General features: G+C 52.0%; 4 protein-coding genes and 2 long non-coding RNA genes across 6 annotated transcripts; 1 reads left to right on the forward strand and 5 right to left on the reverse strand.

The window, feature by feature from the left end:
- Nucleotides 1–4,678: 4,678 nt before the first annotated feature.
- LOC140664978 (uncharacterized) lies at nt 4,679–5,053 on the reverse strand. Its single transcript, XM_072890617.1, has one exon. The coding sequence runs from the start codon at nt 5,051–5,053 to the stop codon at nt 4,679–4,681; it is 375 nt and encodes a 124-aa protein (XP_072746718.1).
- Nucleotides 5,054–6,731: 1,678 nt separating this feature from the next.
- LOC140664979 (uncharacterized) lies at nt 6,732–7,711 on the reverse strand. The gene is made up of 2 exons (XM_072890619.1): nt 7,699–7,711; nt 6,732–7,366 (listed from the first exon to the last, which is right to left on the reverse strand). Exons 1-2 carry the CDS (start codon nt 7,709–7,711, stop codon nt 6,732–6,734), a joined length of 648 nt encoding a protein of 215 aa, XP_072746720.1.
- Nucleotides 7,712–12,663: 4,952 nt separating this feature from the next.
- On the forward strand, nt 12,664–16,418 carry LOC140664980 (uncharacterized). Its single transcript, XM_072890620.1, has 3 exons — nt 12,664–13,674; nt 13,793–15,517; nt 15,978–16,418. The coding sequence occupies exons 1-3, from the start codon at nt 12,664–12,666 to the stop codon at nt 16,416–16,418; spliced, it is 3,177 nt and encodes a 1,058-aa protein (XP_072746721.1).
- A 5,366-nt stretch (nt 16,419–21,784) lies between these two features.
- Nucleotides 21,785–22,225, reverse strand: LOC140664981 (uncharacterized). The gene has a single exon (XM_072890621.1). It carries the CDS (start codon nt 22,223–22,225, stop codon nt 21,785–21,787), a length of 441 nt encoding a protein of 146 aa, XP_072746722.1.
- An 8,118-nt stretch (nt 22,226–30,343) lies between these two features.
- LOC140665467 (uncharacterized) lies at nt 30,344–30,966 on the reverse strand. The gene is made up of 4 exons (XR_012046615.1): nt 30,825–30,966; nt 30,665–30,734; nt 30,539–30,587; nt 30,344–30,480 (listed from the first exon to the last, which is right to left on the reverse strand). It is a non-coding gene; the product is annotated as an uncharacterized lncRNA (long non-coding RNA).
- A 141-nt stretch (nt 30,967–31,107) lies between these two features.
- LOC140665406 (uncharacterized) lies at nt 31,108–31,812 on the reverse strand. The gene is made up of 4 exons (XR_012046602.1): nt 31,659–31,812; nt 31,482–31,569; nt 31,293–31,409; nt 31,108–31,218 (listed from the first exon to the last, which is right to left on the reverse strand). It is a non-coding gene; the product is annotated as an uncharacterized lncRNA (long non-coding RNA).
- Nucleotides 31,813–70,611: the final 38,799 nt, after the last annotated feature.

Raw genomic sequence — 70,611 nt, forward strand, 5'->3', positions numbered from 1 at the left:
GCACTCTTTGTTCTGTGCAGGAGTTGGCCTTGTGGCCCTCTTTGCCTCAGCGGAAGCACATGTTGGCGCAGGATCGGTCGCTGCCGCATTGCTGCTGCACATGCCCCTCCTCCATGCACTTAAAGCATCGGAGGGGGAGCCGCGGCAACAGCTCGATGAGTAATTTGTACCACAATATCGATACCTTACCCATCTGTGCCAATTTGTTTGCCGCGTCTATTGGACACTGCACCAACACAGTATTGAGGCCGGTGCGGGGGGCCTTAACAAACGCTTCCACCCTGACATCTGAAAACCCGCATTTACCCTCCCCGGAGATTGCGGCAACAATCTCCGCCCGGGTAAGGGAGTCCTCCAGCCCCCGAATGCGGAGGTCGGCCATTTTCTGGAAGCACGTGACTCGCACCCCTTCGTTGTCCCCGGTCACCTCTCTCACACGTTCGGCGAGTTGTCCCGCCTTGCGTGTCTTGTCCTCACCGGAAATCTCAAGGATTAAGGCTCCGGTGAGGCCTTTCCTTATCTTGAGGCTTTCTTCTTTGATTCCCAGTTGGTCAAGTTTAACCTCCTTTCTGATGGCGGCCATGTTCTCGCCATATTTCTTTTCTGGGCAAGTTATCATGACCGCCGAGGTTTTGGGAACCTTCCTTTTACCGGGTTTCTCTCCCCCCTTTACCTGCCCCCGCCTCTGCTTACCCTGTTCACTGGGCGGTGACCGGGCCACAGCAACGGGTACGGTTTTGGAGGGGAGGGGAGTCTGTCCTACCTTCCTCTTTCCCTTACGTCCGACCACCACGCTCCACGAAGTTTCAGTGGTCGGAGAGGAGCCATATGTCCCGGGGTCTGTCGACTTCTTGTCGAAGGGCCCCGGGCCTAATGGTCCTCCGTCAGAGGGTGGAGCCTTAGAGGGTTCCGCATCTTGGCGAGATTTCCTTCCAGGTTTCTTAGCGGCTGCGGGTGTCGGCAGAGGAGGAAGGGGAGAGATCTTGGTGTTACGAACCTGGCTTTCTCCCTTCTTTCTTTTCTTGGACGCTTTTTCCTTCTCTTGACTGCTTTTGGCTGAAACAGTATCCTGCTTCTTGGGCTGAGTTAGCGAGGGGATCTCAGCCTCGGCCTTCTTCCCCATTGGCGGCTGGGTGTGTGCGTTCAGGGAAGCAGATTGAACCGCCTCCCCCTGCCCGTTCGTTGCTTCGAAGAATCGCAGCATTCTTTCCCTCAAGTCAACACCGATTTGTAGGTGTTGATTGAGGGCTTCGTAAAGTATTGCAAACTCGCCCTGGACTGGAGAGCGAGTGATTGGAGGAAGGGGTCGAAAGAATCCACTCAAAAGGGGCCCCTGTGCCTCCGTTACGCTCGCGGCCTGCGGTTCTACCTCCATGCAGGGGTCACCAGCCAGGCCCGGGGACACGCATGCCGGAGATAGTCCGCCCCTTCTCAAGGCGGTCTTTTTTGGGGAGAAATTTTGGGGCGTCCTCAGCCTGAGAGAATGCCACTCCCCGCTGTCGGAATATGAATCCCGGTCAGATTCAATGCGGTTCCGTCTTTTCCGTTTCCTGCCCCCCTTCTCCTTTTCACTTTTTGTGATGCTTCCCTCTTCGATCAGGCGAGTACTGAGCTGGTTCGTCAGCACTTTTACCTGATCGGCGAGTTCCGCCATCTGCTTTTTGAGCTCGCTCGTCTCCTTTTCTTTCTCGGCTTTGAGGAGCTCCAATTGGTGCCGAAGTTCCTCCGCTTCAGCGTTGCTCGGAGAGGACTGTGTAGTCCTATCATGAAGGACTGCTGTGGCAGCCATGATGGACGCCACTGCCTTCTTCATCTCCCCTTCTAGTGGGCCCTTTATGTTCCTGGAGACCTGCAGACTCTTAAAAATGGTCACGCAGTTGGCTATCGTGTCGGACACCACAGCTGGTGTCGGAGAGTGGCGGAACATCTCCCTCACCACCCTCTGGTTGTCCTGGCATCTCTCCCAGGCCTGTCCATCGGGCATTGAGGCACTTAGGGCCCAATCTGTGTCCTCTCTCTCTCTGGCCTCTTCCTTTGCTCTGGCCTTTGCCTCCCTTTTTTCTTTGGTCCCTTCACCCGTGGTGATGGGCCTTCCTCTGCCTCTCTTGACGGAGCTGATGTCGGACTGCTCGTCCTCCGAGCCAGCATAGTACGAACCAGCGTGTGATCCTGCTTCGTACTCGTCAGGATCACCCGCCACGCTACTGGCGCGTGATCCTGCTGGGAACGCCGAGTCCTCATCACTAGGAGCGGGAGTTATACCTGTAGCGGTATACTTGCTTCTTTTCCCGCTCACTCGGCAGCTATGGCATACATGCCTTGCGCTATGAGGGCACTTGCTCGTCTTTTTGGCCATTGGAAATTGGAGGTATCTCCTTTCTAACGCCTCCCTCGCTGCCTTACCATCCTGAATAGCCGTGATGGTAGGCTTGCCGCCAGATGTCGATGGCCCTGGGTACGAAGGCATATCTTTCTTCTCAGAGCCCTCGGGTACTTCGGGGATTTTAAAGGTCTCCTCAGTCGCTCCGTCCGCAGACAATTCTGCGGTGGGTTCCGCCTTGGTCTTCTTATTGGATTTGATTTTTTGAGAATTTATTGTTTCGAATAATCCTGCTCCCCGCTGCGGCTCCGTCACCCAGGGTGTACCCTCACCTGCCGCAGAGTGTCCCGAAACATGACCGGCAACACTCCACGACAGGGCCCCAAGTTCCCCTGGGGGGGTGACATACGACACGGGCCGGGGGATATACATCCCCGGCACTGGTCCCCGGTCCCTTACTCACCCATGGAGGTTTTGACGCCTCCATGGGCTTTCGGGGGTTCCCGGCCTCCGACCTCCGGGATACCGCAGCGGGTGGTGCCACCCGGGGGGCCTCATGAACGGTTGGGACTGGGTCGCCGCTCCCCGGCCCAGTCTTACCCGCCATGGCGACCAGCTTGCACGCGCCCTTGACGGAAGTTACCTCCCGCCAAAAGGGCCCCGACGATACACCGCTTCGGAAGGGAAACGGTCGCGATGCACCGTCGGGCTCCATCTCGCCGTCGAACGCTGCCTCGGAATACGTCCGAGCGGGTCCGACGGCCGGGCCGACCCGGCGCCGTCGGGCTATGCCCGTGCGGCTCGCGCCGGCCCTCCTCCGCCTCCCCGACCCCGACCTCGGAAAACGTCCGAACGGCTCGGAAGAGGCCCGGCCCGATGGGTCCGGGAGTTCCGGAGATCCATCGGCCCGTCCGCTCCTCTCGCGGCGCGCACTCAGGGGCAGAACCCACTGAGCCGCCTGCACGCGAGATGGAACCCCACGACTGTGGGACGCCGGCCTATGCCAGCACCCACATCTCCCCGAGGGACGCCGCGCGGCGGGAACACCCACACGCGCGGAAACCCTCATGTGCCAGGAGCACCCAGCGGTGTGTCACGGGCGGGGAGCAGTCCTCCCCCAACGGTGCCGTACCACCGGGCGATTGCATTTAGGGCCGCCTACCCCTACCAGCGATTGGGTCCACGCTTTAGACCACCCCCAAGGGGGTGGGCGCAGTCCCTAAGGGAGTCGCTGGGCTCCCCTTGTACCCTTACTAAGGGTACGGTGCGCTCTTAGTTCCCCTTCCACCCTGGAGGTTCACCCAACTTGGCCGGAGCCGTGTGAGTGTTCCATGGGGTTTCAGGGTTAAGCCTCCTCACCACGACAAGGTGGCGCACGACGAGGAGGGTGGAGGACCTAACCTAACCTAGGTTAGGTTAGGTTAGGTTAGGTTAGGTTAACCTTTTTTTTTTTTTTTTTTCGAGGGGGAAATGCCTTTACGTATCCCCGGCCTGGTATTGGTTGGCCGGGGTATGTGGGACTTGCCGGCGCTAATAGAGTGCGCCGGAATACCCACTAAAACCCTTTCGGGTATCCTTCCCAGACGGTTTATGCATGGAGGAGGGCCTCGCCAACGGCACTATCCCTTCCCCTGCCCGTCTCACAAACACACACTTGAACCTAGGTCCAGCGGGCACCCTTTAAAGGAGTGTCCCTCCCCTAATACGACCCCGGGATACCAGCCGGGGTCTTCTTTTTTTCAGATTGCAGTTGACGGAGGTGGAATATCCGTTTCTTACCCCAACCTCCGTCTCTGCGTCTGTCCCACACAAGAGACGCCTAGGGGGAAAGATGATCGTGTCGCCCCTTTTATCGTCATCTTCGTCCTACTTCGATACCCACCCTACTGCCTGCCTCAACCCGTAGGTCTGTCTGCTCACTTACTAGTGGTTGACTTCCAAGGGTGGGGCTCTGGTGTTGGAGGTTCTCGCCCGAATTTCCAGAAGATGGAGGAGGAGTCTCACATTCCCTTTCCCGGCGTTTCTCTCGTCTTTTTTGCTCTCTTTCTCGCTCCACCTCCTCCTTTGTCCTGAGGACTACTCCACAGAAGGAGGCCACCGCCTTCCATTTATCCTCCCCCCTACCATAGTCTTTACTATGGCTAGATCCTCTTTCACGGCCAAGGACAATTCCGCCCGGCTTTTTACCCACGCAGGACATACCTCCAGGGTGTGCTGCGCCGAGTCCAGGGGGTCGGTGCAGTGGTGACACTTGCCCGTAAGTTCCTTCCCAATACGGCCCAGATATTCACCGAAACAGCCGTGCCCCGTAAACACCTGGGTCATACGGAAGGTCATTCCTCCCTTTCTCTTTTCTATCTAGGCCTCTAAGTGAGGCCCTATGGCCTCAACCACTCTACGCCCCGCAGCTCTGCCAGACGAAGAGAGCAACTGCTGCTTCCACCGTTCCAGCATTTTCTTATGGTGTTGCCGCCCCACCGCACTCCTCGCCCGGCAGACGATGTTCCGCCCCGCCTCCCGGAGCCCTCGCATGCGTCGGTACACATCGGTGTACATTCTCGCGAGAAGCTCCACGGGAGGAATCCCCGCCAAAGAAGTCGCCGCTTCAAACGACACTGTACGGTAGGCACGTACCACCCGTAATGCCATTTTCCTTTGGACCCCGTGTAAAATGCCCAGAGTCCTTTGGTTGTCGCTGATATCCTCGGCCCATACGGGTGCCCCATACAGCATCATAGCGTGGACCATCCATTCATACAGCCTCCTGACTCGACCGTCAGGAGGCTGTATGAACCTCCCAGGTTCGAAAGTAGACGGCCCAGCGCGGCAGCTGCTTTCTCCAGACGGGGGGCTAACTGGGCGAAGTGCGCGGCGAAGCGCCACCCACTGTCCAGGAGTAGCCCCAGATATTTGAGGGTATTTCCCACCTTTACCTCCACCCCCTCCACCATAACCCGAAGGCTCGGCGGCACACCTCTGGCACCTGGCCGGAACATGATTGCCTCAGTCTTCTGGGGCGCCACCATCAGGCCCAACTCCCTGATAGCCCGCGTAATACACGCCGTCGCTACCGTGGCTAGGGCCGAGGCCTCCCTTCCGTTTTCTCCCTCGGCTAACACGATCGTATCGTCCGCGTAGCAGACGACCGTGCAGCCGGGGGGGATGGCCGTCCTTATTACCCCGTCGAAGGCCAGGTTCCACAGGAGTGGTCCGATGACCGACCCCTGCGGAACCCCACACCCCACTCGTCTCGTAACCTCTACCGCATCCCTGTTGGTGTAATGCAGGGAGCGGTCGCTGAGGTACGATTGGATGATTCGGCGGAGGTATCCCGGCATGCCGAAGCAGGCCATGGCTCTTTGGATACACCTCCAGGGCAGGGTGTTAAAGGCGTTCGAGATGTCAAGAGACACGCCGATTGCCACCCTGCCCTCCCGCACCGCGGCCTCCGCAAAGGCGCGCACCCTCAGTACTGCGTCCACGGTTGATCTTCCACCGCGGAAGCCGTACTGCCGGTCATCCAAGTTCGGCCCTATGCTTTCAAAGTGCTTGACGAAACGATTGGCGTCTATCCTTTCCAGGATTTTGCCAGCCTCGTCGAGCAGACATATGGGCCTGAACGACGAGGAGGTCTCCGTGTCTTTGCCTTCCTTGTGCAAGAGGACCAGATTGGCCCTTTTCCACCTCTCAGGGAAGATTCCCAGTCTGAGGCACTCCGAATACAGGTGCGAGAGATGCCCACCTATCACCTCAAAGGCTCCACGTTTTCCTAGGGAGGCCATCGTGTCCGGGGGCCTTGGTGCCGCGGAGTCTTCTCCTGCACCTCTTCATTTAGTCTCCCGAGACCTTCAGCTCCTTCAACCATTCGGGTCCTTCCCCCGTAAGGATGGGGGAGAGGGTATCCTCCTTCTCGCACGGGGGAAAGAGCCCTCCGACCACCCGGTCCAGGGCTTCCGGGTCTCCGTAGCCGGTGGCCCTCTATTGCGGAGCTTCCCGAGAACCATCTGGTAAGGTCGTGCCCAAGGGTTCTCTTCTAACTGCACTAGGAGCTCGTCCTACGCCCTGGCTTTCGCCTTTTTGATCTCTAGGCGTAGGGCGTCCCAGGCCACTCTGTACGCCTGGTAGAGGCCTATCACTACCTCTACCGGCCTATCCCTCTTCTTGGCCCGGGCGTATATCCTCCTTTGGTGGACCGAGGATTGTCGCAATTCCGCGATCTCCCCGTTCCACCAGTACGCCGCTCTACAGCCTTGTCGACCAGCCTTGATCCGGGGCATTGACGCATCACATGCTTCAGACATGACGCCCCGGATCCACTCAACCTCCTGGTCGATGTCTTTACTGGCCTCTTTCGGTTTTCCTTTCCCCAACCATGTGGCTGAGAAAATCGAGGCCATAAAGGCGTCCTCGTTCATTTTCTTTGTGCTCCAGCGCCTAGGAGAGGTCGCGTCTCTCTCAGCTGTCGACGCTGGAGCACCTGCTCAGGTGTGACCACGAGGCCGTAGACTATGTACCTATGGTCCGACAATGTCTCGACCTCAGTGGCCACTCTCCACCCTAGCACCTTGTTGAGGGTCGCTGGGGATGCCCAGGTAAGGTCCACCACCGACTCCCCTCTTTCCCGTATGCAGGTGCTTATTCCTCTTTCATTGAGCAGCCTTAAATCCAGTGTCACGGCCCACTCCTCGACCGCGACACCTCGGCGGTCCGTTCTCGGGGAACCCCACGACATCGATTTTGCGTTAAAGTCCCCCGAGACTACCACCCGTCCCACTCCACTCCCGCTGATAATAGCGGAAAGAGAGTCCAACCTCTCGGCAAATCCTGAGAGGTCCAGGCTAGGCGGCAGGTAGACCCCGACGACCAAAACGGGTCCCCACCTGACCGCCACCCACCCTTTGCTCTTGCCCACCAGTGTGGCGGGAAATGAGGCCGGAGCATCCGCCCTCCATGTAATTGCTACGGAGCCCAAATTGTTCCCCACCCACGAAGGGTGCTCGGGGATCTGGTACGGCTCCGCAGCAATGCCCAAACCACAACTACGCTCTGCCAGAGTGTGCACAAACAAATCTTGCGCTTAACGGGCGTGGTTGAGATTTGCCTGCAGGACCTAAGCCGCCATTTATTTATTATTTAAATTTTGACTCGGGCCTGCCTCCGATTCCTTTAAAGAAGAGGGGCTTTCGGGGCCCCTTTCTCATTTTGTACCCTCTCCTTCAGGGGGGTACTCTAAGGGAAAGAGAATTTTATCCTCATCCTCCCCTTTGTTTCTCTTCTTCGCCTCGGTCTCACCCACCATCCCAGCTACCGCTGCTCCGGCGGTTACCGACGGTACCCCCTCCAGGGTATTCTCCCCTTCTTTGATGTCGGGGACATACCTCGTTTCCTCATTCCCCTCCATTTCCTCCCCCCTCCTTTAGCTGCTTATTGGGGGGTGAGGAGCAAGAATTGTTAAGGTCTTTGGCCTTTTTCTCTAATTCTCTCTCTTTTTTCCTCTTCGGTTGCGACCTAGGGGTTGACGCGCCGTGAGGCGTGGGAGTTCCCACATCCATTGCCCTCTTTGACGCGTCCGGTCTTTCTCCCTTTATAGAGGAGGGTTTTCCGCCAGGGCTCTCCCCTGCGGGCCTGCGTGTTTCCCCACTAGGGGCCCCGGCAGTTCGCCCAGACATGCGGCCTCCCTGCGCTATGGGACAGGCCGCATTCCCTGCCCTATGTCTTGCCGGCTTCCCCCTATCCGCGCATATGGGACATCTGGGCGCCGCCCTACAGTCCGCTCGGTGTCCCTCCTCCCCGCACTGGAAGCAACCGAATCTCCGTTCCACGGCTGCCGTGCATCTAGACTGTACGTGTTCCCTACCCAGGCATTTAAAGCACTGGAGGGGCCTCTCCTCCAGCAATTCAACCCTGGTGTGGGCCCATCTAACCCTGATTCTGCCAGCTTTCGCCACCAAATTGGCAGCAGCTGCAGGGCATTTGGCCCACGCCAACCCCATCTCGTTGGGGGCTCTTCGAATCGCCCCCACCTTGATGTCCCCGTGAGCACATCCACCGACTTCTGCGATTGCGTCCCTTACCTCCGAAGTCTGGACTACGTCGTCCAGGTCTCGGAACAGGAGCTCCGCAGTCTTGGTAGGGAGGGACACTTTAACTCCCTCCACCCCCTCCAACGCCTTCCTAAGTTTGGAGGCAAGAGCCATAGCTTTTTGGCTGGCTCTCTCCCCTCCCACTTCATATATAATCGCCACTGTCAGGGCCCTCCTGTTCCTGATCTCTGTAATATTGGGCTCAGTCAGGTCGATCTGGCCCCTCGCATGGCGGACCATTTCGCTGTACTGCCCATCCGGGCATGTCAGGACAACCGCCGCAGTGCGGGGGACCCTTATCGGCCTGGGGGCACCAGCTCTCTTTTTCCCCCCATCATGGAGTTCAGGTGGCAGTGGTCTCTTCTTCTCCCCCTTCTCCTTTCCCTTCACCTTGCCTGTCGGGGGTGCCAGGAATGCGGTCTCCTTCCTGATCCTCAGTTTCCCTTTCCTTCCCAGTGCCGCCGCATATGTGAGCCGCTCCTTGTCGGCTGCCCGCGACGGTCCTGGGACGGGTCCTCCCCCGCCTTTAAGCATGGCGGCTTTAGTTCCCGCTCCTCTTTCCTTTTGTCCTCTGGAGGAGCCATGATCCTCTCTCACATAGGTCGATCCCGAGGCGAGGTTTTCGGCATACCTCTATCAGGTCTCCCTCTCCGAGATACTTCCGCCCTTTGATGATCTTAAGGGCCTTGGACACGACCTCCCCCACATTCCAGCCCACCTCGGGGTTGGCCTTAATTCTTATCTCCCTCTCCTCCATGAGCGAGAGGGAGATTGGCGGTTTTTTACTTTGGGGTTGCGGTACCTCCAGTTTCCTCGCCGCACCCTTTTTTTTCTCCTCCTTTCTTTTGTCCAGTCTTACCTCCTCTTTTATATTTGAGACCTTCCCCTCTTTGATGATCCCGCGGGGGATGTGTTTGTCCCCATGGATTTGGGAGCCACCGAGTCAGTTTCTGGGGCCTTTTCTCCAGGAGCGGTTCGGTTTCCATCTCCTCGCAGGAGCCTTCTTCCGCATAATTAATTACCCCCATAACCTCTTTGCTCCTTGTACGAGGGGCAGGGGTAGGGGTATTTGAAGCTACCTCCAGGGGAGGTTCTTTCCTCCTGATGGGTGTCCCTTCCTCCACTCTTTCTTAGGAGTACATTCTCCTCTTTAAGCGCGGTCTCTCTCCGCGTTAACTCCTCTATTTGACGCTGAAGAGAACCGCTCGCTCCCTTCAATTCTTCGACGTCCCTTCTCAGTTTGGTATTTTCCTTAATGAGGGCCCCAAACTGAGCCTTGGTCTCTTCCAATTGCCTCCTTACTTCATCGGAGGACATGCTTCCCCTACTGGCTAGGGTAACCGCCCCCGCAGAGGTCACCAGCACGGCTTCCTTAAGAAGCCTGACGAGGTCTCCTTTGAGATTCTTGGAGACCTTCGTCACCTTCTCCACCGCCTGTGTTGCGGTGAGAATCTCTGCGCAGACATCAGCTGCCGGAGAGTTTTTTAATTCCTCCTCAATCTTCTTTTGAGATTTTAGCTTTTTCCAGGCTTTATTCTTCTCCCCTGGCAGAGCAGACCTGTCCCCTGACCACAGGGACACTAGCGGCCGCCCCGACCGAGGCTATCCTTCCTCTTCTTCCCGCGAGACTCGCAGTGCCTCCCGTTACGCCCACCTCCTTATTTATATTTATTTTTGTTGATTCCATTTTTTGATAATTCCCGTTTCCCGCTACGGCTCCGTCACCCAGGGTATACCCTCACCTGTCGCGAAGTGTCCCAAAACGTGACCGGCAACACTCCATGACAGGGCCCCAAGTTCCCCCGGGGGGGTGACATACGACACGGGCCGGGGGATATACATCCCCGGTACTGGTCCCCAGCCCCTTACTCACCCATGGAGGTTTTGACGCCTCCATGGGCTTTCGGGGGTTCCCGGCCTCCGACCTCCGGGATACCGCAGCGGGTGGTGCCACCCGGGGGGCCCCATGGACGGTTGGGACTGGGTCGCCGCTTCCCGGCCCAGTCTTACCCGCCATGGCGGCCAGCTTGCACGCGCCTTTGACGGAAGTTACCTCCCGTCAAAGGGCCCCGACGGTGCATCGCTTCGGAAGGGAAATATCCCCCGACCCGTGTCGTATGTCACCCCCTTAGGGGGAACTTGGGGCCCTGTCGTGGAGTGTTGCCGGTCATGTTTCGGGACACTCTGCGGCAGATGAGAGTACACCCTGGGTGACGGAGCCGCAGCGGGGAGCGGGATTATTCAAAATAATGAATTCTCTAAAAACAAAAACACATAAGAAGACCAAGGCGGAACCTACCACAGAATTGTCTGCGGACGGAGCGACTGGGGAGACCTTTAAGGTCCCCGAAATACCCGAGGCCCCTGCGGGGAAGGATATGCCTTCGTACCCAGGGCCATCGACATCTGGCGGCAAACCCACCATCACGGCCATTCAGGATGGTACGGCAGCGAGAGAGGCGTTGGAAAAGAGATACCTCCAATTTCCAATGGCCAGAAAGACAAGCAAATGTCCCCACGACGCGACGCATATATGTCATAGCTGCCGTGTGGGCAGGAAAAGGAGCAAGTATACCGCTACAGGTATAACTCCCGCTCCTAGTGACGAGGACTTGGAGTTCCCAGCGGGATCACGCGCCAGTAGCGTGGCGGGTGATCCTGACGAATACGAAGCAGGATCACACGCTGGTTCGTATTATGCTGGCTTGGAGGACGAGCAGTCGGACCTCACCCCCGCCAAAAGAGGCAGAGGAAGGCCCATCACCACGGGTGAAGGGACAAGGGAAAAAAGAGAGGCAAGGGCCAGAACGAGGGAAGAGGCCAGAGAGAGAAAGGACACGGATTGGGCCCTGGGTGCCTCAATGCCCGATGGACAGGCCTGGGAGAGATGCCGGGACAACCAGAGGGTAGCGAGGGAGATGTTCCGCCACTCTCCGACACCGGCTGTGGTGTCGGATACCATAGCAAACTGCGTGACCATTTTCAAGAGTCTGCAGGTCTCAAAGAACATTAAGGGCCCACTAGAAAGGGAGATGAAGAAGGCTGTGGCGTCCATCATGGCTGCCGCAGCAGTCCTTTATGATAGGACTACACAGTCCTCTCCGAGCAACGCTGAAGCGGAGGAACTTCGGCACCAATTGGAGCTCCTCAAAGCCGAGAGAGAAAAGGAGACGAGCGAGCTCAAAAAGCAGATGGCGGAACTCGCCGATCAGGTAAAAGTGCTGACGAACCAGCTCAGTACTCGCCTGATCGAAGAGGGAAGCATCACAAAAAGTGAAAAGGAGAAGGGGGGCAGGAACCTGAGAGGACGGAACCGCATTGAATCTGACCGGGATTCAGATTCCGACAGCGGGGAGTGGCATTCTCTCAGGCTGAGGACGCCCCAAAATGTCTCCCCAAAGAAGACCGCCTTGAGGAGGGGCGGACTATCTCCGGCATGCGTGTCCCCGGGCCTGGCTGGTGACCCCTGCATGGAGGTAGAACCGCAGGCCGCGAGCGTAACGGAGGCACAGGGGCCCCTCTTGAGTGGATCCCCTCGACCCCTCCCACCGGTAACTCGCCCTACAGTCCAGGGCGACTTTGCAATCCTGTACGAAGCCCTCAATCAGCACCTACAAATAGGCGTTGACTTGAGGCAGAGGATGCTGCGATTCTTCGAAGCAACGAACGGACAGGGGGAGGCGGTCCAATCTGCTCCCCTAAACGCACATACTCAGCCGCCAATGGGGAAGGAGACCGAGGCTGAGATCCCCTTGCCAACTCAGCCCAAGACGCAGGGAATGGTTCCTAAAAGCAGCCAAAAGGAAAAAGCGGCCAAGAAGGGAAAGAAGAAGGGAGAAAGCCAGGTTTGTGCTCACTCCAAAATCTCTCCCCCCCCTTCTCTGCCGGTACCCGCTGCCGATGAGAGAATACCTGGAAAGAAATCTCGCCAGGATGCGGAACCCTCTGGGGCTCCACCCTCTGGCGGAGGACCATTAGGCCCGGGGCCCTTCGACAAGAAATCGACAGACCCCGGGACATATGACCCCTCTCCGACCACGGAAACTCCGTGGAGCGTGGTGGTCGGACGTAAAGGAAAGAGAAAGGTAAGACAGACACCCCTCTCCTCCAAAACCCGTTGCTGTGGCCCGGTCACCGTTCAGTGAACGGGGTAAGCAGAAGCAGGGGCAGGTAGCGGGGGGAGAGAAACCCGGTAGAAGGAAGGTTTCCAAAACCTCGGCGGTCATGATAACCTGCCCAGAAGGGAAATATGGCGAGAACATGGCCGCCATCAGAAAAGAGGTTAAACTAGACCAACTGGGAATCGAGGAAGGAAGCCCCAAGATAAGAAAAGGTCTTACCGAAGCCTTAATCCTGGAAATTTCTGGCGAGGACAAGGCACGCAAGGCGGGACAACTCGCCGAGCGTGTAAGAGAGGTGACCGGGGACAACGAAGGAGTGCGAGTCACGTGCCCCCAGAAAATGGCCGACCTCCGCATTCGGGGGCTGGAGGATTCCATTACCCGGGCGGAGATTGTTGCCGCAATCTCCGGGGAGGGCAAATGCGGGTTCTCGGACGTCAAGGTGGGAGCGTTCGTGAAGGCCCCCCACACCGGCCTTAACACGGTGTTGGTGCAGTGCCCGATAGACGCGGCCAACAAACTGGCACAGATGGGAAAGGTACCAATATCGTGGTACAAATCACCCATCAAGCTGTTGCCGCGGCTCCCCCTCCGATGCTTTAAGTGCATGGAGGAGGGGCATGTGCAGCAGCAATGCGGCAACGACCGATCCTGCGCCAACCTGTGCTTCCGATGCGGCAAAGAGGGCCATAAGGCCAACTTTTGCACAGAACAAAGAGTGCACTGCGCACTCTGTGCTGACTTCGGGGCACCCGCGGGGCACAGGATGGGGGGCATGAATTGTCACCCCCCGAAAAAATTCAACAGGAAGAAGGCCAAATCGATTCCTCCCTCCAAAAAACCCACCCCGTCGGTAGGAGGGGAGAAGGGGGGAATCGAAAACAAGAGCCCAATTCCGTCCCTGATGGAGGTCGTTGTAGGAGAAATCCCACAAGCGAACCAAACGGCTTCAGCCGAGTCTGCGCCCGCGCCGATGGACACATCGGAGTGTCGCAAGCGGCGCGCGGACTCGATCAGAGAAGGAAACGAGGAGGGTGCGGGGAGCAAAGAGCTCTGCTCCGACTCCCCCAACCCCCAAAGGAAGCCACGCTTAGACCCTAAGCGTGGTAACGTGAAAGGAGACACCCTTACCCCGGGCGAAATTGAGCCCGTGGGTAATGCGCCATCGAACGCGAATGGAGCCCCCCTTCCACGGCCACGTGGTGCGGGGTCTGAGTCGACGGAGGCCCTCTCTACCGACATCAATGAGGGCATGTAAATTCATACAGGCAAACATTAACCACGCTCGGCGGGCGCAGGACTTACTCCTGCAGACTATCGCCGAGCGTGGTATAGGACTGGCGATCGTGTCGGAGCCGTACCGACCCCCATCAAACCATCCTAATTGGAGGGTGGACGGCTCTGGCACGGTCGCGGTCATACGCGGCACGGACAATTACAACCCCCCCTGTTCCTTACTCAAGTCAGGAAGGGGGTACGTGGCGGTAAAATGGGGTTCCATCGCGGTGGTGGCGTGTTACGCACCGCCTAGTTGGGGCCTCTCCCAATTTGAACTGTATCTGGGGGAGCTGGAGCACTGCATACGCAGCATGCTCCCCCAGGAGGTGGTGGTGGCCGGTGACTTCAACGCCAGAGCGCAAGCGTGGGGAGACCGGCTCACCACTCCCAAGGGAGAGGTCCTACTGGATTGGATGGGGGCTTTCGGGCTATGCCTGCTAAACACCGGCAACGAGCCTACGTGCGACCGGCTGCTGCGGGGGGCGTCCATAGTGGATCTCACTATGATAACCACCTCCGCGGCACGCCTAAACTGGTCGTGGGGGGTGGTCAACCAAAAGACTCTATCGGACCACCGATATATCGAGTTCGGTTGTACCACCCTCCAGCCCGAGAGCCTGACCGGCGGTGCGCCACCGCCGCGATGGAATCTGAGAAAGTTAGACCCGGATAGGTTAATGGCGGCCGTCCAGGCCATCCTTTGGCAACACCATCCGCCAGAGGAGGGAGTGGGGAACTTAGTGGAGGATGTCGCGCGCCTGGAAGACTCGATCACACAGGCGTGCGACTTCTCCATGCTCAAAAGCAGGCCCCACTCGCGCCGGGCTGTGTATTGGTGGACGGAGGAGATCGCGTCTCTTCGCAGCTCCTCCGTCGCAGCCAGGAGACTCCTCAAACGCGCCCAGCGCCGTGGCGACAAGGCCTGGAAAGCCGAGGCACTCAGCGACTACCGGTCCGCTCGAGTGGCTCTGAGTGTCGCCATTCGCTCCTCCAGAGTGAAATCGTGGGACGAATTGATCGCGTTTCTGGACGCCGACCGGTGGGGGCGCCCATACAAGATAGTGACGAACAAACTTCGTCATTGGGCGCCCCCCGTGACGGAAACCCTCCCCTCGGGATCCCTGGACCAAATAGTCGGGACTTTGTTCCCGACTAAACCCGACTCTCGAGGTCTCGACTGGCGCAGCGCGAACACCGGCGCTGCCGAGGCCTGGTCCAGGGATCTCGAAATCACCGAGGAGGAGATGAGGGATGCCGTCCGAAAGGTCAAGAACAACAAGGCCCCTGGCCCGGACGGCATCCCAGGGCGTGTTTGGAAGCTCGCCCTGGAGGAGGCAAACCTATCCGGGTGGATTAGAGGCATCTTCAATAGATGCCTTGCGGAGGAGAAATTCCCCCCAATGTGGGAAAGAGCCAAGTTGGTTCTTCTCCACAAGGGCGGTAAGAAGGAGGGTGACCCGTCAACGTACCGGCCGATTTGCCTGCTGGACGAGGTCGGCAAAATATACGAGAGGATTCTCGTTCGCCGACTCGTCCAGCATCTGGCGCGCGATGAGGTCCCTTCCCTTCACGAGGAACAATACGGCTTCCGTGAGGGCAGGTCCACGGTGGACGCCGTACTGCGCGTCAGGGCCCTCACGGAGTCAGCTGTGGAACGCGGGAGGCGTTGGCCGTCGCTTTGGACGTGTCCAACGCCTTTAACCCTCCCGTGGAAGGCAATTGGGGACGCTCTCATCACCCACCGCGTCCCCGAATATTTCGTGAGGGGTATTCGGGCTTAATTCGGTCACCGTAGGCTCGAATACAAGGACCAAGACGGCCAGGGTCACACCCGTCGCGTGTACTGCGGAGTTCCACAGGGCTCGGTGCTGGGCCCGCTGTTGTGGAACCTCGGGTACGACGGGGTCCTCCATACCGCCCTCCCCCTCGACTGTCGGGTCATCGGGTATGCCGACGATACCCTGCTGGTAGCCGAGGGGGACAACTGGGGGGGAAGCCCTAAACAGGGCCAACGAAGGGGTGGCAGGCCTCGTGAGAGCCATAAGCCGGACTGGCCTGAGGGTGGCCCCCAGCAAGACCGAGGCGGTCTACTTCTACGACCGCCGGGCCGCTGGGGAGCCTTCCCCCACCTCCCGACTAGATGTGGACGGCACTGTTGTCCTCGTGGGGTTCCAGATTATATACCTGAGGCTCCACATCGACGGCCGATGGAGCTTCGCGGGTCACTTTGACCGCCTGGTCCCGAGAGCGGAGAACGCGGCGGCAGCGATTAGCCGCTTGCTGCCAAATCTCGGAGGGCCGGACGGTCGGGTGCGCCGCGTCTACGCGCACACCGTCTTTAGCATAATAATGTATGCAGCACCGGTGTGGGCGGGCGAGGCGATGGCCACCAGACGCATACAGGACGCGATGCGTTGCGTCCAGCGTAGATTGGCCATTTGTCTCGTCCGAGGCTACAGGACGGTGTCGCACGCGGCGGCCACCATTCTGGCCGGACTCCCCTCCCTGCATATGGTCGCGGATTCATACAGACGTTTGTATAACCGGAAATCCGCGGCACGCAGGGGAAGAGTCGCCAAGATCCCGGCCAGGATACTGGGCACTTGGAAGCTCTAGGAAAAAAAGTCCCTCGAGCAGCAATGGATCGCGTCGCTGCACGAGCGCCCCCCAACATCCGGGGAGAGGACTATATCGGCCGTCCTGCCCTGTCTGGAGGAGTGGCTGGACAGGGCGTGAGGCAACAGTACGTTTAGGATGACACAGGTGCTCTCCGGACATGGGTGTTTCAGAGAGTACCTGCAACGCATCGGACGGGAGGCAAGCGAGGCCTGCCACCATTGCGGCCATGAGAAGGACACCGCGCAACACACCCTTCAGGCATGCCCAGCCTGGAGGGACGAGCGCGATGTCCTAACCCGGACTATCGGGGACGACTTGGCGCTGCCGAGCGTCGTCGTCAAGATGTTCGGAAGCGAGGACAACTGGAAAGCCGTGGCCGCCTTTTGCGAGGCGGTCATGGCCCAAAAAGAAAGCGCCGAGAGGTAGCGTAGACCGGGACGGGCGAGGGGAAAAGCTCCTGGCAGGAGACCCCAACTTCCCTTACCACCCGGGCCCCTCTTGCGTCCGGTGACGGTCCGGCTGGTGCGACTTATGCCGCACCCGCCGCCGTCATCGTCGCCACCGGCGACGGCGCACCCATCGACACCCATGGGAGCGCCGCCAAGATGTCAGTAAGTGGAAGGAGGGAGCAGACTGGTTTTGTTCGACCTTCTTCCCCTTACTTCCCCTTCTTTTTTGCCCTCCCTATTTAACCCCCCCCAGGTGAGAGGAGTGTCGAGATTCTAAATCTCGACTCTCCCCCTCCACCCCCCATCGGGAGAAAGAGAAGACATGACGGGAGGAGGTAGTGGCCCTAGAGTAAAAGTTCGATTTGGAGAGGAGGGGAGTATAAGATATGTTCCTTTCTTCCCTCCCTCCCAGGAAGAACTCCAGTTAAGGAGTGTGGCGAGGGGAAGCTCCTGAAGTATTGCATCGCTAGTTCAAGGATTGTTTCCACGTGAAACCAACTGCTAAGGTTCTGCTCGCACCCACATTGTAAGGTGAAGAACTACCTTATATCTAGAGGCAGAGTGCCATCGCATGCTGATAGACACCCTGCACCGGGCGCCTCCGTGTTTTGTACAGGGGATAGGCGCACCCCTGTTCGAGCCGTGTGTAGCATCGGGACGGTAATGTCCTTCAACCCACATCGGGCTTCCTAAACCGTGTCCCCGCCTCCGCGTTTTTATACGAGGGGGAAGGCGGACCCTTGTGCGTACCGTGTATAGCATCGGGACTGCGGTCCTTCAACCTACATCGGGCGTCCTGTTAACCGATCCGTCTTTCGAGATTCCTATACAGAGGAAAGAGGACCCCTGTTGCGGTGTTTGGTGACTTTGGGACTCGAATCCAGCCGAAAATTCCTCCATCACCCACCATCAAAACCCGAATCAGGGGTGAGCGGCCCCCTGATGCCTCGCCCTGCTGTCAAGCCAACAGGTCGGGTCCAACCCGAACCCTGCATCGTAGGATGGCGACTACCCTACAACGACCAAAGCGATGCCGGCCAAACCCGCAGTCCCCGAGGAGCCGGCGGATCCCCCGACACCGAGATGGCCCGGAAGCGCGACCGTCCCGGGAGGCTCGTCGGCACCCGTAGATCCGCCTCCCCCCAAAAAGCCGCGCCCCGACCGCTCGCTTCCCGTCTTGTTGGGATTTGCGACGCGTAAGCCTCACTTCAGGATCGGCACCCGGGGAGCCCGATCAGCATCGGTTGCCTCTCCATCCGATCGGCTCTTCTGAAAAGGACTCCTCCGGAAGAGAGGACGCTCTTCAGGCGGGCGCGCTAAGGTCCTCGCGTAGTGCCTTCGTTACTCCTCAACCCCCGCCCAGCCACTCTCCGGTTTAAGGGCTTTCGCCTTCGGCGTACTATGTGGCGTTCACCATCATTTCCGCCGCGACCGTCGCGTCTGTAGCAGGGACCGATTTGTAAACGTCCAACACCCAGGTATGCATGCCGGTGCTATGCATTCTGCCCGAGCCGAAGTCCAAGAGGACATCTGGCTAAAAATGCGCTCTTAGCTATCCCTCCACTCCGGTTTTTCGGGGCTTCAGGACAAAGCCTCCCCACCACGTCAAGGTGGCGCATCATCGGGGAAGATCAGGGAGGAACCTTTTTTTTTTTTTTTTTACGTGAGGAAAATGCATTACGCATCCCCCCCGAATGTGGGTATCCGGGGGGTATGTGGGACTCTCCCTATTTAAGGGCATACCCACTAAAAACCTCACGAGTGGCTTCTTTGGCGATTATAGGGGAGACTCCTGGAACTAGCGATGCAATACTTCAGGAGCCTCCCCTCGCCGCACTCCTTAATTGGAGTTCTTTCTGGGAGGGAGGGGAAAAAAGAATATATCTTATACTCCCCTCCTCTCCAAATCAAACTTTGACGCTGCGACGGGAGGGCCACTACCTCCTCCCGTCGTGTCTTCTCATCCCCCCGATGGTGGGGGGAAGGAGTCGAGACTTTGGGGATCTCGACCCTCATTTCATCTGGGGGTTAAAAAGGAGGGCAAAAAAGGGAGAGGTAAAGAGGGGAAGGGCGAGCAGAACCAGTCTGCTCCCTCCCCCCACTGACTGTCATCTCGGCGGCGCTCCCGTGGGTGTCGGTGGGTGCGCCGTTGCCAATGGCGACGATGACGGCGGCGGGTGCGGCGGAAGTCGCACCAGCCGGACCGTCACCGGACGCAAGAAGGGCCCAGGTGGTGGGGAAGATTGGGATCTCCTGCCAGGAGCCCTTCCCCTCGCCCGTCCCGGTCTACGCTCCCTTTCGGCGCTTTCCTTCTGGGCCATGACCGCCTCGCAAAAGGCGGCCACGGCTCTCCAGTTGTCCTCGCTGCCGAGCATCTTGACGACGACGTTCGGCAGCGCCAAGTCGCCCCCGATAGTCTGGGTTAGGACGTCGCGCTCGTCCCTCCAGGCTGGGCATGCTTGGAGGGTGTGTTGCGCGGTGTCCCTCTCGTGACCGCAGTGGTGGCAGGTCTCGCTTGCCTCCCGTCCGATGCGGTGCAGGTACTTTCCGAAACACCCATGTCCGGAGAGCACCTGCGTCATTCTGAATGTACTGTTGCCCCACGCTCTGTCCAGCCACTCCTCCAGACCGGGCAGGACGGCCGATACAGTCCTCTCCCCGGATGTTGGGGGGCGCTCGTGCAGCGACGCGATCCATCGCTGCTCGAGGGACTTTTTCTCCTGGAGCTTCCAAGTGCATAGTATCCTGGCCGAAATCTTGGCGACTCCTCCCCTGCGTGCCGCGGATTTCCGGTCATACAAACGTCTGTATGAATTTGCGACCATATGCAGAGGGGGGAGTCCGGCCAGGATGGTGGCCGCCGCGTGCGACACCGTCCTGTAGCCTCGGACGAGACGAATGGCCAATCAACGCTGGACGCGACGCATCGCGTCCTGTATGCGTCTGATGGCCATCGCCTCGCCCGCCCACACCGGTGCTGCATACATTAGTATGCTAAGGACGGTGTGCGCGTAGACGCGGCGCACCCGACCGTCCGGCCCTCTGAGATTCGGCAGCAAGCGGCTAATCGCTGCCGCCGCCTTCTGTGCTCTCGGGACCAGGCGGTCAAAGTGACCCGCGAAGCTCCATCGGCTGTCGATGTGGAGCCCCAGGTATTTGATCTGGGACCCCACTGGGACAACAGTACCGTCAACATCTAGTCGGGAGGTGGGGGAAGGCTCCCCAGCGGCCCGGCGGTCGTAGAAGTAGACCGCCTCGGTCTTGCTGGGGGCCACCCTCAGGCCAGTCCGGCTTATGGCCCTCACGAGGCCTGCCACCCCTTTGTTGGCCCTGTTTAGGGCTTCCCCCCAGTTGTCCCCCTCGGCTACCAGCAGGGTATCGTCGGCATATCTGATGACCCGGCAGTCGAGGGGGAGGGCGGTATGAAGGACCCCGTCGTACCCGAGGTTCCACAGCAGCGGGCCCAACACCGAGCCCTGTGGGACCCCGCAGTACACGCGACGGGTGTGACCCTGGCCCTCTTGGTCCCTACGGTGACCGAAGTAGGCTCGAATTCCCTTCACGAGGTAGTTGGGGACGCGGTGGGTGTTAAGCGCGTCCCCGATTGTTTTCCACGGAAGGGTATTGAAGGCGTTGGACACGTCCAAAGCGACGGCCAACGCCACCCTCCCGCGTTCCACAGCTGACTCCGTGAGGGCCTTGACGCGCAGTACGGCGTCCACCGTGGACCTGCCCTCACGGAAACCGTATTGTTCTTCGTGAAGGGAAGGGACCTCATTGCGCGCCAGATGCTGGACCATTCGGCGAACGAGAATCCTTTCGTATATTTTGCCGACCTCGCCCAGCAGGCAAATTGGCCGGTACGATGACGGGTCACCCTCCTTCTTACCGCCCTTGTGGAGAAGAACCAACTTGGCTCTTCCCCACATTGGGGGGAATTTCTCCTCCGCGAGGCATCTATTAAAGATGCCTCGTAGCCACCCGGATAGGTTTGGCTCCTCCAAGGCGAGCTTCCAGACGCGCCCTGGGATGCCGTTTGGGCCAACGGCCTTGTTGTTCTTGACCCCCCGGACGGCATTCCTCAACTCCTCCTCGGTGATTTCGAGATCCCTGGACCAGGCCTCGGCAGCGCCGGTGTTCGCGCTGCCTCAATCGAGACCTCGAGGATTGGGTTTAGTCGGGAACAGAGTCCCGAATATTTGGTCCAGGGATTTCGAGGGGAGGGTTTCCGTCACGGGAGGCGCCCAGTGACGTAGTTTGTTCGTCACTATCTTGTATGGGCGCCCCCACGGGTCGGCGTCAAGAAACGCGATGAGCTCGTCCCACGATCTCGCCCTGGAGGAGCGAATGGCGACACTCAGCGCCACTCGAGCGGACCGGTAGTCGCTGAGTGCCTCGGTTGTCCAGGCCTCGTCGCCACGGCGCTGGGCGCGTTTGAGGAGTCTCCTTGCCGCGACGGAGGAGCGGCGAAGAGACGCGATTTCCTCCGTCCACCAGTACGCAGCCCGGCGCAAGTGGGGCCTGCTTTTGGGCATGGAGAAGTCGCACGCCTGTGTGATCGAGTCTACCAGGCGCGCGACATCCTCCACCAAGCTCCTTCCTCTGGCGGATGGTGTTGCCAAAGGGTGGCCTGGACGGCCGCCGTCAACCTATCCGGGTCTAACTTTTTAAGGTTCCATCGCGGCGATGGCGCACCGCCGGTCGGGCTCCCGGGCTGAAGGGTGGTGCAACCGAACTCTATATATCGGTGGTCCGATAGAGTCTCTTGGTCGACCACCCCCCATAAACAATTTAGGCGTGCCGCGGAGGGGGTTATCATAGTGAGATCCACTATAGACGCCCCCCGCAGTAGCCGGTCGCACGTGGGCTCGTTGCCGGTGTTTAGTAGGCATAGCCCGAGAGCCCCTATCCAGTTCAGTAGGACCTCTCCCTTGGGGGTGGTAAACCGGTCTCCCCAGGCTTGCGCTCTGGCGTTAAAGTCACCGGCCACCACCACCTCCTGGGGAGTATGCTGCGTATGCAGTGCTCCAACTCCCCCAGATACAGCTCAAATTGGGAGAGGCCCCAACTAGGCGGTGCGTAACACGCCACCACCGCGATGGATCCCCATTTCACCGCCACATACCCCCTTCCTGACTTGAGTAAGGAACAGGGGGGGTTGTGGCTGTTCGATCCTCGTATGATTGCGACCGTGCCAGAGCCGTCCACCTTCCAATTAGGATGGTTTGATGGGGATCGGTACGGCTCCCACACGATCGCCAGTCCTATTCCACGCTCGGCGATAGTCTGCAGGAGTAAGTCCTGCGCCCGCCGAGCGTGGTTAATGTTTGCCTGTATGAATTTACAGGCCCTCATTGATGTCGGTAGAGAGGGCCTCCGTCGATTCAGACCCCGCACCACGTGGCTGTGGAAGGGGGGCTCCATCCGCGTTCGATGGCGCATTACCCACGGGCTCAATTTCGCCCGGGGTAAGGGTGTTACCACATGTTACCACACTCCTTTCACGTTACCACGCTTAGGGTCTAAGCGTGGCTTCCTTTGGGGCTTGGGGGAGTCGGAGCAGAGCTCTTTGCCCCCCGCACTCTTCTCGTTTCCTTCCCTTACCGAGTCCGCGCGCCGCTTGCGACACTCTGATGTGTCCATCGGCGCGGGCGCAGACTCGGCTGAAGCCGTTTGGTTCGCTTGTGGGATTTCTCCCACAACGACCTCCATCAGGGACGGAATTGGGCTCTTGTTTTCGATTCCCCCCTTCTCCCCTCCTACCGACGGGGTGGGTTTTTTGGAGGGAGGAATCGATTTGGCCTTCTTCCTGAAGTTGAGTTTTTTCGGGGGGTGACAATTCATGCCCCCCATCCTGTGCCCCGCGGGTGCCCCGAAGTCAACACAGAGTGCGCAGTGCACTTTCTGCTCGGAGCAGGAATTGGCCTCGTGGCCCTCCTTGCCGCAGCGGAAACACATGTTGGCACAGGATCGGTCGCTGCCGCACTGTTGCTGCACATGCCCCTCCTCCATGCACTTAAAGCATCGAAGGAAGAGCCGCGGCAACAGCTCGATGGGTAATTTGTACCACGATATCGGTACCTTTCCCATCTGTGTCAATTTGTTGGCCGCGTCTATTGGACACTGCACCAACACCGTATTGAGGCCGGTGCGGGGGGCCTTCACGAACGCTCCCACTTTGACGTCCGAGAACCCGCACTTACCCTCCCCGGAGATTGCGGCAACAATCTCCGCCCGGGTAATGGAGTCTTCCAGCCCCCGAATGCGGAGGTCGGCCATTTTTTGGGGGCACTTGACTCGCACCCCTTCGTTGTCCCCAGTCACCTCTCTAACACGTTCGGCGAGTTGTCCCGCCTTGCGTGCCTTGTCCTCACCGAAAATCTCAAGGATTAAGGCACCGGTGAGACCTTTCCTTATCTTGAGGCTTCCTTCCTTGATTCCCAATTGGTCTAGTTTTATTTCTTTTCTGATGGCGGCCATGTTCTCGCCATATTTCTCTTCTGGGCAGGTTATCATGACCGCCGAGGTTTTGGGAACCTTCATTTTACCGGATTTCTCTCTCCCCGCTACCTGCCCCCGCTTCTGCTTACCCTGTTCACTGGGCGGTGACTGGGCCGCAGCAACGGGTACAGTTCTGGAGGGGAGGGGAGTCTGTCCTACTTTCTTCTTTCCCTTACGTCCGACCACCACGCTCCACGGAGTTTCCGTGGTCGGAGAGGGGTCATATGTCCCGGGGTCTGTCGATTTCTTGTCGAAGGGCCCCGGGCCTAATGGTCCTCCGCCAGAGGGTGGAGCCCCAGAGGGTTCCGCATCCTGGCGAGATTTCTTTCCAGGTATTCTCTCATCGGCAGCGGGTACCGGCAGAGAAGGGGGGGGAGAGATTTTGGAGTGAGCACAAACCTGGCTTTCTCCCTTCTTCTTTCCCTTCTTGGCCGCTTTTTCCTTTTGGCTGCTTTTAGGAACCATTCCCTGCGTCTTGGGCTGAGTTGGCAAGGGGATCTCAGCCTCGGTCTCCTTCCCCATTGGCGGCTGAGTATGTGCGTTTAGGGGAGCAGATTGGACCGCCTCCCCCTGTCCGTTCGTTGCTTCGAAGAATCGCAGCATCCTCTGCCTCAAGTCAACGCCTATTTGTAGGTGCTGATTGAGGGCTTCGTACAGGATTGCAAAGTCGCCCTGGACTGTAGGGCGAGTTACCGGTGGGAGGGGTCGAGGGGATCCACTCAAGAGGGGCCCCTGTGCCTCCGTTACGCTCGCGGCCTGCGGTTCTACCTCCATGCAGGGGTCACCAGCCAGGCCCGGGGACACGCATGCCGGAGATAGTCCGCCCCTCCTCAAGGCGGTCTTCTTTGGGGAGACATTTTGGGGCGTCCTCAGCCTGAGAGAATGCCACTCCCCGCTGTCGGAATCTGAATCCCGGTCAGATTCAATGCGGTTCCGTCCTCTCAGGTTCCTGCCCCCCTTCTCCTTTTCACTTTTTGTGATGCATCCCTCTTCGATCAGGCGAGTACTGAGCTGGTTCGTCAGCACTTTTACCTGATCGGCGAGTTCCGCCATCTGCTTTTTGAGCTCGCTCGTCTCCTTTTCTTTCTCGGCTTTGAGGAGCTCCAATTGGTGCCGAAGTTCCTCCGCTTCAGCGTTGCTCGGCGAGGACGATACAGTTCTGTCGTGAAGGACTGCTGTGGCAGCCATGATGGACGCCACAGCCTTCTTCATCTCCCCTTCTAGTGGGCCCTTAATGTTCTTTGAGACCTGCAGACTCTTGAAAATGGTCACGCAGTTTGCTATGGTATCCGACACCACAGCCGGTTTCGGAGAGTGGAGGAACATCTCCCTCGCCACCCTCTGGTTGTCCCGGCATCTCTCCCAGGCCTGTCCATCGGGCATTGAGGCACCCAGGGCCCAATCCGTGTCCACTCTCTCTCTGGCCTCTTCCCTCGCTCTGGCCCTTGCCTCCCTTTTCTCCCTTGTCCCTTCACCCGTGGTGATGGGCCTTCCTCTGCCTCTCTTGACGGAGCTGACGTCCGACTGCTCGTCCTCCGAGCCAGCATAGTACGACCCAGCGTGCGATGCTGCTTCGTACTCGTTAGGATCACCCGCCACGCTACTGGCGCGTGATCCCGCTGGGAACGCCAAGTCCTCGTCACTAGGAGCAGGAGTTATACCTGTATCGGTATGTTTCCTCCTTTTCTCGCTCGCTCGGCAGCTGTGGCATATATGCCTCGCGTTGTGAGGGCATTTGCTCGTTTTTTTGGCCATTGGAAATTGGAGGTATCTCCTTTCCAACGCCTCCCTCGCTGCCGTACCATCCTGAATGGCCGTGATGATAGGTTTGCCACCGGATGTCGATGGCCCTGGGTACGAAGGCATAACCTTCCCCTCTGAGCCCTCGGGTATTTCGGGGAATACCCGCTAATAGATATAAAAATAATTATTAATAAAATAGAATAATTTAAATAATAAAAATTAGTAGCAAACGGATATAATAATCATATAGATAATATAGTTACAAATCTCATTAAAGGAGTCAAATAAAATAATCGATAATTAGATTTATAAACATAAAATAATTCTTTATTTAATAATTTAATAGCATCGCTGAAAGGTTGCAAAATACCAACTAACCCGACCTTATTAGGACCTTTACGTATTTGTACATATCCTAAAAATTTCCGCTCTAATAAAGTTAAAAAAGCAATCCCTAACAATAAATTTAATAATAAAATTAATAAATTTATTAAATTTAAAACTAAATAATAATAAATATTTTTAATTATTACTTATATAAATTATTTTTATATATTTATAAATTCTAAATTTATTACACTATTCTGCCAAAGTAATCTACAATTTTTATAAAATTAATATTATTCTTTAATTTAAAAAAAATTTCAAATAAAAAGTCCTTTCGTACAAATTTATTTACACTTTAATTATAGATAAAATCCGATCTGGCTTACGCCGATCTAAACTCAAATCATGTAAAATTTTAATAGTCGAACAGACTAAATAATTAAATTTTTCCATCTAATTTTTATTTTAATTCAACATCGAGGTCTCAATCATTTTTTATAATATGATCTTAAAAAAAATATTACGCTGTTATCCCTAAGGTAATTAATTTTTCAATAATTTTTTTTAAAACTTATTCATATTTTCATAAATATATGATTATCTATTAAATAAAATTAAAAAAGTTTAAAAAATTTTTTAATCCTCCCAACTAAATATAATTTTATACTAAATTTAAAAACTAATGTATTTTAATAAAAATTATATTAAATTCTATAGGGTCTTATCGTCCCATAATATTATTTGAACATTTTTATTCAAAATTTAAATTTTTATTATTTAATTTAAAAAGCTTAAATCTCATCCATTCCTTCATTCCAGCCTCCAATTAAAAGACAAATGATTATGCTACCTTAGCACAGTCAAATTACTGCGGCTATTTAATACACATCATTGAGCAGAACAAATGTTTAATTATTTTCTAAAAACCATGTTTTTATTAAACAGGTGGACTTAATTTTATTTAAATATATTAAATAAATTTATTTTGCCTAATTCTTTAATTAAATATAAATTATTAATTATTATCAAATCTTTAAAAATAAATTTTATAAATACTACTAATTTTATCATTATTAATTTTTAATTTAAATTAATAAAAATATCTTTTTAATTTATTAAATTTATTTTAATTTTAAAATTATAATTAAACTATGCTAAAATAAATAAATTATTAAATTTTTTCAAAAAATTTTAAATTTTAAAACCATTTTTATAAAATTTTTATAAATAATATTAATAAATTTTTTAAATTTTAAAATTAATTTATAGATTATCCCATAAATTTTTAATATAAATCAATATATTTATTGTAAATAAAAACTATTTTAAACTTTAATAAAAATTTACATATTTAAATTTATATCTAAATTAAATTTATATAAAAAAAAAAATTGGATATCAAAAAAATTGATTAAAATATTCTTCTCTAAATAAATATTAAAAATAATTTTTTTATATTAAATTTTATTTATTTATTTAACTCTTTTTCTTTCGAGAAATTTATTTATCAATAATTTTTTTTAATAAACCCTGATACAAAAGGTACATTTAACTAAAATTACTTTTAAAAATTTTTTTATTTTCATTTACATTACATTATCATTAAAATTAAAATAATTATTTTAAAATTTTTTACTAAAACTTTTTTTTTTTAATATAATTTTATTTAATAATTTATAATATTTTTTCTTATATTTATTTATTATTAATAATTTATTTATTAATTATAATAAAATTTTAATAATTTTTAATTAATCTTTTCAATGTAAAAGAAAAATTTTTATTTAAACTAAAATTTTTTTTTATTCTAAATACATTTTCCAATATATTTACTTTGTTACGACTTTTTCCATAAATTTTTATTAATGAAAATGACGGGCAATTTGTACATATTTTAATTAAAATTCAATTTAAATATTTTTTTAACTTTACAATTAAATTCAATATTTATAAAACTTTAAAAATTTATTTCAATTAATTAAATTAAATGTAACTCATTTAAATCTTAACTATTCTACATTTTGATTTGAATTATAATTATAATTAAATTTTTAAATTATTAATCTTTTAATATAATTTTTCAACAACAATATATAAAAATTAAATTAAGTAATTCTATTCGTGGATTATCAAATTAATCAACAAGTTCCTCTAAATCATAAAATACCGCCAAATTTTTTATTTTTAATGATTAACATTTAATATTTAATTATATTTTATTTTCATTTAAATAATAGGGTATCTAATCCTAATTTATTATATAAATTTTTTTAATTTTATTATTAATTTAAAAATAAAATTATTTAACTTTTAATATCTATTCATATTTCACCATAAAAAAATAAATTAGTTAAATATATTTATTTATTTATATATTTTATATTTATATATAATTATTTAAATTTATTTTTATTTAAAGTATAAACCGCAATTGCTGGCACTTTATTTATTAATAATAAATTATAATTTTCTATTATAAATTTTCATTTAATTAATTATTATAAATACTAATTTATATATTATTAAATTATTTAAATTTTATATAATTTTTTAAAATTTTATTTATACTTTAAATTATAAAATAAATTTAAAAAAAAAATTAATTTTTAATTATATTTATTAATTATTAAAAACAAATTATAAAAATAATTTAAATTTAAATTTAATATGAATATAAAATTTAATTTATAATATACATAAAAAAAAAATTAAATAATATTCCCCCCCCCCTTTTTTATATTATTATCATTATTATTAATTATTAATAATTATTTAAATATATTAAAATATTTTATTAATAAATAATTTTTTTTTTCTATATTTTAGGTTTTTAATATTTTAAATTAAAAATAATGATTAATAAGTTTTAATTAATTAATATTAAATAATTAATGTTAATTAAATATTTTAAATATATATAATTAATTATATATTTATAAAAATAATTAAAATATTTTATTAACATTAAATAATAATTATTAAATAATATTAATGTATATATAAATAAAAATTAAAATTTTTAATTTTTTTTACTTTCTATAAAATACTCTCCTTAAATTTATATAAATAAGATTTTTAATTATTATTAATTATTTTATTTATAGATAAGTTTTTTAATTTTAATTTTAATAATATATTTTTTTTTTATAAATACATATAATTAAAATAGTCAATTATTAAATTTAAATAAAATTACTCTCTCCCTCTGAATTTTATTTTAACTAATTATACTTTTTTAATTCTATAATAACTAATTATTTTTAAAAAATCAATTTTTATAATAATTTTATTTATAATATTTTATTATTTAATTTATTAATTAATCTTTATAACTACTTTAATTTTAATAAATTCTTTTATTATTTTTACTAATACAAATTTAATTTAAATTATTTATTTAAATTTACTTATAACCTTTTTTTAAATTAAATTTACTTATCATATTTAATTTTAACTAATGATTAATAGTCAATTTTCAAAAATATTATACTAATTTATATTTATTTAATTAAAGTAAGTAAGCTAATTCTCTAAGCTTTTAGGTTCATACCCTAAATATAGAAATTTTATCTTTCTCTTATTTAATTAATTATTTTTGCTATTTAAATTTTATTAATAACTAAAAATTTATTTAATGATATGCCTGATAAAAGGATTATTTTGATAGAATAAATCATACATAATTTATATATGTTTTCATTTAAATTAATTTTTTTATATTTAATAGATTTAAACTATCTCAAAAAATTTCAAAAATTTTTATGCTTCATAATACATTAAAATATAATATTAATATGCAATATTTATTCAAAGTTTAATACAACTAAAAAATTAATTTTATTTATATGCATCATAATTTATTTATAAAATTTTTTTAATGTCTTTAGTGGAGTGTTCTCTTGGCGATTGACAAAGGACATGACACACTAGAACAGACGAAATACACTTGGATGACATAAAACGGATGACATGAAATATACATTTGGAAACAGTGACACATTTAGGGATTAGAAAGACAGGCAGAGGAACTTGACTTAACTGCTAAGGGGTTGATAGTCCTAACAGTGGATAATGGGAGTGACGATTGGAAAAGACAAGAAACATGTGGAAAGGGAAACCTACTGGAAATGGCGAACAAACAAGTACAACAGTGACAATGCTACATGTTCTTGATTAAATGGATGATTTTTAAAATATTAGAAACATAGGATCAGATAATAACTACATATTAACACATAAAAAAGTGACCTAAATAATTAGACATAAAATAGACGAAATAACCGTACTATTAACACAAAAATTAGTACTAACATCGAACCTCTGTGCAATGGTACATGTACTTTCATTTTTGTTAGTTAAGGTAGAATAAAATAGACGATCTTTTTATATTTTTATTTATAAAATTGAGGTTTCATCTTGGAGCGTCAGTGATGGACAGTGGCAGTAACCTAGAACAAAGTTTATAGGTTATCAAATCTGTCACTTGCTCTTATTAATATAGTATAAACAAATGTAATAACAGACTATACGTACCCTTTTTACGATAATGGCTTCTTTCATGGGCTCCTTGTCGAAGCCGGAGACTATTGCAGGACGGCGTCGTGCGGACTCCAGAAGGTTGTTTATTCGGCGAACAACTGTCGACCGTGATGTCAACATGATCCGTTAATCACTGAAACTTGTTTCGGTGATCGCGCTCGTCTGGTCTCTGCTCTTTCTTTCTAGGAAATATCTGAAGATCTTTCGCTGAAGATGGTTCGCGCGCGAGGACTTCCTGACGATGGCGTGTCTGTACATGGCGGAATTCGACTCTGGTGATATTCGTGGCCTTCTGTCTGCTTCGCGCGTTGGAGTTTCTGAAACAAGGATAAAATAAAAGAACATTAGATGATTATTATGACACAGACGTATTTGCTTGATTAGATAATAAATAGTATATTTATTCACTCCAACGAATAAGCACAGAGAGTTACTTATCTTGTATGAAGATAGAAGCACAGATTTGAAGGAATTCCAGGAGAGATAGTATCCTGTGAAACCTGAAACAAGAAGAATATATCATAAATAATGAATTATTATAGAAATAATATTACTTACCGTAGTATTAGAAACGCTCGATTATGACTCTTTTTGGATAGTTAATTACCTTTAAAGAGAAAGACCATAATTATAGGAAATACTTATTATAATATTAGAATAGAGAATCCTTGTGTACATTCATACTTAGTGTGATCAAGGATCTGGTTTTACGGTGCATCTGGTAATAAAGGCGATAGTGACAGTTGTAGATTACCTGTAAATGCACTGGGTTATCATATATATACATGGTTGTATACATGAATGTTGTTTATACTATACAACAGACGAATACGCATTATATTACCAAAATTATGAATTGTGTACGCCGCATACACTGTTGAGGAACCATTTTCTCCGGTGCGTCTGGCGACCGTGCACATATCAATGACGGCTATGGGGTAACAGGTTATCTGCGAATTATGCACATAGAGGAATAATATATTGAAAAGAACGAAACAATAATAGTGTATAATTACTTAATAATGTTGTACGATTAACAGACGTTTAATTTAGAAGAAATATTGAAAGTATTGAAGCAATCTCCACTGGAACGTGAAGAGCATAATTAGCGGTGTCCGGTATGCGTAGCCGTCTTACTAAGTGATACTGTTGAGTGTTTGGATCCTCCGGTGAGCTTGGCGGTCGCACACATGTTCAGTGACACATGCAGGTTAGATGATCTTGGTCGATGACAGGTGCTGAAACAAAAAAACAATTTGTTCATTAGGAGCATTAGGATTATTGCAATAAATAATAATAGACGAATACTTACCGTAATATCTTTATTAACTATAAATATTGTGGGTGAGTCTGCCAGCGTCGTTGATGAGCCTAGAGCGCTTTCGACACTGCAAAACATCTTGCGACAGAAATAATTCTGATGAGGAACCTGAAACAAGAAGCATTATACTTAATATTAAATAATATTACATATATTATTAAATAACAGACGAATACTTACCGTAACGCTAATCGTTGCAAAGCTAACACCGTCGACGAGTCGATGATGTGTTGTCATCCTCTCCGGTGTAGTGCTGAAGATTAGTAACCTGTAAAAAGATAAAGTTGTTGGTTATCTGTAGTTGCACTGCGTTGACCGCTGTAATAGATTGTAAAATATAATAAAACCGGAACGTACTGTTGTTGATGATACTTTGTATTGTCGATGCGCCTTTCTGGCGCATCTGATGCATGTTCCCGGCGTCACAACAGCAAACGATTGCGAATACTTGTATACCTGAAATAAGAACTAATTAATATCGTGGATAATAATATAGACGTGAATAAGTATTACGCTTTGTATAGATATATTTATCGATACTTCCTTCGGCTTACGATACTTGGCATGACAGGTGCGGTTATGTTTGGCCTGCCTAAATGAACTCGGTGCCTGAAGACAATAGGAGTACAATTACTAAACGATCACGTGTAGTGGATGATAAATCACAAGCGATATCTGCCCTGCGAGGCTGAGATCTTTGTCAGTGGCAGCGCTGTGTATTAAATGAAGTGACGGCACATATCATTAGCAGCGCGATAATTGTCACCGCGCATCGGGGTCGCGCAAGATAATTGGCACTTAGTTGAGCTACGTCAAGCACTGTTGGGGCACGCGGGGAGGCGGGTGACCCCCAGTAGCCACCTTGACGGGCGCGACACGCGGAAATAACACAAACCTTGTTATTAACAAAGGAACAAATTGAGCGACACGCGGGAGCAGCGCGATCGCGATGTTGGCGGCCATTTTGGGTAGTGATACAATCACGACCAGAATTAATTCGTGCCGACAGTCGCGATAGTAAGTTCGCGTCTCGCCGATGACTATGGTGAGTTCGCATGAGTCTCACATGCGTTCCAAAGTAACCAGATAGGGAAATAGTATTTTAGCGAATATTTCGAGACTCCGAGCTCGAATCTTGAAATGAGACATAAGGTAGTGTTCACCAACGTGTTGCAACTACGATAGCACATACCATTGGTGCAAACTTTAGAGGTTGTGCAGTAACGCTGTGAAACTTTTTGTGGATGCGCAATTGGATTTTTGGAGACACATGGAGATCCCCTAACTATCCCTGAACCCAAAACCCAATTATTGGTGCGCATTAAAATTGAGGTTATAGATTAGCATGCGCATCAATATGGTTTTATTCATGGGCTCTCATTGAGGGCCACAACACATCTGGTTTCCGATTCTAACCCAAAATTGGACTTTTGCAGTGCGCAGTACGGCAGTACGATCACGCGTTTGTTGGGGAGTACGCGCTGTGCCTGGGGGTCCTCGTTGGACGCTCTCTTTCCTGCTGCGTATTTGAAACGCGACTACGTGTTAAAGTCTTCTTGTGTGCATGCGCACTAAGAGACTTGATTAAAATAGATATAGTTTATGATAGGCTAATTATAGAATTAGACAAAACAATAAACGACAATAAGTAGGCATTAGAGGTCATAATGGCGAAGAGCACGCAAAAGATGAGGAAAATGTTTTACTATTATGAAGAAGACCTCTCGCCTACCGATAAAGAAGCGGAGGTGATTAGTGAGGTCAAGGACAAAAATGGTGAAGTAATTAGTCTTAAACTTGATAGATATCTTAGAGGTAGGAAATCTGTAGCGTTTGAGAAACTTGTCGGTTACGATCACGATGTTCTTACGGATGCCGGCAAAACCTGGATAGAAGAGGTTTACCAATTCGTGGAGAGTCGCCAAGATATAGGCGAAAATGACCAGCGGAGGATGTTTGACAGGTGCTATGCTACGTACGACGTGCTGAGCGCGCTTGGCAATATCGACGAAAGAGATTGTTGCGAAGACTACAAGGAGGCTCTAGACGCTATAAGTAAGAAGCTGAGAGAAGCATTGCGGACCTTGGACAAATATGATGCCATATCTCTTGAGGTTGAAACGCTCAGGGAAGAAAATAGAGTGTTGCACGCCAAGGTGCGTGACCTACAAGGTGAAAAGAATGTTCCAGTAATAGGACGTGACAATGACGACGTCATACAAGGAATCAAAGATGGAGTGACAGAATTTACCAATATCGTCAAGGTTACCATGAAGGAACAAAAAAAAGAAGCAAGGCAAAAGTATGAGGACGACATCCAGGAACTTAGAAGGGAAGTCAGCGAGCTGAGGAAGATTGTGCTCAAAGGGGAGATTGCCCACGCGAGTACACCGGTCCCTACGATCTGTATAGTCGAAAAGGATGCCGATAGTCCGAACTCGACCTCGACGAAGAGCAAACTGTCGATGATGCCTAAAAAAAGAGGGAAAGAAAACAATGGATTACTCCTAAGACGCGGAAAAAGAAGAAGACTCTGGAGGCTCCCAGCACTTCCAGAGACAATTCTACAGAGGACTCTCCAGGGATTGAAAATTATCAGCAGGAATTAATTAATTAATTAATTAATTAAGGAATTAATTAATTAAGGAATTAATTAATTCCTGGACGGATAGACCTGTCACCTGAACTGGCTAGACTGAGGAATAAGTCTCGTCTCGCCAGGACAGCTGCGGTTCTCATTAGAGTGGATACTTCCAAGACGTCGTACGCTCAGGCTCTGTGTAGGGTCCGCGAACAGATTAATCTGAAGAATTTAGGAATAGAGGGAACCTAAGTCAGAGGAGCTGTCAACGGAGGACTAATCGTGGAACTCACTGGCTGTGGGGACGGAAGCAAGGCCGACGCTCTGAAAGAGAAAATCACCCGGGTTCTGGGTGACTCTGCCAGGGTGACTAGGCCCCAGCTGAGAGCCGAGATGAGAATCTCGGGTTTGGACGTTTCCATCACTGAAGAGGATGTCGCGATGGCTTTAGCCCGTGAGGGTGACTGCCATCGGGATGAGATTAAAGTGAGCAATTTTAGGAAGACCTCAAAGGCGATGCCACGTACATAGCATAGGCGAACTGTCCGGTGCTGGTGGCTTCCAAGATATCCAAAAAAGGTGCATTAGTTATAGGATGGTGCAGAGGGAAAGTGAAAATTGTGGAGCGTCCTGTGCAGTGTTACAGGTGCTGGTCATTTGGCCATATCAGTGTGAAGTGCACAGCTACAGTAGATAGAGGAAGCTGCTGCTATAATTGCGGCCAAGCTGGCCTGATGGCCAATGGCTGCAAAGTAGTGACACAGTGTGTACTGTGTAAAGAGACGGGCCTGGAATTTTCGCACCGTATGGGCTCGGTTGTATGTAGGTCTAAGCCGGCCGTGCAATAGTGCGAGACCGCGTATATATAGCTGTTATAATCAAGAAATATTTAATCTAGTCGTAAAACTAGTTATAGTTAAAGTGATATGTAGTATAAAGATAGCATGTAGTTTATGATACTCTTAACTCATAGTTCAAGTTTAACCCTAGGTTGAACCAACATATTAAGTAATCGAAGACGGAACCTATCTCCTTGCTCAGGAATGAGCGCGGGCGGTAACGAGACGTAACACAGAGGAACCTGAAGACGATCCTATCAAGGCTTTAGGTGTACAATCGGAGGACCAGACAGAAGAGAACCTTACGCCATCCCAGGTCCCCAATTTGCCACCCCCGGTCCCGAAGGAGGGCCTCTCTAGTCAAGCAACCGAAGAAGAAAACAGAGGATCTACAACTTAGGTGGCTAAACAAGCCTCGCTTCCGTCCGGGTCGCGGAAGAGTGCTCACGCGTACCCGTGACCCGGACACATGGAGAAGACAGCAGGACTTACCTGCAGTGGGCGGGTCTCAACACCCGCCCACGGGGGGGAGAGTTTAGTTGGTAGGACTGGCCGGGCGCTTGCGCCGACGGGCCGGGTGAGTCCAACACTACCCCCCGGGAGGACCGGGGGGTGTGCCTAACTGCATTTTCTCCTTCCTTTGCTTGGTAAAAAAAAAAAAAAAAAAAAAAAAAAATTAGGTTAGGTTAGGTTAGGTTAATTTCCTCCCCGATCCCTCCTCGTCGTGCGCCACCTTGTCGTGGTGAGGAGGCTTAACCCTGAAACCCCATGGAACACCCACACGGCTCCGGCCAAGTTGGGTGAACCTCCGGGGTGGAAGGGGAACTAAGAGCGCACCGTATCCTTAGTAAGAGTACAAGGGGAGCCCAGCGACTCCCTTAGGGACTGCGCCCACCCCCTTGGGGGTGGTCTAAAGCGCGGACCCAATCGCTGGTAGGGGTAGGCGGCCCTAAGTGCAATCGCCCGGTGGTACGGCACTGTTGGGGGAGGACTGCTCCCCGCCCGTGACACACCGCTGGGTGCTCCTGGCACATGAGGGTTTCCGCGCGTGTGGGTGTTCCCGCCGTGCGGCGTCCCTCGGAGGGATGTGGGTGCTGGCATGGGCTGGCGTCCCACAGTCGTGGGGCTCCATCTCGCGTGCAGGCGGCTCAGTGGGTTCTGCCCCCTGAGTGCGCGCCGCGAGGGGAGCGGACGGGCCGATGGAACTCCGGAACTCCCGGACCCATCGGGCCGGGCCTCTCCCGAGCCGCTTGGACGTTTTCCGAGGACGGGGTCGGGGAGGCGGAGGAGGGCCGGCGCGGGCCGCACGGGCACAGCCCAACGGCGCCGGGTCGGCCCGGCCGTCGGAGCCTCTCGGACGAGGCAGGGTTCGACGGCGGGATGGAGCCCGACGGTGCATCGCGACAGTTTCCCTTCCGAAGCGGTGCATCGTCGGAGCCCTTTGGCGGAAAGTAACTTCCGTCAAGGAGGCGTGCAAGCTGGCCGCCATGGCGGGTAAGATTGGGCCGAAGAGCGGCGACCCAGTCCCAACTGTCCATGAGGCCCCCCCCCTCGTGGGCACACCTTGTCGTGGTGAGGGGGCCTAGTAACCGAAAGGTGAAGCCAACGTGCCCAAACAGCATTGCCACGAGTCGGTGTCAGCTTGCTGAACGAATGGCTCTTATGTGGCAAGCGCACCTCGTGCGTTGTTCAGACGGTCTACGGCCGTCCACCCCCTTTTTTTTTTTTTTTTTTTTTTTTTTTTTTTTTCCCTCCCAATTATATGCGGGTGCTCCCGCGGGATGAGGGTGCGGAGCGGTGGGTGCTCCTGCCGTGAAGCGTCCCTCAGTGGGGAAAAGTGGGAGCCGATCGGGACCCTCGCCCGAAGGACTGGATGGGTGACTCAGTCACCCGCCGGGCCAGAGGCGGGGACCACCCCGATCCCAGTGACTCCCACGTGTAAGTGTGTGTGTGTGTGTGTTTACTAATCCTATCTTTATTTTCAGGAATTTTATTTTCAGGTACAATCGGGTTTAGATGTTGCCGTCTGTGGCTTCGTCGGCTTAGGCGGTCATTAGGTCGTCGTTGTCGTCGCGGTCGCTTTCGTCGAGGTCGGGCCCGTATAAAGTCTAAAGACTAAGGTGTTAGGAACCGTGCTTAGGGTCTGCATGATCGCGTAGACGTTAAATGTCGCGGTCGCGAACGGTCCGCTCCGGGATACCTGCCGTCCTCCCGGAGTATCTAGGCTTGGCGGCGTAAAGGTGGCTCTACGTCGCTCGACCACCCCTTCCACCGTACTCGTGGGAACAGAAATGGCGCTTTTAAATAAAACTTTCGACGTGGTGAGGAGGAGTGCCCGCCTGGCCGACCGCTTCCGGTCTGGCGCGGCCGCGAGTAGGGAAGCGCGGGGTGTCTCCGTCGTTGAGTCGCGGGTCTGCTCGACCGCGTGCTCGGTGGCGGCCTCCGCCTCCTCGAGAGCGCCTCACCGAGCTGTGCGCGGGCGGGCCCGTGACACAATACGCGATGGCGCACAGCCCCGAGATTGCGGCCTTCCTGCCGCTAGAACCGCGTTCGTGAATCGCGAAATAACCGGGATTAGATCCGCGTACGTCGTGTTAGAGCGTTGTGCTATTACTTCGATTAGGTCGGCGTCATATAACTTAGCGCGAGAATCGGGAACAGGCGCCGAACAAATAGCGCGCGAAATAGAGAAGCCCGCGATTAGATCCGCGCTTAGATCCGCGCTCAGATCCGCGAACATTGCGACAACGGTGCGAAAGACGGTTAGATTCGCGGACCCAACCGTACCCCACACAGCGAGTGGCCCGGCGCCACAGGAATTAGATAGGATAAGCTCTAGCTTAGGTAGTGCGTCCACGGGTGTTAGGATGCTGCAGCTGAACATGCGACGTTCGGCTGTAGTAACGGGCGAGGTACGTCAACTCGTAGTCGAAAAGCGACTTGACGTCTTAGCATTGCAGGAACCACACGTCGGGAAACAAGGTTCGGGTTACAAAGTCGTAGGATTAGGCATAGGGATGAGGGTTGCCGCAGTGCGCTCACAACGTCCGTGGGCAGCAGTGGTAATCTGCAATCCCAATTTAGATACGGTTTTCGTCTCGCAGCTTAGCACTACGCATTGTGTCTGCGTGGAAGTGCGGGCCCCCAGCTTCTCCTTCTACGTTGTCTCGTGCTACTTCCAGTACAGCGACGAGATTGAGAAGCACCTCAGCCACCTCGAAACGGTGCTTCGTTCACTGAGGGGGGAGAGACTTATTATAGGTGTAGACGCCAATGCTCGATCGTCACTCTGGGGTCCCCAAGAGACAGACGATAGAGGTGCCCGATTCGAGGACCTCATCAGAGCATTTGGCTTGTCAGTGGTCAACGATGCTGGACAGCCGCCCACCTTTTGGACGACAAGGGGTTCGTCATTCATCGACGTAACCCTGACGTCGCCCTCCATGAACAAGTTCATCTGTGACTGGAAGGTAAGGTGTGACTGGACCACCAGTGACCACAGGGCCGTGGACATAAGATTGAGATTGCCGAAAGAGTCAGGTGCCGATCGGGGCGCTGGGAACACGAGGTTCGACACAAGTCGGGCCGACTGGGAACGGTTCTCCGTCACCCTGACAGATCTTTCAAGATCGCAACTGGAGGCTATCGATCTGTGCTCCACAATAGAAGTAGAGAAAATGGCAGAAACGCTCACAGTGGTGCTCACAGAGACCTGTGCCGCGTCAATGCCCAGAAAGCGCAAATTTAGGAAGTCCAACCCGTGGTGGACTAAAAAACTAACGATAGTTAAGAAACAGGTATATAGGTTGCGCCGTGCCCTTCAGGGAGGGCGAGAGGACCCTACTTACCTCCGGGTACTGCTGGAGTATCGTTCTTCACGAAGGCAGTACTGTAGGGAGGTGAAGCGGGCGAAACTCGCTAGCTGGCGGAAGTTCGTCACATCGCACGGCAACCGGGAGCCCTGGGGCTTCGTTTACAAGCAACAGGCGAGCAAACTCCAGGTTGAGAGGGTGCTAAGCACACTCCGGTGTGGTGAATATTCCACAAAGTCACTAGGGGAGACCGCTAGTTACCTCCTGGATGTGCACATCCCAGATGACCGGGAGATAGAAGACACGCTCGAACAGCGTGAAATTAGAAACGAATGCAGGGTCGCTCCAGATACAGCCGACGCCTCTTTCTTCACGGAGGCGGAAATGGCTCGCGCGGTAAAGACTTTTAAAAACAATAAAGCTCCGGGTTTAGATCTAGTCGAGGTCGCCGTACTCAAGGCGGCCTGTAAAATAATCCCCGGTCAACTAGTTAGGCTTTTTAACGGGTGTCTCCAGTGGGGCGTCTTTCCTTCTGTCTGGAAGGAGGGTTCACTCCGAATCCTCCTGAAAGGCGAAGACAAGGATGAGAGAGACCCGAAATCCTACAGACCCATTTGTCTCCTCTCCGTAGTAGGAAAACTTTTCGAGAAGCTTATAAAAGCTCGTCTGCTAGACACGTCACTGGCACCGGGGAAGGTCTCCGATCGACAGTTCGGGTTCATGCCCGGAAGGTCGACGGAGGAAGCTGTCGTGGAGTTGCGACGGATGGTCTCTGCCTCCGAAAAGAGGTACGCCATTGCGCTTCTCTTCGACATTTCCGGGGCTTTTGACAATGTCTGGTGGCCCCTTGTGCTAGATAGCCTTAAGAAACGAGATTGTCCGCGTAATATTTTCGAAGTACTCCGGAGTTACTTCAGCGATCGAAATGTAAAAATTTCTCTTAGCTCCGCGGAGGTGTCCAAGCGGGCTGAGAGGGGATGCCCTCAGGGTTCCGTTCTGGGCCCGGCCTGCTGGAACCTCATGTTTGATGGCCTGTTGAGATTACTGGAAGACGTGATTCCAGATAGATTCGCCGCGTACGCGGACGACCTCGTGGTCGTCATAAACGGAAACTCGCGAAGGGAACTCGAGACAGAAGGCCAACGTGTAGTTAACATAATAACAGAATGGTGTAGGTCCGCGAAACTTCAGATTTCCGAGCGTAAAACTGAAGCCATCATTCTGAAATCCGACGCGATCGCGAGAAACCCGATAGGTAGACGGGGAGGAGCACGACCGGATAGGAAGCGAAAAACAAATAAGAAAACCGTCGACTTCGAGAATAGACCGCCAACCATTAAAATCGGTGAAACGAAAATAGGATTTAAGCGAACGGTTAGGTATCTTGGCGTCTATTTAGATAGAAATTTAAAGGTCAGATCGCACTGCGAATATTTAAACAGCAAAGTCGGTCCGCTGTTCGAGAAGTTAGGTAGAGTAGCGAGAGCCCATTGGGGCCTGCGTTTTAGGACACTCTCCACAATCTACCGGGGCGTGTTCGCACCGACAGTGGCTTATGCTGCTGCGGGGTGGGCCGACCTGTGTACGGAGAGAGATATTAGAATTCTGAGAGCCTTGCAGCGTCGAGTCCTAATTTCAATGACTGGCGCATACCGCACGGCCTCGTGGGAGTCGCTTTGCGTCGTCGGAGGAGCGACTCCTGTAGATATAGTTCTTCGCGAAAGTGCCGCGCGTTATAACGTTAGGTCGAAAAAAGACGCCAAGATCGGTAATATCGAGATCCCCGCCGGAACCGAAAGAAAAACCGCGATCGTAGGAATTAAAAATGAGGCGATAAATATGTGGCAGACCCGATGGAACTCTTCAAGTAAGGGTCGTACCACGTTCGCCTTCTTTAGGGACGTGCGAGATAGACTAGCCGCGCGTTCGTTAGAGATAAATCATTGGAGCACACAGGTTCTCACTGGACACGGAGATTTAGGGAGAGACTCGCGTCGTTAGGTCTCGCGGAAAGTGACGTGTGCATTTGCGGAGGTGGAATCGATTCAGTCCAGCACTTCTTGCTGGAATGTCCCCTCTTTGACGCGCAGAGAGAGATAATGCGAAGCGTCGTACCGGAAGGTGAATGGCAGTGGCCGGATGTGGCACGCTTCTTCGTGTCAAACCCAGAGGCCATTTCCGTGTTCACCGATTTTTGTCGAGAATCCCTCTGGCTAAAGGGATACGAAGCGTAGATCATATATTAGGTAGGCGCGTTGTTCAACCGAAGAGGTCGGAGCCTTCGGGTATGGGGGTGTGATCCCGTAATCTTCTCGGGACAACCACGCTCTCGAGCAGCGTTCGCGTCGCGTTAGATAAAATTAGGTAGGACTCCAATTACCTTGATACGCCCACCTATCCCACCATTCCCTTCGCCCGACAGGGTCAGAAGCGTTCATCCAGGTCGGGATGCAAATGGACAGGCCTCCCCGTGGTCCCCGTGGGCACGACGGATAAGATAAAGAGGTGAAGGAGTCGGATAGTGGCGAATGCCAGCCGGCGGAGTTTATGTCACCCTAAGGAAGGAAGGATGGGCTTATTCGTCGTGGCCAAACTGTCCATCCTGCACACACGAACCAGCAGGCGCTACTGGATTTTTCCATCGCCCGTCTCGGGGCGGTTCCGATAGACAGTGGATGTAAAAATGTGGCGTATGCCTGAAAGGGCGAGGTAGCACGGGCCTTTCCCACTCGTGGGAACGGCTCACACATTAACTGTCCATGAGGCCCCCCCCCTCGTGGGCACACCTTGTCGTGGTGAGGGGGCCTAGTAACCGAAAGGTGAAGCCAACGTGCCCAAACAGCATTGCCACGAGTCGGTGTCAGCTTGCTGAACGAATGGCTCTTATGTGGCAAGCGCACTGCGTGCGTTGTTCAGACGGTCTACGGCCGTCCCCCGCTTTTTTTTTTTTTTTTTTTTTTTTTTTTTTTTTTCCCTCCCAATTTTTTGCGGGTACTCCCGCGGGATGAGGGTGCGGAGCGGTGGGTGCTCCTGCCGTGAAGCGTCCCTCAGTGGGGAAAAGTGGGAGCCGGTCGGGACCCTCGCCCGAAGGACTGGATGGGTGACTCAGTCACCCGCCGGGCCAGAGGCGGGGACCACCCTGATCCCAGTGACTCCCACGTGTGAGTGTGTGTGTGTGTCTGTGAGCGTGTACTAATTCTCTCTTCATTTTCAGGAATTTTACTTTCAGGTACAATCGGGTTTCGGATGTTGCCGTCTGTGGCTTCGTCGGCTAGGGCGGTCGTTAGGTCGTCGTTGTCGTCGTGGTCGCTTTCGTCGAGGTCGGGCCCGCGAAACGTCTGAAGACTAAGGTGTTAGGAACCGTGCTTAGGGTCTGCATGATCGCGTAGACGATAAATGTCACGGTCGCGAACGGTCCGCTCCGGGATACCTGCCGTCCTCCCGGAGTATCTAGGCTTGGCGGCGTAAAGGTGGCTCTACGTCGCTCGACCACCCCTTCCACCGTACTCGTGGGAACAGAATGGCGTGTAACAATAAAATTTTCGACGTGGTGAGGAGGAGTGCCCGCCTGGCCGACCGCTTCCGGTCTGGCGCGGCCGCGAGTAGGGAAGCGCGGGGTGTCTCCGTCGTTGAGTCGCGGGTCTGCTCGACCGCGTGCTCGGTGGCGGCCTCCGCCTCCTCGAGAGCGCCTCACCGAGCTGTGCGCGGGCGGGCCCGTGACACAATACGCGATGGCGCACAGCCCCGAGATTGCGGCCTTCCTGCCGCTAGAACCGCGTTCGTGAATCGCGAAACAACCGGGATTAGAGCCGCGTACGTCGTATTAGAGCGATGTCTAATTACTACGATTAGGTCGACGTCGGTCAATTCAGCGCGAGAATCGGAGACCGGCGTAAAACAAATAGCGCGCGAGATAGAAAAGTCCGCGATTAGGCCCGCAATTAGACCCGCGCTTAGATCCGCGAACATTGCGACAACGGTGCAAAGACGGTTAGATTCGCGGACCCAACCCCACCCCACATAGCGAGTGGCCCGGCGCCACAGGAATTAGGTAGGATAAGCTCTAGCTTAGGTAGTGCGTCCACGGGTGTTAGGATGCTGCAGCTGAACATGCGACGTTCGGCTGTAGTAACGGGTGAGGTACGTCAACTCGTAGTCGAAAAGCGACTTGACGTCTTAGCACTGCAGGAACCACACGTCGGGAAACAAGGTTCGGGTTACAAAGTCGTAGGATTAGGCATAGGGATGAGGGTTGCCGCAGTGCGCTCACAACGTCCGTGGGCAGCAGTGGTAATCTGCAATCCCAATTTAGATACGGTTTTCGTCTCGCAGCTTAGCACTACGCATTGTGTCTGCGTGGAAGTGCGGGCCCCCAGCTTCTCTTTCTACGTTGTCTCGTGCTACTTCCAGTACAGCGACGAGATTGAGAAGCACCTCAGCCACCTCGAAACGGTGCTTCGTTCACTGAGGGGGGAGAGACTTATTATAGGTGTAGACGCCAATGCTCGATCGTCACTCTGGGGTCCCCAAGAGACAGACGATAGAGGTGCCAGATTCGAGGACCTCATCAGGGCATTTGGCTTGTCAGTGGTCAACGATGCTGGACAGCCGCCCACCTTTTGGACGACAAGGGGTTCGTCATTCATCGACGTAACCCTGACGTCGCCCTCCATGAACAAGTTCATCTGTGACTGGAAGGTAAGGTGTGACTGGACCACCAGTGACCACAGGGCCGTGGACATAAGATTGAGATTGCCGAAAGAGTCAGGTGCCGATCGGGGCGCTGGGAACACGAGGTTCGACACAAGTCGGGCCGACTGGGAACGGTTCTCTGTCACCCTGACAGATCTTTCAAGATCGCAACTGGAGGCTATCGATCTGTGCTCCACAATAGAAGTAGAGAAAATGGCAGAAACGCTCACAGTGGTGCTCACGGAGACCTGTGTCGCGTCAATGCCTAGGAAGCGCAAATTTAGGAAGTCCAACCCGTGGTGGACTAAAAAATTAACTATAATGAAGAAACAGGTATATAGATTGCGTCGTGCCCTTCAGGGAGGGCGAGAGGACCCTACTTACCTCCGGGTGCTGCTGGAGTATCGTTCTTCACAAAGGCAGTACTGTAGGGGGGTGAGGCGGGCGAAACTCGCAAGCTGGCGGAAGTTCGTCACATCGCACGGCAACCGGGAGCCCTGGGGCTTCGTTTACAAGCAACAGGCGAGCAAACTCCAGGTTGAGGGGGTGCTAAGCACAGTCCGGTGTGGCGAATATTCCACAAAGTCACTAGGGGAGACCGCTAGTTACCTCCTGGATGTGCACATCCCAGATGACCGGGAGATAGAAGACACGCTCGAACAGCGTGAAATTAGAAACGAATGCAGGGTCGCTCCCGATACAGCCGACGCCTCTTTCTTCACGGAGGCGGAAATGGCTCGCGCGGTGAAGACTTTTAAGAACAATAAAGCTCCGGGTTTAGATCTAGTCGAGGTCGCCGTACTCAAGGCGGCCTGTAAAATAATCCCCGGTCAGTTAGTTAGGCTTTTCAACGGGTGTCTCCAGTGGGGCGTCTTTCCTTCTGTCTGGAAGGAGGGTTCACTCCGAATCCTGCTGAAAGGCGAAGACAAGGACGAGAGAGACCCGAAATCCTACAGACCCATTTGTCTCCTCTCCGTAGTAGGAAAACTTTTCGAGAAGCTTATAAAAGCTCGTCTGCTAGACACGTCACTGGCACCGGGGAAGGTCTCCGATCGACAATTCGGGTTCATGCCCGGAAGGTCGACGGAGGAGGCTGTCATGGAGTTGCGACGGATGGTCTCTGCCTCCGAAAGGAGGTACGCCATTGCGCTTCTCTTCGACATTTCCGGGGCTTTTGACAATGTCTGGTGGCCCCTTGTGTTAGATAGCATTAAGAAACGAGATTGTCCGCGTAATATTTTCGAAGTTCTCCGGAGTTACTTCAGCGATCGAAATGTAAAAATCTCTCTTAGCTCCGCGGAGGTGTCCAAGCGGGCCGAGAGGGGGTGCCCTCAGGGTTCCGTTCTGGGCCCGGCCTGCTGGAACCTCATGTTTGATGGCCTATTGAGATTACTGGAAGACGTGATTCCAGAAAGATTCGCCGCGTACGCGGACGACCTCGTGGTCGTCATAAACGGAAACTCGCGAAGAGAACTGGAAACAGAAGGCCAACGTGTAGTCAACATAATAATAGAATGGTGTAGGTCCGCGAAACTTCAGATTTCCGAGCGTAAAACTGAAGCCATCATTCTGAAATCCGACGCGATCGCGAGAAACCCGATAGGTAGACGGGGAGGAGCACGACCGGATAGGAAGCGAAAAACAAGCAAGAAAACCGTCGACTTCGATAACAGACCGCCAATTATTAAAATCGGTGAATCGAAAATAGGATTTAAGCGAACGGTTAGGTATCTTGGCGTCTATTTGGATAGAAATTTAAAGGTCAGATCGCACTGCGAATATTTAAACAGCAAAGTCGGTCCGCTGTTCGAGAAGTTAGGTAGAGTAGCGAGAGCCCATTGGGGCCTGCGTTTTAGGACACTCTCCACAATCTACCGGGGCGTGTTCGCACCGACAGTGGCTTATGCCGCTGCGGGGTGGGCCGACCTGTGTACGGAGAGAGATATTAGAATTCTGAGAGCCTTGCAGCGTCGAGTCCTAATTTCAATGACTGGCGCATACCGCACGGCCTCGTGGGAGTCGCTTTGCGTCGTCGGAGGAGCGACTCCTGTAGACATAGTTCTTCGCGAAGGTGCCGCGCGTTATAACGTTAGATCGGGAAAAGACGCCAAGATCGGTAATATTGAGATCCCCGCCGGAACCGAAAGAAAAACCGCGATCGTAGGAATAAAAAACGAAGCGATAAATATGTGGCAGACCCGATGGAACTCTTCAAGTAAGGGTCGTACCACGTTCGCCTTCTTTAGGGACGTGCGAGATAGGCTAGCTGCGCGTTCGTTAGATATAAATCATTGGAGCACACAGGTCCTCACTGGACACGGGGATTTCAGAGAAAGACTCGCGTCGTTAGGTCTCGTAGAAAGTGACGTGTGCATTTGCGGAGGTGGAATCGACTCAGTCCAGCACTTCTTGCTGGAATGTCCCCTCTTTGACGCGCAGAGAGAGATACTGCGAAGCGTCGTACCGGAAGGTGAATGGCAGTGGCCGGATATGGCACGCTTCTTCGTGTCAAACCCAGAGGCCCTTTCCGTATTCACCGATTTTTGCCGCGAATCCCTTTGGCTGAAGGGATACGAAACGTAGATAATATATTAGGTAGGTCCGTTGTTCAACCGAAGAGGTCGGAGCCTTCGGGTATGGGGGTGTGATCCCGTAATCTTCTCGGGACAACCACGCTCTCGAGCAGCGTTCGCGTCGCGTTAGATAAAATTAGGTAGGACTCCACTTACCTTATTACGCCCACCTATCCCACCATTCCCTTCGCCCGACAGGGTCAGAAGCGTTCATCCAGGTCGGGATGCAAATGGACAGGCCTCCCCGTGGTCCCCGTGGGCACGACGGATAAGATAGCGGGGTGAAGGAGTCGGATAGTGGCGAATGCCAGCCGGCGGAGTTTATGTCACCCTAAGGAAGGAAGGATGGGCTTATTTGTCGTGGCCAAACTGTCCATCCTGCTCACACGAACCAGCAGGCGCTACTGGATTTTTCCATCGCCCGTCTCGGGGCGATTCCGATAGACAGTGGATGTAAAAATGTGGCGTATGCCTGAAAGGGCGAGGTAGCACGGGCCTTTCCCACTCGTGGGAACGGCTCACACATTAACTGTCCATGAGGCCCCCCCCTCGTGGGCACACCTTGACGTGGTGAGGGGGCCTAGTAACCGAAAGGTGAAGCCAACGTGCCCAAACAGCATTGCCACGAGTCGGTGTCAGCTTGCTGAACGAATGGCTCTTATGTGGCAAGCGCACTGCGTGCGTTGTTCAGACGGTCTACGGCCGTCCCCCGTTTTTTTTTTTTTTTTTTTTTTTCCCTCCCAATTTTATGCGGGTGCTCCCGCGGGATGAGGGTGCGGAGCGGTGGGTGCTTCTGCCGTGAAGCGTCCCTCAGTGGGGAAAAGTGGGAGCCGGTCGGGACCCTCGCCCGAAGGACTGGATGGGTGACTCAGTCACCCGCCGGGCCAGAGGCGGGGACCACCCCGATCTCAGTGACTCCCACGTGTGAGTGTGTGTGTGTGAGTGCGTGAGTGTGTTTAATAATTCCTTCTTTATTTTCAGGAATCTTATTTTCAGGTATCGGGTTAACGTCTAAAGACTAAGGTGTTAGGTACCGTGCTTAGGGTCTGCATGATCGCGTAGACGAAAAATGTCGCGGTCGCGAACGGTCCGCTCCTGCCGTCCTCCCGGAGTATCTAGGCTTGGCGGCGTAAAGGTGGCTCTACGTCGCTCGACCACCCCTTCCACCGTACTCGTAAGAACAGTTATGGCGTACACAAATAAAATTTTCGACGTGGTGAGGAGGAGTGCCCGCCTGGCCGACCGCTTCCGGTCTGGCGCGGCCGCGAGTAGGGAAGCGCGGGGTGTCTCCGTCGTTGAGTCGCGGGTCTGCTCGACCGCGTGCTCGGTGGCGGCCTCCGCCTCCTCGAGAGCGCCTCACCGAGCTGTGCGCGGGCGGGCCCGTGACACAATACGCGATGGCGCACAGCCCCGAGATTGCGGCCTTCCTGCCGCTAGAACCGCGTTAGTAGATCGCGATACAACCGTTACTAGAACCGCGTGCGTCGTTCTAGAACGTTGCTTGATTACTTCGATTAGGTCGGCGTCATATAATTTAGCGCGAGAATCGGGAACAGGCGCCAAACAAATAGCGCGCGAAATAGAGAAGCCCGCGATTAGATCCGCGCTTAGATCCGTGAACATTGCGACAACGGTGCGTAAGACGGTTAGATTCGCGGACCCAACCCCACCCCACACAGCGAGTGGCCCGGTGCCACAGGAATTAGGTAGGATAAGCTCTAGCTTAGGTAGTGCGTCCACGGGTGTTAGGATGCTGCAGCTGAACATGCGTCGTTCGGCTGTAGTAACGGGTGAAGTACGTCAACTCGTAGTCGAAAAGCGACTTGACGTTTTAGTATTGCAGGAACCACACGTCGGGAAACAAGGTTCGGTTTACAAAGTCGTAGGACTAGGCATAGGGATGAGGGTTGCCGCAGTGCGCTCACAACGTCCGTGGGCAGCAGTGGTAATCTGCAATCCCAATTTAGATACGGTTTTCGTCTCGCAGCTTAGCACTACGCATTGTGTCTGCGTGGAAGTGCGGGCCCCCAGCTTCTCCTTTTACGTTGTCTCGTGCTACTTCCAGTACAGCGACGAGATTGAGAAGCACCTCAGCCACCTCGAAACGGTGCTTCGTTCACTGAGGGGGGAGAGACTTATTATAGGTGTAGACGCCAATGCTCGATCGTCACTCTGGGGTCCCCAAGAGACAGACGATAGAGGTGCCAGATTCGAGGACCTCATCAGGGCATTTGGCTTGTCAGTGGTCAACGATGCTGGACAGCCGCCCACCTTTTGGACGACAAGGGGTTCGTCATTCATCGACGTAACCCTAACGTCGCCCTCCATGAACAAGTTCATCTGTGACTGGAAGGTAAGGTGTGACTGGACCACCAGTGACCACAGGGCTGTGGACATAAGATTGAGATTGCCGAAAGAGTCAGGTGCCGATCAGGGCGCTGGGAACACGAGGTTCGACACAAGTCGGGCCGACTGGGAACGGTTCTCTGTCACCCTGACAGATCTTTCAAGATCGCAACTGGAGGCTATCGATCTGTGCTCCGCAATAGAAGTAGAGAAAATGGCAGAAACGCTCACAGTGGTGCTCACGGAGACCTGTGATGCATCAATGCCCAGAAAGCGCAAATTTAGGAAGTCCAACCCGTGGTGAAATTAAAAATGAGGCGATAAATATGTGGCAGACCCGATGGAACTCTTCAAGTAAGGGTCGTACCACGTTCGCCTTTTTTAGGGACGTGCGAGATAGACTAGCCGCGCGTTCGTTAGAGATAAATCATTGGAGCACACAGGTTCTCACTGGACACGGAGACTTTAGGGAGAGACTCGCGTCGTTAGGTCTCGCGGAAAGTGACGTGTGCATTTGCGGAGGTGGAATCGATTCAGTCCAGCACTTCTTGCTGGAATGTCCCCTCTTTGACGCGCAGAGAGAGATAATGCGAAGCGTCGTACCGGAAGGTGAATGGCAGTGGCCGGATGTGGCACGCTTCTTCGTGTCAAACCCAGAGGCCATTTCCGTGTTCACCGATTTTTGTCGAGAATCCCTCTGGCTAAAGGGATACGAAGCGTAGATCATATATTAGGTAGGCGCGTTGTTCAACCGAAGAGGTCGGAGCCTTCGGGTATGGGGGTGTGATCCCGTAATCTTCTCGGGACAACCACGCTCTCGAGCAGCGTTCGCGTCGCGTTAGATAAAATTAGGTAGGACTCCAATTACCTTGATACGCCCACCTATCCCACCATTCCCTTCGCCCGACAGGGTCAGAAGCGTTCATCCAGGTCGGGATGCAAATGGACAGGCCTCCCCGTGGTCCCCGTGGGCACGACGGATAAGATAAAGAGGTGAAGGAGTCGGATAGTGGCGAATGCCAGCCGGCGGAGTTTATGTCACCCTAAGGAAGGAAGGATGGGCTTATTCGTCGTGGCCAAACTGTCCATCCTGCACACACGAACCAGCAGGCGCTACTGGATTTTTCCATCGCCCGTCTCGGGGCGGTTCCGATAGACAGTGGATGTAAAAATGTGGCGTATGCCTGAAAGGGCGAGGTAGCACGGGCCTTTCCCACTCGTGGGAACGGCTCACACATTAACTGTCCATGAGGCCCCCCCCCTCGTGGGCACACCTTGTCGTGGTGAGGGGGCCTAGTAACCGAAAGGTGAAGCCAACGTGCCCAAACAGCATTGCCACGAGTCGGTGTCAGCTTGCTGAACGAATGGCTCTTATGTGGCAAGCGCACTGCGTGCGTTGTTCAGACGGTCTACGGCCGTCCCCCGCTTTTTTTTTTTTTTTTTTTTTTTTTTTTTTTTTTTTTTTTTTCCCTCCCAATTTTTTGCGGGTACTCCCGCGGGATGAGGGTGCGGAGCGGTGGGTGCTCCTGCCGTGAAGCGTCCCTCAGTGGGGAAAAGTGGGAGCCGGTCGGGACCCTCGCCCGAAGGACTGGATGGGTGACTCAGTCACCCGCCGGGCCAGAGGCGGGGACCACCCTGATCCCAGTGACTCCCACGTGTGAGTGTGTGTGTGTGTCTGTGAGCGTGTACTAATTCTCTCTTCATTTTCAGGAATTTTACTTTCAGGTACAATCGGGTTTCGGATGTTGCCGTCTGTGGCTTCGTCGGCTAGGGCGGTCGTTAGGTCGTCGTTGTCGTCGTGGTCGCTTTCGTCGAGGTCGGGCCCGCGAAACGTCTGAAGACTAAGGTGTTAGGAACCGTGCTTAGGGTCTGCATGATCGCGTAGACGATAAATGTCACGGTCGCGAACGGTCCGCTCCGGGATACCTGCCGTCCTCCCGGAGTATCTAGGCTTGGCGGCGTAAAGGTGGCTCTACGTCGCTCGACCACCCCTTCCACCGTACTCGTGGGAACAGAATGGCGTGTAACAATAAAATTTTCGACGTGGTGAGGAGGAGTGCCCGCCTGGCCGACCGCTTCCGGTCTGGCGCGGCCGCGAGTAGGGAAGCGCGGGGTGTCTCCGTCGTTGAGTCGCGGGTCTGCTCGACCGCGTGCTCGGTGGCGGCCTCCGCCTCCTCGAGAGCGCCTCACCGAGCTGTGCGCGGGCGGGCCCGTGACACAATACGCGATGGCGCACAGCCCCGAGATTGCGGCCTTCCTGCCGCTAGAACCGCGTTCGTGAATCGCGAAACAACCGGGATTAGAGCCGCGTACGTCGTATTAGAGCGATGTCTAATTACTACGATTAGGTCGACGTCGGTCAATTCAGCGCGAGAATCGGAGACCGGCGTAAAACAAATAGCGCGCGAGATAGAAAAGTCCGCGATTAGGCCCGCAATTAGACCCGCGCTTAGATCCGCGAACATTGCGACAACGGTGCGAAAGACGGTTAGATTCGCGGACCCAACCCCACCCCACATAGCGAGTGGCCCGGCGCCACAGGAATTAGGTAGGATAAGCTCTAGCTTAGGTAGTGCGTCCACGGGTGTTAGGATGCTGCAGCTGAACATGCGACGTTCGGCTGTAGTAACGGGTGAGGTACGTCAACTCGTAGTCGAAAAGCGACTTGACGTCTTAGCACTGCAGGAACCACACGTCGGGAAACAAGGTTCGGGTTACAAAGTCGTAGGATTAGGCATAGGGATGAGGGTTGCCGCAGTGCGCTCACAACGTCCGTGGGCAGCAGTGGTAATCTGCAATCCCAATTTAGATACGGTTTTCGTCTCGCAGCTTAGCACTACGCATTGTGTCTGCGTGGAAGTGCGGGCCCCCAGCTTCTCTTTCTACGTTGTCTCGTGCTACTTCCAGTACAGCGACGAGATTGAGAAGCACCTCAGCCACCTCGAAACGGTGCTTCGTTCACTGAGGGGGGAGAGACTTATTATAGGTGTAGACGCCAATGCTCGATCGTCACTCTGGGGTCCCCAAGAGACAGACGATAGAGGTGCCAGATTCGAGGACCTCATCAGGGCATTTGGCTTGTCAGTGGTCAACGATGCTGGACAGCCGCCCACCTTTTGGACGACAAGGGGTTCGTCATTCATCGACGTAACCCTGACGTCGCCCTCCATGAACAAGTTCATCTGTGACTGGAAGGTAAGGTGTGACTGGACCACCAGTGACCACAGGGCCGTGGACATAAGATTGAGATTGCCGAAAGAGTCAGGTGCCGATCGGGGCGCTGGGAACACGAGGTTCGACACAAGTCGGGCCGACTGGGAACGGTTCTCTGTCACCCTGACAGATCTTTCAAGATCGCAACTGGAGGCTATCGATCTGTGCTCCACAATAGAAGTAGAGAAAATGGCAGAAACGCTCACAGTGGTGCTCACGGAGACCTGTGTCGCGTCAATGCCTAGGAAGCGCAAATTTAGGAAGTCCAACCCGTGGTGGACTAAAAAATTAACTATAATGAAGAAACAGGTATATAGATTGCGTCGTGCCCTTCAGGGAGGGCGAGAGGACCCTACTTACCTCCGGGTGCTGCTGGAGTATCGTTCTTCACAAAGGCAGTACTGTAGGGGGGTGAGGCGGGCGAAACTCGCAAGCTGGCGGAAGTTCGTCACATCGCACGGCAACCGGGAGCCCTGGGGCTTCGTTTACAAGCAACAGGCGAGCAAACTCCAGGTTGAGGGGGTGCTAAGCACAGTCCGGTGTGGCGAATATTCCACAAAGTCACTAGGGGAGACCGCTAGTTACCTCCTGGATGTGCACATCCCAGATGACCGGGAGATAGAAGACACGCTCGAACAGCGTGAAATTAGAAACGAATGCAGGGTCGCTCCCGATACAGCCGACGCCTCTTTCTTCACGGAGGCGGAAATGGCTCGCGCGGTGAAGACTTTTAAGAACAATAAAGCTCCGGGTTTAGATCTAGTCGAGGTCGCCGTACTCAAGGCGGCCTGTAAAATAATCCCCGGTCAGTTAGTTAGGCTTTTCAACGGGTGTCTCCAGTGGGGCGTCTTTCCTTCTGTCTGGAAGGAGGGTTCACTCCGAATCCTGCTGAAAGGCGAAGACAAGGACGAGAGAGACCCGAAATCCTACAGACCCATTTGTCTCCTCTCCGTAGTAGGAAAACTTTTCGAGAAGCTTATAAAAGCTCGTCTGCTAGACACGTCACTGGCACCGGGGAAGGTCTCCGATCGACAATTCGGGTTCATGCCCGGAAGGTCGACGGAGGAGGCTGTCATGGAGTTGCGACGGATGGTCTCTGCCTCCGAAAGGAGGTACGCCATTGCGCTTCTCTTCGACATTTCCGGGGCTTTTGACAATGTCTGGTGGCCCCTTGTGTTAGATAGCATTAAGAAACGAGATTGTCCGCGTAATATTTTCGAAGTTCTCCGGAGTTACTTCAGCGATCGAAATGTAAAAATCTCTCTTAGCTCCGCGGAGGTGTCCAAGCGGGCCGAGAGGGGGTGCCCTCAGGGTTCCGTTCTGGGCCCGGCCTGCTGGAACCTCATGTTTGATGGCCTATTGAGATTACTGGAAGACGTGATTCCAGAAAGATTCGCCGCGTACGCGGACGACCTCGTGGTCGTCATAAACGGAAACTCGCGAAGAGAACTGGAAACAGAAGGCCAACGTGTAGTCAACATAATAATAGAATGGTGTAGGTCCGCGAAACTTCAGATTTCCGAGCGTAAAACTGAAGCCATCATTCTGAAATCCGACGCGATCGCGAGAAACCCGATAGGTAGACGGGGAGGAGCACGACCGGATAGGAAGCGAAAAACAAGCAAGAAAACCGTCGACTTCGATAACAGACCGCCAATTATTAAAATCGGTGAATCGAAAATAGGATTTAAGCGAACGGTTAGGTATCTTGGCGTCTATTTGGATAGAAATTTAAAGGTCAGATATCGCACTGCGAATATTTAAACAGCAAAGTCGGTCCGCTGTTCGAGAAGTTAGGTAGAGTAGCGAGAGCCCATTGGGGCCTGCGTTTTAGGACACTCTCCACAATCTACCGGGGCGTGTTCGCACCGACAGTGGCTTATGCCGCTGCGGGGTGGGCCGACCTGTGTACGGAGAGAGATATTAGAATTCTGAGAGCCTTGCAGCGTCGAGTCCTAATTTCAATGACTGGCGCATACCGCACGGCCTCGTGGGAGTCGCTTTGCGTCGTCGGAGGAGCGACTCCTGTAGACATAGTTCTTCGCGAAGGTGCCGCGCGTTATAACGTTAGATCGGGAAAAGACGCCAAGATCGGTAATATTGAGATCCCCGCCGGAACCGAAAGAAAAACCGCGATCGTAGGAATAAAAAACGAAGCGATAAATATGTGGCAGACCCGATGGAACTCTTCAAGTAAGGGTCGTACCACGTTCGCCTTCTTTAGGGACGTGCGAGATAGGCTAGCTGCGCGTTCGTTAGATATAAATCATTGGAGCACACAGGTCCTCACTGGACACGGGGATTTCAGAGAAAGACTCGCGTCGTTAGGTCTCGTAGAAAGTGACGTGTGCATTTGCGGAGGTGGAATCGACTCAGTCCAGCACTTCTTGCTGGAATGTCCCCTCTTTGACGCGCAGAGAGAGATACTGCGAAGCGTCGTACCGGAAGGTGAATGGCAGTGGCCGGATATGGCACGCTTCTTCGTGTCAAACCCAGAGGCCCTTTCCGTATTCACCGATTTTTGCCGCGAATCCCTTTGGCTGAAGGGATACGAAACGTAGATAATATATTAGGTAGGTCCGTTGTTCAACCGAAGAGGTCGGAGCCTTCGGGTATGGGGGTGTGATCCCGTAATCTTCTCGGGACAACCACGCTCTCGAGCAGCGTTCGCGTCGCGTTAGATAAAATTAGGTAGGACTCCACTTACCTTATTACGCCCACCTATCCCACCATTCCCTTCGCCCGACAGGGTCAGAAGCGTTCATCCAGGTCGGGATGCAAATGGACAGGCCTCCCCGTGGTCCCCGTGGGCACGACGGATAAGATAGCGGGGTGAAGGAGTCGGATAGTGGCGAATGCCAGCCGGCGGAGTTTATGTCACCCTAAGGAAGGAAGGATGGGCTTATTTGTCGTGGCCAAACTGTCCATCCTGCTCACACGAACCAGCAGGCGCTACTGGATTTTTCCATCGCCCGTCTCGGGGCGATTCCGATAGACAGTGGATGTAAAAATGTGGCGTATGCCTGAAAGGGCGAGGTAGCACGGGCCTTTCCCACTCGTGGGAACGGCTCACACATTAACTGTCCATGAGGCCCCCCCCTCGTGGGCACACCTTGACGTGGTGAGGGGGCCTAGTAACCGAAAGGTGAAGCCAACGTGCCCAAACAGCATTGCCACGAGTCGGTGTCAGCTTGCTGAACGAATGGCTCTTATGTGGCAAGCGCACTGCGTGCGTTGTTCAGACGGTCTACGGCCGTCCCCCGTTTTTTTTTTTTTTTTTTTTTTCCCTCCCAATTTTATGCGGGTGCTCCCGCGGGATGAGGGTGCGGAGCGGTGGGTGCTTCTGCCGTGAAGCGTCCCTCAGTGGGGAAAAGTGGGAGCCGGTCGGGACCCTCGCCCGAAGGACTGGATGGGTGACTCAGTCACCCGCCGGGCCAGAGGCGGGGACCACCCCGATCTCAGTGACTCCCACGTGTGAGTGTGTGTGTGTGAGTGCGTGAGTGTGTTTAATAATTCCTTCTTTATTTTCAGGAATCTTATTTTCAGGTATCGGGTTAACGTCTAAAGACTAAGGTGTTAGGTACCGTGCTTAGGGTCTGCATGATCGCGTAGACGAAAAATGTCGCGGTCGCGAACGGTCCGCTCCTGCCGTCCTCCCGGAGTATCTAGGCTTGGCGGCGTAAAGGTGGCTCTACGTCGCTCGACCACCCCTTCCACCGTACTCGTAAGAACAGTTATGGCGTACACAAATAAAATTTTCGACGTGGTGAGGAGGAGTGCCCGCCTGGCCGACCGCTTCCGGTCTGGCGCGGCCGCGAGTAGGGAAGCGCGGGGTGTCTCCGTCGTTGAGTCGCGGGTCTGCTCGACCGCGTGCTCGGTGGCGGCCTCCGCCTCCTCGAGAGCGCCTCACCGAGCTGTGCGCGGGCGGGCCCGTGACACAATACGCGATGGCGCACAGCCCCGAGATTGCGGCCTTCCTGCCGCTAGAACCGCGTTAGTAGATCGCGATACAACCGTTACTAGAACCGCGTGCGTCGTTCTAGAACGTTGCTTGATTACTTCGATTAGGTCGGCGTCATATAATTTAGCGCGAGAATCGGGAACAGGCGCCAAACAAATAGCGCGCGAAATAGAGAAGCCCGCGATTAGATCCGCGCTTAGATCCGTGAACATTGCGACAACGGTGCGTAAGACGGTTAGATTCGCGGACCCAACCCCACCCCACACAGCGAGTGGCCCGGTGCCACAGGAATTAGGTAGGATAAGCTCTAGCTTAGGTAGTGCGTCCACGGGTGTTAGGATGCTGCAGCTGAACATGCGTCGTTCGGCTGTAGTAACGGGTGAAGTACGTCAACTCGTAGTCGAAAAGCGACTTGACGTTTTAGTATTGCAGGAACCACACGTCGGGAAACAAGGTTCGGTTTACAAAGTCGTAGGACTAGGCATAGGGATGAGGGTTGCCGCAGTGCGCTCACAACGTCCGTGGGCAGCAGTGGTAATCTGCAATCCCAATTTAGATACGGTTTTCGTCTCGCAGCTTAGCACTACGCATTGTGTCTGCGTGGAAGTGCGGGCCCCCAGCTTCTCCTTTTACGTTGTCTCGTGCTACTTCCAGTACAGCGACGAGATTGAGAAGCACCTCAGCCACCTCGAAACGGTGCTTCGTTCACTGAGGGGGGAGAGACTTATTATAGGTGTAGACGCCAATGCTCGATCGTCACTCTGGGGTCCCCAAGAGACAGACGATAGAGGTGCCAGATTCGAGGACCTCATCAGGGCATTTGGCTTGTCAGTGGTCAACGATGCTGGACAGCCGCCCACCTTTTGGACGACAAGGGGTTCGTCATTCATCGACGTAACCCTAACGTCGCCCTCCATGAACAAGTTCATCTGTGACTGGAAGGTAAGGTGTGACTGGACCACCAGTGACCACAGGGCTGTGGACATAAGATTGAGATTGCCGAAAGAGTCAGGTGCCGATCAGGGCGCTGGGAACACGAGGTTCGACACAAGTCGGGCCGACTGGGAACGGTTCTCTGTCACCCTGACAGATCTTTCAAGATCGCAACTGGAGGCTATCGATCTGTGCTCCGCAATAGAAGTAGAGAAAATGGCAGAAACGCTCACAGTGGTGCTCACGGAGACCTGTGATGCATCAATGCCCAGAAAGCGCAAATTTAGGAAGTCCAACCCGTGGTGAAATTAAAAATGAGGCGATAAATATGTGGCAGACCCGATGGAACTCTTCAAGTAAGGGTCGTACCACGTTCGCCTTTTTTAGGGACGTGCGAGATAGACTAGCCGCGCGTTCGTTAGAGATAAATCATTGGAGCACACAGGTCCTCACTGGACACGGGGATTTTAGAGAAAGACTCGCGTCGTTAGGTCTCGTGGAAAGTGACGTGTGCATTTGCGGAGGTGGAATCGACTCAGTCCAGCACTTCTTGCTGGAATGTCCCCTCTTTGACGCGCAGAGAGAGATATTGCGAAGCGTCGTACCGGAAGGTGAATGGCAGTGGCCGGATGTGGCACGCTTCTTCGTGTCAAACTCAGAGGCCCTTTCCGTATTCACCGATTTTTGCCGAGAATCCCTCTGGCTGAAGGGATACAAAACGTAGAGTATATATTAGGTAGGCGCGTTGTTCAACCGAAGAGGTCGGAGCCTTCGGGTATGGGGGTGTGACCCCGTAATCTTCTCGGGACAACCACGCTCTCGAGCAGCGTTCGCGTCGCGTTAGATAAAATTAGGTAGGACTCCACTTACCTTATTACGCCCACCTATCCCACCATTCCCTTCGCCCGACAGGGTCAGAAGCGTTCATCCAGGTCGGGATGCAAATGGACAGGCCTCCCCGTGGTCCCCGTGGGCACGACGGATAAGATAGCGGGGTGAAGGAGTCGGATAGTGGCGAATGCCAGCCGGCGGAGTTTATGTCACCCTAAGGAAGGAAGGATGGGCTTATTCGTCGTGGCCAAACTGTCCATCCTGCACACACGAACCAGCAGGCGCTACTGGATTTTTCCATCGCCCGTCTCGGGGCGGTTCCGATAGACAGTGGATGTAAAAATGTGGCGTATGCCTGAAAGGGCGAGGTAGCACGGGCCTTTCCCACTCGTGGGAACGGCTCACACATTAACTGTCCATGGGGCCCCCCGGGTGGCACCACCCGCTGCGGTATCCCGAAGGTCGGAGGCCGGGAACCCCCGAAAGCTCATGGAGGGGTCAAAACCTCCATGGGTGAGTAAGGGGCCGGGGACCAGTGCCGGGGATGTATATCCCCCGGCCCGTGTCGTATGTCACCCCTTCGGGGGAACTTGGGGCCCTGTCGTGGAGTGTTGCCGGTCATGTTCCAGGACACTCTGCGGCAGGTGAGGGTACACCCTGGGTGACGGAGCCGCAGCGGGAAGCGGGATTATTCAGAATAATGAATTTCCAAAAAATAAATAAGAAGACTAAGGCGGAACCCACCGCAGAATTGTCTGCGGATGGAGCGACTGAGGAGACCTTTAAGGTCCCCAAAATACCCGAGGGCTCTGAGAAGGATATGCCTTCGTACACAGGGCCATCGACATCTAGCGGCAAACCTACCATCACGGCCATTCAGGATGGTAAGGCAGCGAGGGAGGCACTAGAAAGGAGATACCTCCAATTTCCAATGGCCAAAAAAACGAGCAAATGCCCTCACAACGCGAGGCATATATGCCATAGCTACCGAGCGAGCGGGAAAAGGAGGAAACATACCGATACATGTATTACTCCTGCTCCCAGTGACGAGGACTTGGCGTTCCCAGTGGGATCACGCGCCAGTAGCGTGGCGGGTGATCCTGACGAGTACGAAGCAGAATCGCACGCTGGGTCGTATTATGCTGGCTCCGAGGACGAGCAGTCGGACGTCAGCTCCGTCAAGAGAGGCAGAGGAAGGCCCATCACCACGGGTGAAGGGACAAGGGAGAAAAGGGAGGCAAGGGCCAGAGCGAGGGAAGAGGCCAGAGAGAGAGGGGACACGGATTGGGCTCTAGGTGCCTCAATGCCCGAAGGACAGGCCTGGGAGAGATGCCGGAACAACCAGAGGGTAGCGAGAGAGATGGTCCGCCACTCTCCGACACCGGCTGTGGTGTCCGACACGATAGCCAACTGCGTGACCATTTTTAAGAGCTTGCAGGTCTCCAAGAACATCAAAGGTCCGCTAGAAGAAGAAATAAAGAAGGCTGTGGCGTCCATCATGGCTGCCACAGCAGTCCTTCACGACAGGACTGCATCGTCCTCACCGAGCAACGCTGAAGCGGAGGAACTTCGGCACCAATTGGAGCTCCTCAAAGCCGAAAAGAAAAAGGAGACGAGCGAGCTCAAAAAGCAGATGGCGGAACTCGCCGATCAGATAAAAGTGCTGACGAACCAGCTCAGTACTCGCCTGACCAACGAGGGAAGTGCCACAAAGAGTGAGAAGAAGGGGTGCAGGAACACAAGAGGACGGAATCGCATAGAATCTGACCAAGGGTCAGATTCCGACAGCGAAGAGTGGCAGTTTGTTAGGCTGAAAACACCCCAAAAAGTCTCCCCAAGGAAGACCGCCTCGAGAAGGGGCAGACTATCTCCAGCATGCGTGTCCTCAAGCCTAACTGGGGACCCATGCATGGAGGTAGAACCGCAGGCCGCGAGCGTGACGGAGGCACAGGGACCCCTTTTGAGTGGATCCCCTCGACCCCTTCCTCCAATCACTCGCCTTCCAGTCCAGGGCGAATTCGCAATCCTGTACGAAGCCCTCAATCAACACCTACGGTATTGACTTGAGGGAAAGGATGCTGCGATTCTTTGAAACAACGAACGGGCAGGGGGGCGGTCCAAGCTGCTCCCCTGAACGCACACACCCAGCCGCCAATGGGGAAAAAGGCCGAGGCTGAGATCCCCTCGCTAACTCAGCTCAAGACGCAGGATACTGTTCCCAAAAACAGCCAGAGGAACAAAACGGCTAAGAAGGGAAAGAAGAAGAGAGCCAGGTTCGTGCTAACACCAAGATCTCTCCCCCCCTTTCTTGCCGACACCCGCAGCCGATGAGAGAATACCTGGAAAGAAATCTCGCCAGGATGCGGAACCCTTTGGGGCTCCACCCTCTGACGGAGGACCATTAGGCCCGGGGCCCTTCGACAAGAAGTCGACAGACCCCGGGACATATGGCCCCTCTCCGACCTTCGAAACTCCGTGGAGCGTGGTGGTCGGACGTAAGGGAAAGAGAAAGGTAGGACAGACTCCCCTCCCTTCCAAAACTGTACCCGTTGTTGCGGCCCGGTCACTGACCAGTGAACAGGGTAAGCGAAAGCGGGAGCAGGTAGCGGGGGGGGGGAGAAACCTGGTAAAAGGAAGGTTCCCAAAACCTCGGCGGTCATGATAACCTGCCCAGAAGGAAAATATGGCGAGAACATGGCCGCTATCAGGAAGAAGGTTAAACTTGACCAATTGGGAATCAAGGAAGGAAGCCTCAAGATAAGGAAAGGTCTCACCGGAGCCTTAATCCTAGAGATTTCCGGCGAGGACAAGGCACGCAAGGCGGGGCAACTCGCCGAACGTGTAAGAGAGGTGACCGGGGACAACAAAGGGGTGCGAATCACGTGCCTCCAGAAAATGGCCGACCTCCGCATTCGGGGGCTGGAGGACTCCATTACCCGGGCGAAGATTGTTGCCGCAATCTCCGGGGAGGGTAAATGCGGGTTCTCGGACGTCAAAGTGGGAGCGTTCGTGAAGGCCCCCCGCACCGGCCTCAATACGGTGTTGGTGCAGTGTCCGATAGACGCGGCCAATAAACTGGTACAGATGGGAAAGGTACCGATATCGTGGTACAAGTTGCTTATCGAGCTGTTGCCGCGGCTCCCCTTCCGATGCTTTAAGTGCATGTGCAGCAGCAATGCGGCAACGACCGATCTTGTGCCAACCTGTGCTTCCGCTGCGGCAAAGAGGGCCACAAGGCCAACTCCTGCTCCGAGCCGAAAGTGCACTGCGCACTATGTGCTGATCTTGGGGCACCCGCGGGGCACAGGATGGGGGGCATGAATTGCTACTCCCCGAAAAAACTCAACAAGAAGAAAGAAATCGATTCTTCCCTCCAAAAAACCCACCCCGTCGGCGGGAGAGGTGAAGGGGGGAATCGATAAGGAGAATTCAAGCCCGTCCCTGATGGAGGTCGTTGTGAGAGAAATCCCACAAGCGAATCAAACGGTCCCAGCCGAGTCTGCGCCCGCGCCGATGGACACATCGGAGTGTCGGCGCGCGGACTCGGTCAGAGAAGGAAACGAGGAGGGTGCGGGGGGCAAAGAGCTTTGCTCTGACTCCCCCAAGCCCCAAAGGAAGCCTCGCTTAGGTAAAACTAAGCGAGGCAACGAGAAAAAAGACACCCTTACCCCGGGCGCAACTGAGCCCGTGGGTAATGTGGCACCGGACACAGATGGAGCCCCCCTTCCACGGCCCTGTGGAGGGGGGACTGAAACGACGGTGGCCAACTTTACCGACGTGAATGAGGGCTTGTAAATTTCTGCAAGCAAATATCAACCACGCTCGGCGGGCGCAGGATTTACTCCTGCAGACTATCGCCGAGCGTGGTATAGGACTGGCGATCGTGTCGGAGCCGTACCGTTCCCCGTTAAAACACCCTAACTGGAGGGTGGACGGCTCTGGCACGGTAGCGGTGGTACGCGGTACGGACAACCACAACCCTCCCTGCTCCTTACTCAAGTCAGGAAGGGGGTATGTGGCGGTGAAATGGGGTTCCATCGCGGTGGTGGCATGTTACGCACCGCCTAGTTGGGGCCTCTCCCAATTTGAACGGTATCTGGGGGAGTTGGAGCACTGCATACGCAGCATTCTCCCCCAGGAGGTGGTGGTGGCCGGTGACTTCAACGCCAGAGCGCAAGCCTGGGGAGACCGGCTCACCACCCCTGTTACGTCCCACCGCTGTCACCAGTTGTTACGTCCTCTGCGTTCGCGAGCGAGGTGCGGTTGCGGTGGTTGGTGTACGCGGATCACGGTGACCGAGCGGTAAACCTGTCACGATCAGCGTAGCGGTGCACCGGAAACTAGAGGTCGGGACGTAATGGATAATAGGGAGGATGTGAAGTGAGTAGACAATGAGTACAGATTGTTTACGTATACTAATTTTTATGTATTTATCATTATTTTATACTAAACATATATATACAGTTATATTATATTTTCAAGACGATTAGACAACTAAATTACGGACGGGTATCGGGAGGCGAATTGATAGGTGCTTCAGCGGCCGGCAGGATGCATACTCGCCCGAAGAAAGCCTGGGAGGAAATGATCCTCGGTTGCGTAATCCCGAAGTCTATCAACTGCGGGGGCACGGGTCACGGACGGTATTCGATAGGCGGTAAGGGCCTATGTGAGGAAGCGACGACCCCGCTACTGGATGCCGGTGGAGTGACAGCGTCGTGTAACGGGTCAGGGGTTGACGACTCCGATGTATGGTTTCCCGGTGGAGGGTAAGTGAAGTACCCGACGGATGCTGGGCTCTGACTATCTGGTAGAGACGCAGCTGTTCGGACCGTCAGATAGGAGCCGCCTTGGTATAGTGACCGGATGAGGCGCTTCAATTGATGAGCACGCCCTGCTCGACGTGACCGACCCATGACGCAGCTAAGAAGGTAAGCGAAATCATAATCAACGCCATAGTTGAATACGCGGAGGGATATAGACTGGGGTTAGCAATAGTAACGCGAGTGATGAAAAGGGAAAAAGAAAAAAACATACGCGTTAAAGTAAATTGGTAAACGAGTTGACTTGACCTTATCTGACGAGTTGCGGGGACAGGGTGAGCCTTAATGAGTTTACTTTAATATTTATTTTATATTTCAGACCAAGAAGAGCGATCGGAGAATTGTGAGAGACGCCCTGAGAGAGGCGCGGTTCGTGGACTGACAGGAGGCAGATCGCCCTGAGCGAGGCGCGCTGCACGCTAGGAGGCGGAATGCCCTGAAAGAGGCGCTCCTCGGAGGTGAGAGTCGTTCGCCCTGAGAGAGGCGTGCGACCTAGATAGGGGTAGTCCGGCTCTGAAGGAGGCGCACTACGAAGGATGAAGGCAGAGCCGCCCTGAAAGAGGCGCACTGCTAGAAGGGACGTAGAATCCCCCTGAAAGAGGCGCGCTACGTAGGAAGGATGTAGGTCGCCCTGGAGGAGGCGCCCTACGGTGTAGGTAAGGATGGTTATCGCTCTCTGTCTAATGACACTCCCTATGAAGACGTCTGAATAAAATATTAATCTCTTCGATTATAAGTTACAGATATCTGAGGCTCTGGGTATGTCAAGGCGGACGTCGCGGACCTTGCCACTGGTGAGCGGATAAGGAAAAAGAAAAGAAAAAAAAATAAAGGAAGAAGCTATAAGGAATACAAGAACGCCCTGGAGGAGGCGCGCGTCGCCGCAGGATGAAAGAGAGAGCCCGACGTAGGCTCGAAGGAAGGATGACCTCGTCAGATAAGTAGCACTAATTTGCCCGATAATTTCAATATTAAAATTAGAATAGAAAGCTTGTCTTTATATTTACAGGTATAGACGCGAGAGGTTAACGGCGAGAAGAATTGACACCGAAAAGATGACCGACGCCCGGAATGGACAGGGGCCGCGAACTGACACAAGTATGTATATTTCGAGTAATTACACGTAGACAATATGATTAATGATTACACGAATATATCTTAATAATTACGACTACGTACTCACTTCACTAAATTGTTATGTGTTACAAGAACCACTGGGGAACACACTGTCACGCGGGTGTACACGAAAATGTGGATCTACAATATTAGTATTACAACATTAGTTAATAGAACTTTCCTTTGACTATGATTTCACGCGCAGACTGGTTTCGGACGCGTAAACGATATTATAGATAGGCGGCATTAATAATTGCCTGGAGAGGAAAAAAAAATACGCTTATATTGTTGATAGAAGTAATTCACTGCGAATGAAAATTAAGATAAAATGTTTTTAAAAGTGATAGATAGAATTCGATATGTATTGTGAGCGCCGTGGAAATCGAAAAAGAGAAAGGAAGTATAATAGTGACAGTGGATACAATTAATCAAGAATAAATTTATACGACAGTAAACGTAAGAAACTGAAGGCTAATTAATAGTATTCGCGATATGCTAGTCTCGAAGTCTCTTTGAGTTAATGATTTTGTGTGAATAATACCGAGTAATGAACTAGAAAACACTGATTCGAAGATATAATATTAATTACACTGTGCGAAAATTTGCGAGAGCGTATGTATGATCGAATGTTATAAGGATAACCGATTATTAAATCGTATGAATGACTGTCTGTACGTACAATGAATTTACTGGGTACTGTATGAATCGAGTATTGACTGCTGATCGAATAGTGATTATGCGAAAACCGAATGGTCGGAACGAACCGTACAACAGATTTTACTGTCGGGGCGAAAGCCGAATACTCAATATGATCTGAACTGTCTGGGCAAGAACTGAATACTCTAATGATCTGAACTGTCTGGGCGAGAACTGAATACTCTGTATCTTGAGCACACGGTGCTCCCGTTTATATACCCGTGGTCGCTGAGGGCTCCCACCTTCTGAATTGTAGCGCGCGCAACGTGGTCCTATCCTGGTCATGCTTGTTTGTCACGGGTATCACGCGCCGGGCAATAGTAAGCGGTCATGGTGTTTGTCCGAAATTTTCACGTGATCCGGCGGTTCCTGAATGTTCTAGAAGCTTCGGGACTAGCATTATAATATAATATCTATATTGTTATTTCTAGATATATCGCAATTATTACTAGCGTTACGATAACTTATCTGATTAATTACTTATCGTCGCATTGTATTATACCGTTGTACTTAGATAATTGTAGAGATATGAGAGCATTTTGCTAATTAACTTATTAATTAACAATTATCTATGATGTCGCATAAGGTTATTCGTGGATTACAAGGTCTAAATTAGTCTAGAGACGTTAAACTCGCTATTATATAACTATATGTATGTATATTATTATAACTAGTAGTAAAAGTTTATATATATATATATATATATATAAGTAATAATGGTATAAATGCACATGTAATATACCGTGTTATATTTACAATGAATGGATGAGAAGTGTGTAAGTGTGTATAAATGCATAAATTTAAAACAAGTTTATATTGTGAGAGGTTGAGTGTGTAATTTAAATGATACGCATGGAATATGTATGAATTAGCTATAAGATCCGAAACTATTGCGTTACCATGTATATGATACATTGATTATGTGTATGTTAATATATGAATATGCCTGTAATAAGTTTATAATAGGTTTATTGAGAGTGCTTCGTTTGTGCGTACTAATGTGTCACTATGTATATAAATTATTTATAGAGTGTGTGTATTTGCGTGTTACTGGGTGGATAATATGTCTATAATAGTCAGATACTGATTAAACATTGTGTAGATGATAAGTTTATAACGCGCGTACTTTTGTATCACCGGGTATATTAGGTGACTATTGTTATATAATTTTATGGTGTGTTTGTTAAGGAGCGTGTATCTATGTAATTATTTCTGGGTGTTCATTATGCGTTTATACTTGGTTTATGTAGTGTATGATGTGTGTATTATCGTACCACCGTATATATAGGTATGGTCATTTTGTTTATTATGCATATGTATATTGTAATTATCATTCGTCCTCAATAAAATGATAAAGAAGTTTTTGAGAATATTATCACGTTCAAGTTATTTCAGACACCTTGTATAAGTAAGAGTTAATTAAGTAATTGTATATATTTGAGTGTGACTATTTAACTTTAGTTATCTTCCAGAGCTTTTATTCGTTTTAAACTCTTTATGGGATATTTATATTGTTTTCACTATAATATGTTTATATATATATTTATCATGAGTAGTTCATTTTAATTATTATTGGTTTTAATTGATCACTTAAATATTGTCTGAGCCTCGAGGAGTTCTTGTCAGGTCATTATAATTTGCCTTTAAAACATCTGTGGATTATGATTTCTGCAGCGAGTCGCATATATATATATATATATATATATGTATATGTGCATGCACCAAGTTATCTCCATGGTTGATATATGAAATAATTATAAATGATAGCTGACCGGATTTTTATTGGCAAACCAAATTGGATTCATGGTAAGGAATTATTATGCAGATGATGGGTTTGATCGAATCTTTTATTATTGTTAAAATTTGAATTTACTGAAATCACTGCGCTGCGGTGGAATATGAGTAAAATTGACAAGTTATTATATTTGGGTGACAGAATCATTAGACATGTACGTTATTGTGGTATTAATTCGGCTTTGGGATATAAAACTGCATTTAATAATGAAGGCATAATTATATATTGGAGGTGCGGATTAAAATAAATGACTTATTAAAGTTGAAAATATGAGGTGTTCCTGAAGTAAAATGGGTCTATAACAATGTGCGCTTAACTTTTTATGGCGGGGCTGTAGCTCTATAAGTTGCTACCTTTTTTGGTTCCTTATGAGTCAAGGCGCCAGGAAATAATTAATTAAGGTCACTGAGCGGGTTTTTTATGTGATGTTTAAACCGTTAAAAATTGGGTGCTTTTTGATGTTGCGACAACTTTTGATATATTGAGAAAAGTGATTTAGACTGTGCATAGGAAGTTGCAATTGCACATACGAGTTACTTGGCTTGCTCAGTTTTAATAATTAATGAAAGTTCATATACAGGGTGTCCCGAAAGTACCGATCGGAGTTTATTATATGAAGCTTATGGAATTTAACCAAATAAATCGGTCGGTTGTTAAACACTATTTTATACTAATGTTTGGATAATATGACAATGTTAGTTTATATACCGGGTGTCAATTTATTAAGGTGAACATGTATCGGGAGTTGTATTTCCGCTTATTCGCAGTTATGATCTCTTTCCTTGCGTGATTTTAGCTTGTTATATAGATTTACTTTATATTTTTGTTATACCGGGTGGTGGTTAATTCTCGATGCGTGTGTCTATGGTGATGTGTACGTGTATGTTTGTGTTTAGTAAGAGTGATGACGACGAGGTGGAGTGAACATTGGTTTATATTATCGCTATTACTTAATTTACGTTATTCTATTGACGCGTACTTAATATTATGTTTCCTTTTTATTTTTCAGGTACTGCAACTAGAGTGACAAAACTAAATGGGTAATTATAATAAAATTAAGATGTTTGACCGACTTGGTGGGTCGTTTCTCTTCCCTTTTTCAGGTGCTGAGGAGGCGGACCAGAAGGTGATGTACCGGGTGGCCGGAAAATAGGTAAGAATTTTCATTGGACAACTAATTAATTATTTTCCTTCGTTTTTAGGTAGGTGATAGGGGAGAACCAGTGATGGGGATAAAACAAGAAAAGAGAAGAAAAAGAAAAAGAAAAAAAAAAGGATGTTCTAGCCGGAAACATAATAAAAGTTATTTATCGGCTTAATCTATTTTTGATAATAACTATATATATATATATATATATATATAAAAATAAAAGAATTTTATAGGTGCTTAACGCTTACTATGTCTACTTAACAGGTGACGTATGGAGTCAACGGACGGCGACTGGTGTCAAGCGGAGGCGCTGGACGTGACACACCCAAGGGAGAGATCCTACTGGATTGGATGGGGGCTCTCGGGCTATGCCTACTAAACACCGGCAACGAGCCTACGTGTGACCGGCTGCTGCAAGGGGCGTCCATAGTGGATCTTACTATGATAACCCCCTCCGCGGCACGCATAAATTGGTCGACCAAGAGACTCTATCGGACCACCGATATATCGAGTTCGGTTGCACCACCCTCCAGCCCGGGAGCCCGACCGGCGGTGCGCCACCGCCGCGATGGAATCTGAAAAAGTTAGACCCGGATAGGTTGACGGCGGCCGTCCAGGCCATCCTTTGGCAACACCATCCGTCAGAGAAGGCAGTGGGGAGCCTGGTGGAAAATGTCGCGCGCCTGGTAGACTCAATCACACAGGCGTGCGACTTCTCCATGCCTAAGAGCAGGCCCCACTCGCGCCGGGCTGCGTATTGGTGGACGGAGGAAATCGCGTCTCTTCGCCGCTCCTCCGTCGCGGCCAGGAGACTCCTCAAACGCGCCCAGCGCCGTGGCGACGAGGCCTGGAAAGCCGAGGCACTCAGCGATTACCGGTCCGCTCGAGTGGCGCTGAGTGTCGCCATTCGCTCCTCCAGGGCGAGATCGTGGGACAAATTGATCGCGTCCCTGGACGCCGACCCGTGGGGGCGCCCGTATAAGATAGTGACGAATAAACTTCGTCATTGGGCGCCCCCCGTGACGGAAACCCTCCCCTCGGGATCCCTGGACCAAATAGTCGGGACTTTGTTTTCGCCGAAAACCGATCCTCGAGGTCTCAACTGAGGCAGCGCGAACACCGGCGCTGCCGAGGCCTGGTCCAGGGATCTCGAAATCACCGAGGAGGAGTTGAGGGATGCCGTCCGGGGGGTCAAGAACAACAAGGCCCCTGGCCCGGACGGCATCCCAGGCCGCGTTTGGAAGCTCGTCCTGGAGGAGCCAAACCTATCCGGGTGGCTTAGAGGCATCTTTAATAGATGCCTCGCGGAGAAGGATATCCCCCCAATGTGGGGAAGAGCCAAGTTGGTTCTTCTCTACAAGGGCGGTAAGAAGGAGGGTGACCCGTCATCGTACCGGCCGATTTGCCTGCTGGACGAGGTCGGTAAAATATACGAGAGGATTCTCGTTCGCCGACTCGTCCAGCATCTGGCGCGCGATGAGGTCCCTTCCCTTCACGAGGAACAATACGGCTTCCGTGAGGGCAGGTCCACGGTGGACGCCGTACTGCGCGTCAGGGCCCTCACGGAGTCAGCTGTGGAACGCGGGAGGGTGACGTTGGCCGTCGCTTTGGACGTGTCCAACGCCTTTAACACCCTCCCGTGGAAGGCAATCGGGGACGCGCTCAACACCCACCGCGTCCCCGACTACCTCGTGAAGGGAATTCGAGCCTACTTCGGTCACCGTAGGCTCGAATACAGAAACCAAGAAGGCCGGGGTCACACCCGTCGTGTGTACTGCGGGGTCCCACAGGGCTCCGTGTTGGGCCCGTTGTTGTGGAACCTCGGGTACGACGGGGTCCTTCATACCGCCCTCCCCCTCAACTGCCGGGTCATCGGGTATGCCGACGATACCCTGCTGGTAGCCGAGGGGGACAACTGGGGGGAAGCCCTAAAAAGGGCTAACGAAGGGGTGGCAGGCCTTGTGAGGGCCATTAGCCGGACTGGCCTGAGGGTGGCCCCCAGCAAGACCGAGGCGGTTTATTTCTACGACCGCCGGGCCGCTGGGGAGCCTCCCCCCACCTCCCGATTAAATGTGGACGGTACTGTTGTTTCAGTGGGGTCCCAGATTAAATACCTGGGGCTCCACATCGACGGCCGATGGAGCTTCGCGGGTCACTTTGACCGCCTGGTCCCAAGAGCGGAGAAGGCGGTGGCAGCGATTAGCCGCTTGCTGCCGAATCTTGGTGGGCCGGACGGTCGGGTGCGCCGCGTCTACGCGCACACCGTCCTTAGCATACTAATGTATGCAGCACCGGTGTGGGCGGGCGAGGCGATGGCCACCAGACGCATACAGGACGCGATGCGTCGCGTCCAGCGCAGGTTGGCCATTCGTCTCGTTCGAGGCTACAGGACGGTGTCGCACGCGGCGGCCACCATCCTGGCCGGACTCCCCCCCTGCATATGGTCGCGGATTCATACAGACGTCTGTATGACCGGAAATCCGCGGCACGCAGGGGAGGAGTCGCCAAGATCCAGGCCAGGATACTGGGCACGTGGAAGCTCCAGGAGAAAAGTCCCTCGAGCAGCGATGGATCGCGTCGCTGCACGAGCGCCCCCCAACATCCGGGGAGAGGACTATATCGGCCGTCCTGCCCTGTCTGGAGGAGTGGCTGGACAAAGCGTGGGGCAACAGTACGTTTAGGATGACACAGGTGCTCTCCGGACATGGGTGTTTCGGAGAGTACCTGTACCGCATCGGACGGGAGGCAAGCGAGGCCTGCCACCACTGCGGTCACGAGAAGGACACCGCGCAACACACCCTTCAGGCATGCCCAGCCTGGAGAGACAAGCGTGATGTTCTAACCCGGACTATCGGGGACGACTTGGCGCTGCCGAGCGTCGTCGTTAAGATGCTCGGCAGCGAGGACAACTGGAGAGCCGTGGCCGCCTTTTGCGAGGCGGTCATGGCCCAGAAAGTAAGCGCCGAGAGGGAGCGTAGACCGGGACGGGCGAGGGGAAGGGCTCCTGGCAGGAGACCCCAACCTCCCCCATCACCCGGGCCCCTCTTGCGTCCGGTGACGGTCCGGCTGGTGCGACTTCCGCCGCACCCGCCGCCGTCATCGTCACCACCGGCGACGGCGCACCCATCGACACCCATGGGAGCGCCGCCAAGATGACAGTAAGTGGGGGGGAGGGAGCAGATTGGTTCTGCTCGACCTTCCCCCCTTACTTCCACCTCTTTTTTGCCATCCCTATTTAACCCCCTCCCCAGATGAGAGGAGGGTCGAGATTCTAAATCTCGACTCTCCCCCTCCACCCCCCATCGGAAGGAAGAGAAGACATGACGGGAGGAGGTAGTGGCCCTCCCGCCGCAGAGTAAAAGTTCGATTTGGAGAGAAGGGGAGTATAGGATATGTTCCTTTCTTCCCTCCTTCCCAGGAAGAACTCCAGTTAAGGAGTGTGGCGAGGAGAGGCTCCTGAAGTATTGCATCGCTAGTTCCAGGAGTCTCCCCTACAATCGTCGAAGATGCCACTCGTGAGGTTTTTAGTGGGTATGCCCTTAAATAGGGAGAGTCCCACATACCCCCCGGATATCCACATTCCGGGGGGATGCGTAATGCATTTTCCTCACGTAAAAAAAAAAAAAAAAAACAAAGGTTAGGTTCCTCCTCGTCGTGCGCCACCTTGTCGTGGTGAGGAGGCTTAACCCTGAAACTCCATGGAACACCCACACGGCTCCGGCCAAGTTGGGTGAACCTTCGGGGTGGAAGGGGAACTAAGAGCGCACCGTACTCTTAGTAAGGATACAAGGGGAGCCCAGCGACGCCCTTAGGGACTGCGCCTACCCCTTTGAGGGTGGTCTAAAGCGCGGACCCAATCGCTGGTAGGGGTAGGCGGCCCTGAGTGCAATCGCCCGGTGGTACGGCACCGTTGGGGGAGGACTGCTCCCCGCCCGTGACACACCGCTGG

This window comes from Anoplolepis gracilipes, chromosome 4 (genome assembly GCF_047496725.1).
Source record: "Anoplolepis gracilipes chromosome 4, ASM4749672v1, whole genome shotgun sequence".
Lineage (NCBI taxonomy): Eukaryota > Metazoa > Arthropoda > Insecta > Hymenoptera > Formicidae > Anoplolepis > Anoplolepis gracilipes.

Coding starts and splice junctions, on each gene's coding strand:
- LOC140664978 (XM_072890617.1), bottom strand. CDS start 5,053: ATGCTGTATGGGGCACCCGTATGGGCCGAGGATATCAGCGACAACCAA.
- LOC140664980 (XM_072890620.1), top strand. CDS start 12,664: ATGGCCGCCATCAGAAAAGAGGTTAAACTAGACCAACTGGGAATCGAG. Junction 13,675..13,792: donor CCCCGGGCGAAATTGAGCCC/GTGGGTAATGCG, acceptor AAATTCATACAG/GCAAACATTAACCACGCTCG. Junction 15,518..15,977: donor CTTTAACCCTCCCGTGGAAG/GCAATTGGGGAC, acceptor GTGGGGTTCCAG/ATTATATACCTGAGGCTCCA.
- LOC140664981 (XM_072890621.1), bottom strand. CDS start 22,225: ATGAGGGCCTGTAAATTCATACAGGCAAACATTAACCACGCTCGGCGG.